Source organism: Bemisia tabaci, chromosome 5, assembly GCF_918797505.1.
Source record: "Bemisia tabaci chromosome 5, PGI_BMITA_v3".
In the NCBI taxonomy this organism is placed as follows: Eukaryota; Metazoa; Arthropoda; class Insecta; order Hemiptera; family Aleyrodidae; genus Bemisia; species Bemisia tabaci.
In genome coordinates, this window is record NC_092797.1 from 30,328,421 (window position 1) to 30,383,493 (window position 55,073).

At 37.4% G+C, this 55,073-nt stretch overlaps 4 protein-coding genes across 6 annotated transcripts in view; 1 reads left to right on the forward strand and 3 right to left on the reverse strand.

The window, feature by feature from the left end:
* Positions 1-665: 665 nt before the first annotated feature.
* LOC109037500 (uncharacterized) lies at positions 666-10,329 on the reverse strand. The gene is made up of 3 exons (XM_019052211.2): positions 9,877-10,329; positions 8,648-8,868; positions 666-1,855 (listed from the first exon to the last, which is right to left on the reverse strand). Exons 1-3 carry the CDS (start codon positions 10,145-10,147, stop codon positions 1,397-1,399), a joined length of 951 nt encoding a protein of 316 aa, XP_018907756.2. The 5' UTR covers positions 10,148-10,329; the 3' UTR covers positions 666-1,396.
* A 3,359-nt stretch (positions 10,330-13,688) lies between these two features.
* Positions 13,689-28,984, reverse strand: LOC109037526 (luciferin sulfotransferase). The gene is made up of 7 exons (XM_019052247.2): positions 28,680-28,984; positions 25,759-25,976; positions 24,453-24,552; positions 23,079-23,401; positions 18,234-18,328; positions 16,562-16,742; positions 13,689-14,517 (listed from the first exon to the last, which is right to left on the reverse strand). The coding sequence occupies exons 2-7, from the start codon at positions 25,958-25,960 to the stop codon at positions 14,405-14,407; spliced, it is 1,014 nt and encodes a 337-aa protein (XP_018907792.2). The 5' UTR covers positions 25,961-25,976; positions 28,680-28,984; the 3' UTR covers positions 13,689-14,404.
* A 3,072-nt stretch (positions 28,985-32,056) lies between these two features.
* On the reverse strand, positions 32,057-44,976 carry thoc5 (THO complex subunit 5). Its single transcript, XM_072300539.1, has 15 exons — positions 44,587-44,976; positions 43,099-43,239; positions 42,155-42,375; positions 41,398-41,473; positions 40,546-40,731; positions 39,965-40,097; positions 38,922-39,034; positions 38,136-38,253; positions 36,999-37,107; positions 35,791-35,887; positions 34,949-35,159; positions 33,878-34,081; positions 33,299-33,444; positions 32,755-32,939; positions 32,057-32,343 (listed from the first exon to the last, which is right to left on the reverse strand). Exons 1-15 carry the CDS (start codon positions 44,674-44,676, stop codon positions 32,277-32,279), a joined length of 2,097 nt encoding a protein of 698 aa, XP_072156640.1. The 5' UTR covers positions 44,677-44,976; the 3' UTR covers positions 32,057-32,276.
* Positions 44,977-50,363: 5,387 nt separating this feature from the next.
* LOC109037417 (ribosomal protein S6 kinase beta-1) overlaps positions 50,364-55,073 on the forward strand; it is a 52,791-nt gene continuing 48,081 nt past the window's right edge. For 2 of the 3 annotated variants that reach the window (XM_019052078.2, XM_019052077.2), the window contains exon 1: positions 50,364-51,093. In XM_019052078.2, coding sequence (XP_018907623.1) covers positions 51,010-51,093 — 84 coding nt within the window. In that variant the 5' untranslated portion in view covers positions 50,364-51,009. The remainder of the gene's footprint in view (positions 51,094-55,073) is intronic. The other variant, XM_019052076.2, reaches the window with a different exon arrangement.

Consider the following 55,073-nt stretch of genomic DNA (forward strand, 5'->3'; position numbering starts at 1 on the left):
GCAAGGTTTACCTTATCGGTAAAATTTTGTAAAGAACTCCAATTTGTTGAAAAATAATGACCGAGTCATACTTTGTATTGTAACAAGCATTGGAAATAAATATGAGTTTATCAATAGCATGATTGCTCCTAACAATTGCCTAATGCTTCCATAGTTTTTGACAGCCTGAACCTAAACAACAGAACTGAAATCGACGGTGAAACTTTCAAACCACGTATCTCGATTTGCGACATAGCAAACTTCCAGCCATACTTTATTTTTTAAACGGAAAATTACTCTACGGAGATTATTGTAAACTGCCGCGATTTTTACTCTCTGTGAAAAAGAAATTCTGTGAAAACTCCGAGGAATCATGTTCATTTGTTCTCCTTTAAAAAAGCAAATAGGTGCGGGGATTTTAAACCATCGGAACCGAGATATGTGGTTTAGGAGTTTCGCCCTCAGAGTGTCATAAGGATAGGTACTGCTAATTCTGATAGAACACCTGGGTGCTTTTAGCCTTCGACTGTTGATTTAGAGGTTGCATTTACTGCATTAAGTTTACAAAGAAATAATAGGTGACTACTTTCACATGCTGAGTTTGAGACGGTGCAGTGGGTAAAAACACACTTGTGGGAAAAAAAGATGATGATTTAATGTGATTGAATAAATCGATTGCCAACAGGTTTGATTAACGTCAAATTTATTTGTCCAACATAGAAAAACTTAATTGAATGTAAACTCTTCAATTGTTTAATTATTTTAAAATACAATTTCCATTCAGAATTACTTTATGGTTTGCTGGCACATACTTCAAAATTTCTTATTATATTGTATAAAAATTTTCCTTAAAAAAATTTAACATGTCTTTGATAGAATGTTGAGCGCATTACACAATAACTTAAACAATAAAATGGACTCGGCTGCTCAAATATATTTAGAAATGGTACTTTAACTATTAACATATAGCAGTTGAGTTGAATGAATAATTTAACACATTAATTTACTTGCAGCTTTTTGCTCCGTAGGAACATGAGATGAAAAACAGAAGCTACCCAATGAGATCGAGGCAGTTAATTTTGACTAAAATTTTTCAATATCATTGAGCCCAGAGACTAATATTTCAAGAGCTGCACATTAACTGTATTTTTAACTCAAAACATTAACTGCATTACAGACTGAGACTAGGACAGTCAAAGAGACAGTAACACAGCGAAAATAGAAGAGAAAAAGTGAGAGAATATAAAATATAATATAAAAAATAAAAATTTAATTGATGAATGTTGTGACATTCAATTTAATCGCCTGCCATATGGGCATGAGAGAGTGCGGACTCTATTATGGGTACAAAAAACACTTTATTTCACTTTACAATATGGGTAACTGGAAGAATTTGAATGAATGGCAGCGAAGTGACTTAAGTATCATTTAAGTTAGACATGAATGTAATCATGGATGTCAGAAGCCGCTGTTCAAGCTTCCTGGCTTGTCCGATGGGCAGAGACCTTAATGTTTCACCGATATATTGACATAATCCATCGAAAGGTCTACCATCGATGCTTCTGGATGGAGTGGATGGAGAAGATGCGAAATTTCCTGTGGGAGCAGGAAGGATGGCTCTGGGTATGATGGTTGTGTTGAAGGTTTTTTTCTGCGGTTTGACTTGATTAGGATCGACGACTAGAGCGAAAATATTCTTATCCTTCTTGACTTCTTTTGCTCGCTTGGCTGCGGGTGGGGTGTCACTACTTTCTTCTGGCTCCTTTTTTACTACTTTATCCTCACCGTGTTCGGTAATACTCTTAATTTTGGAGGCACCTAACTCTTCTGATTCATTGCAGTCTTCATCTTTTGACTCTTCGTATTCAATAGGTAACTGTAAAATAAATAATAGCATAACGATGGTGAAACTATAGAAACTCGAGGGCTACGGAATAAAATCGCCTAATTGAAAATTTTGGTGAAAATTAGTTAGCGACTTGGCTGCAATACCATATCTCATTCAGTGGTATTGTACCGAGTGATCTTAAAATCCCACACGGTCCCTGTAACTATTGAACAAATTGAGATGGAGGCTTGAAATTTTGGAGTGCCCTCGGATGAAAGGAAACAACTTCTGAGGTCTCTCAAAATTTTGAAGGGATTACTTTGAGGAGAGCAAGCCAGATCATAAATTCATTGTTCAAAATAAAAAAGCAAAAAAATGCAAAATTTTAGTTCCGATTTCAAGTCCTTTTTTAATTCCTGTGTCAAACGCGCGGCCAATCTAAGCTTGATAAACTTCCAATTTTACTAAGCCATTATTTTGGATTGGACATCGATAGTGCCCTATAGTATTTGCATTTGAGTTCCTTCTTCATTCCCTTTCTAATGATGTATTACTCGATACGGGTTATCGAAAAAGACAATGGTAACCCCCCCCCCCCCCCCCAATCAAACTCATGGCGAGCCTTCACTAATTAGACTCCTTTTCTCAACAAAGCCACAACTACAACTATTCGTAATCTCCGGAATGCGGGAGGTATCACGCCGCCCTTGAAGGCATTTTATAAACTGACAGTTTCGGGACCGCTATTGTCGCTGTTCGTGTTATTTCAGCTATAAAGTCATTTCTTCTGGATTTTCTGTATTCAATCGCTGATTTATAATCCTACAAATCTTTTAATTTTACCCGCTTATTTATTTCAATCATCCGAAAAAAACTGCCGGGTCATTAATTCAAATCATAAAGAAACACAGTTTAACTATGCGGTGAAACATATGAAAAAAATCAAGGGAAAGCGGCCACCGCAGGCGTGGAGGCTACTGCAATTTCATTCTTCCGTCGGTCACATTTGTAAGGCGCAATGATACAACTATACGTACTCTCCGGAAAGCGGGAGGTATCTCGCCGCACTTGAAGGCGTTTTTTAAACTGACAGTTTCGGGACCGCTATTTTCGTACCGCTTGGAGTCCGGCGCACCCGAACGATGGAAAAATTGACCGTCCGACCTAATTCAACAGTTCTGCGCTCGTCTCCTTCTTAAAATTTATGTTTCCACCTTTTTCTCCTGCTGGAAATGAGCGAGTAATTTTGCAAAAACGTCCTGTCGGTGATTTCGTTTTATTTCAGCTTTAAAGTTATTTCTTCTGGATTTTCTGTATTCAATCGCTGATTTACAATCCTACAAACTTTATCATTTTACCCGCTTATTTATTTCAATCATCCGAAAAAAACTGCCGGGTCACTAATTCAAATCATAAAGAAACACAGTTTAACTATGCGGTGAAACATATGAAAAAATATCAAGGGAAAGCGGCCACCGCAGGCGTGGAGGCTACTGCAATTTTATTCTTCCGTCGGTCACATTTGTAAGGCGCAATGATACAACTATACGTACTCTCCGGAAAGCGGGAGGTATCTCGCCGCACTTGAAGGCGTTTTTTAAACTGACAGTTTCGGGACCGCTATTGTCGTACTGCTTGGAGTCCGGCGCACCCGAACGATGGAAAGATTGACCGTACGACCTAATTCAACAGTTCTGCGCTCATCTCCTTATTTTAAATTTTTAATTTCAGCTTTTTCTCCTGCTGGGAATGAGCGAGTAGTTTTGCCAAAACGTCCTGCCGATGTTTTCGTTTTATTTCAGCTTTAAAGTTATTTCTTCTGGATATTCTGTATTCAATCGCTGATTTGAAATCCCACAAACCTTTTATCACTACCCGCGTATTTATTTCAATCATCCTAAAAAAACTGCCGGGTCACTAATTCGAATCATAAAGAAACACAGTTTAACTATGCGGTGAAACATATGAAAAAATATCAAGGGAAAGCGGCCACCGCAGGCGCACAGTGGATTGAGTCAATTACAGAGGTCGGACATGAAATTTTTGACTAAAACTGCAAATTTTTATGTTTATATCGCTACATTTTAAACTTTAAGGTGTGCTTCTTGAAGGAAATTTCACGAGAAAACAAATATAACTACTTTTAGAACTTGAAAGTTTTGTACAAACGGTGTTATAAGTGTTTAAAGTTTCTAAATTTTGTCCGACCTCTCCCATTGACTTGATCCACTGTGAGGCGTGGAGGCTACTGCAATTTTATTCTTCCGTCGGTCACATTTGTAAGGCGCAATGATACATTCATACGTACTCTCCGGAATGCGGAAGGTATCACGCCGCAATTGAAGGCGTTTTTTAAACTGACAGTTTCGGGACCGCTATTGTCGTACCGTTTGGAGTCCGGCGCACCCGAACGATGGAAAGATTGACCGTCCGACCTAATTCAACAGTTCTGCGCTCATATCCGTGTTTTAAATTATTGGTTTCAGCTTTTTCTCCTGCTGAGAAGGAGCGAGTAATTTTGCAAAAACGTCCTGTCGGTGATTTCGTTTTATTTCAGCTTTAAAGTTATTTCTTCTGGATTTTCTGTATTCAATCGCTGATTTATAATCCTACAAACTTTTTCATTTTACCCGCTTATTTATTTCAATCATCCGAAAAAAACTGCCGGGTCACTAATTCAAATCATAAAGAAACACAGTTTAACTATGCGGTGAAACATATGAAAAAATATCAAGGGAAAGCGGCCACCGCAGGCGTGGAGGCTACTGCAATTTTATTCTTCCGTCGGTCACATTTGTAAGGCGCAATGATACAACTATACGTACTCTCCGGAAAGCGGGAGGTATCTCGCCGCACTTGAAGGCGTTTTTTAAACTGACAGTTTCGGGACCGCTATTGTCGTACCGCTTGGAGTCCGGCGCACCCGAACGATGGAAAGATTGACCGTACGACCTAATTCAACAGTTCTGCGCTCATCTCCTTATTTTAAATTTTTAATTTCAGCTTTTTCTCCTGCTGGGAATGAGCGAGTAGTTTTGCCAAAACGTCCTGCCGATGTTTTCGTTTTATTTCAGCTTTAAAGTTATTTCTTCTGGATATTCTGTATTCAATCGCTGATTTGAAATCCCACAAACCTTTTATCACTACCCGCGTATTTATTTCAATCATCCTAAAAAAACTGCCGGGTCACTAATTCGAATCATAAAGAAACACAGTTTAACTATGCGGTGAAACATATGAAAAAATATCAAGGGAAAGCGGCCACCGCAGGCGCACAGTGGATTGAGTCAATTACAGAGGTCGGACATGAAATTTTTGACTAAAACTGCAAATTTTTATGTTTATATCGCTACATTTTAAACTTTAAGGTGTGCTTCTTGAAGGAAATTTCACGAGAAAACAAATATAACTACTTTTAGAACTTGAAAGTTTTGTACAAACGGTGTTATAAGTGTTTAAAGTTTCTAAATTTTGTCCGACCTCTCCCATTGACTTGATCCACTGTGAGGCGTGGAGGCTACTGCAATTTTATTCTTCCGTCGGTCACATTTGTAAGGCGCAATGATACATTTATACGTACTCTCCGGAATGCGGAAGGTATCACGCCGCAATTGAAGGCGTTTTTTAAACTGACAGTTTCGGGACCGCTATTGTCGTACCGTTTGGAGTCCGGCGCACCCGAACGATGGAAAGATTGACCGTCCGACCTAATTCAACAGTTCTGCGCTCATATCCGTGTTTTAAATTATTGGTTTCAGCTTTTTCTCCTGCTGAGAAGGAGCGAGTAATTTTGCAAAAACGTCCTGTCGGTGATTTCGTTTTATTTCAGCTTTAAAGTTATTTCTTCTGGATTTTCTGTATTCAATCGCTGATTTATAATCCTACAAACTTTTTCATTTTACCCGCTTATTTATTTCAATCATCCGAAAAAAACTGCCGGGTCACTAATTCAAATCATAAAGAAACACAGTTTAACTATGCGGTGAAACATATGAAAAAATATCAAGGGAAAGCGGCCACCGCAGGCGTGGAGGCTACTGCAATTTTATTCTTCCGTCGGTCACATTTGTAAGGCGCAATGATACAACTATACGTACTCTCCGGAAAGCGGGAGGTATCTCGCCGCACTTGAAGGCGTTTTTTAAACTGACAGTTTCGGGACCGCTATTGTCGTACCGCTTGGAGTCCGGCGCACCCGAACGATGGAAAGATTGACCGTACGACCTAATTCAACAGTTCTGCGCTCATCTCCTTATTTTAAATTTTTAATTTCAGCTTTTTCTCCTGCTGGGAATGAGCGAGTAGTTTTGCCAAAACGTCCTGCCGATGTTTTCGTTTTATTTCAGCTTTAAAGTTATTTCTTCTGGATATTCTGTATTCAATCGCTGATTTGAAATCCCACAAACCTTTTATCACTACCCGCGTATTTATTTCAATCATCCTAAAAAAACTGCCGGGTCACTAATTCGAATCATAAAGAAACACAGTTTAACTATGCGGTGAAACATATGAAAAAATATCAAGGGAAAGCGGCCACCGCAGGCGCACAGTGGATTGAGTCAATTACAGAGGTCGGACATGAAATTTTTGACTAAAACTGCAAATTTTTATGTTTATATCGCTACATTTTAAACTTTAAGGTGTGCTTCTTGAAGGAAATTTCACGAGAAAACAAATATAACTACTTTTAGAACTTGAAAGTTTTGTACAAACGGTGTTATAAGTGTTTAAAGTTTCTAAATTTTGTCCGACCTCTCCCATTGACTTGATCCACTGTGAGGCGTGGAGGCTACTGCAATTTTATTCTTCCGTCGGTCACATTTGTAAGCGCAATGATACAACTATACGTACTCTCCGGAATGCGGAAGATATCACGCCGCACTTGAAGGCGTTTTTTAAACTGACAATTTCGGGACCGCTATGTCGTACCGCCTGAGATCGATGGAAAGAATGACCGTACGACCTAATTCAACAGTTCTGCGCTCATCTCCTTGTTTTAAATTTTTGTTTTCAGGTTTTTCTCCAACTGCGATTGAGCGAGAAATTTTGCCAGAAAGTCCTGTACTTAAGTGTTTTTATACCCATTTGTTCTGGATTTTCTAGATTTCATTGTTCATTCGGATTCCCACGAGTCCTCTTTATTCCCGCCCATTTATTCTTAATCCTCCTATAAAATTGGTCGATTTGAAAATTAATTCCTAGCTTGAGCACAGTGTATCTGTGTGGTCACAGCTTCGAAAAAATATCAAAGGAAAACAGTCAACGCAAGCGCGGAGGCTACTTCAATTTGGATCTTCCGCCGTATTGGTGTTGTGCAAAGACATAACTATTCGTACTCTCCGGAATGCGTGAGGTATCACGCCACAATTGATGGGGTATTCGAAAATTAATGTCTTCTTGCTGTGCGATTTTTCCAATGGTTGTGTAAAAACATGAAAAATTACGTGATTTCACCCCAATACCGCGGCAAATACGCTAATTTTCTAGAGGATTTGTAAAACCATAAAATTTACGAAATTTCCCCACTAATATCAAGGCATCACGATATTATCCCAGGAATATCAAAGCATGTTTCAATTCTTATGATTTAAGATTTGACGAAAAGCCAAGATTTACATTCATTTTTGCATGATACAGCTTACCAACTCCAGAGTTTGAATAGTTGCGCACTTAATTTCCGCATACACTGTGTTGAACTACAATAACTACAACTAAACATTACTATGTGAATAACTACATGGTGGTAATATAGTAATGGGTCAACAGTATTTTGCGAGGTAATGTTTTAGAGTATTTCTTCTCGTATTAAACTACATTTATAAACATTGGTTATTTGAGACAGGCGAAAAGCTAGATTTTTCTTCATTTTCATGGGAAACCAAACCATACACCTACTCTGGAATTTGAATAGTTGCGTGATTTGAATGTTGGGTGATTTCCACATTTACTTGAGCGAGCATGATAAATACTTTCATAAATTTGGTAATGTGAGACACGTGAATAGTTAAGGTTTTCCTTCATTTTTACCTCCAGCATTGCCGCAAGACTATACTGGATTGGTGTTCACTTTGAACATTGTTGATTCATAAAACAATTATGCAAATTTCCATGAACATAAAATAAATATGAGATTTTTCCTGCTGTTTCTTTTTAAAAAAGTGAGAAAATTACGCATCATTCATGACAATATCGTGGCAATCGGCTGATATGCAATTCTTCCAGCAGTTTTGTAGGAACATTAAAATTACACATTTTTTTTTTATATTTAGATCCCATTAGGTTGAAGTGGCTCACAAATTGCGGATTCAGTACTCACAGCACTCACTTTCCGGCGTAGATTCTCAATAACTTGGCAGTGTCGACATGCGATACTAGCGCGCAATAGAGGATTTAGCAATTGTGCCGCAGCCTTAAGAAATGAGAGATCTTCTGGAGCTGGAGCTTTCGCTGACTTCTGGTTGTTTTCAAATGCCCTGATTGTCCCAGATATGTCCCTAGTAACCCTGATCAATATTTTGGTCTCAGCCCCACCTACTGAACTCTGAACCTACCTACCTTTTGTTTGTTTTGAATGATATTATTCCATACTTCATTTAAAGCATAGTTAGTTCCATAAACAAGCAATCCTTGATATGGAGTCATTTTCAGCAATGCTCCAACAACCCTATCGGTACCGAAAATTTCAGCATTGCCTAAACAAAAACAATGACTTTGTTGTCGCAGTGCCCTACAATGGAGATTGTACTATCACAATTTTGTGGTTTCAGACAGAGAACGGCTTTTTACCAAGGTAAGTCAATTAGAACCGACAACCAGTGGATGAAAACTATGCTAACATACCTTAAACTCAGTAGAATCTTCATTAATACTAATTTCTGGTTCATCCAGAATTATGACATCTCGTTTAGTCGATCCATCTGAATCCTTGAGAAACATGAGAGATTCATAAAAGAGCATGCCTGGTTTGAAAGGAACTCCATCTTCGGCTGCTTTTTTGCCTTTGGAGTATTCACGCATAAACTGAGTCCTCAAGGAATTCCATTTCGTCCGTATTTCCTCCTCTGAAAAAAAGAAAGAAAATCAGTAAGAAGATTACAAATGAGGTGCAATGAATAATCGCCCGAGTTGAAAGAGCATCAGCTTCAAACTTTTTTTTGCAAATATATAGAAAGTATGTTCTAAAAATTCTGAGAGATCTTACATAGATCGTTAGGTACGACTGGCTATGTATCATTAGATAAATATGGCAATCTGCCAATTTAATGGACCAATTTAGCTTTAGTTTAGGAAAACAAGTCTACCTTTCATGTTGGTATCAATCATTTTCTGAGGAGACATTTTTGGAATTCACGGCTAAAATTGACCTATACTGTTTGTTTCTCCTTAGAATAAACATTATTAAATTGTCAGACATGAAAATCGATTGAAACATTTGCCTGTAGTGAGACGTATGAGTTAATGCTGTATTATTGATTTTTGAAATAGGGAGCAATTTTAAAGTGCGCCCTCCTACGATATCTCTTCAAAAGTGTGATATGCTGCAAATTCAAATTTTACCACAGCTACTACCATTTATTTCCCTAATTTTTAACGCCAACAAATAGAGCAGAGTTTTAGGGTGCAATCTGCAACATACGCAGGAGCAAATGCGTCAACAAACAATTTGTAAATTCGCGATCGTGGGTGAATTTTGTCTCAAGAACATCACTTGCAAACTGAAATGTTAGGAACTGGTAAGTAAATATTGCTTTCCTTTCCAATGATAGGGTTTCATGATTTCAATAAATTTTAACATGAATGTAAACAAGATCGCAGATAAATAATCTTTACCTACGCTGCCTCACATATACGTAAATTGATGCACCCGTAACAACACATAGATTAATACAAATTCTCTTGGGTGCTATTAAGGATATCCACATATCCATTAAAGCATCTTAAAAATTGACAGATAAAGTATGCAGCATTTCTGTGGATCAGGTGATAAAATCCATGCAGTTTCTTAATGATAAGGGGGATATTAGACTTATCATAAAGATTGATTTGAAGTCTGAGGAAATGTACACTACCTGATGTATTTGGTCGGATATCTGACAGCCCTTGGCTGATGTATCTGTAAGCTTTCCTTCTCGACGCTCTACTCAGGTAATCATTGTGGGTGGTATCATAAAGCTCGGGCTTTTCGCGATAGAGTCTTATCAGTTCAAACGTTTGTTGCGTGTTCCACGGTTTCTTTTCTTTGAACTTGATAACTGGTGATGGTGACCCTGGTGTATTTGACGAGAGGCCCGTTTTGAGGATCAAGTACTTCTTACCGCCTATCACTATGTGTTCGCTCATGATTGATTTGAGAGATTTTCGCAACCAACACTATCAAATGATCGTTATAATAGCGCACAAACCATTAAAAATTGAATTACGAGTGTATTTTAGAAGGAAATTGACATACAAAATACTTTGGGTCAAACGTGTTGTGAGCAACTAAAAATTTGACAACTAAACCAATAATGATACTGTGGTCTATTCAAAACAGCTTTTAGTAAAACTTTAACTTTTAAATAGGTTTAAATAAATTGTTACTTCTGCTTCTGATAAATTAAAAATATTAGTATTAATAATGATTGAAAGTTTCGGAATATTAATTGGGTGAATAACTTTATAATGAAAGAATTAAAAATAATCAATTTTAGTCAATGTTATTTGACGCCAGCCGTAGAAAACACTGAACTCATCGATCATCAACGTTGAACACCAAACAAGGCCATTCATCCGGTATGTTTTACGCGGCAAATTTAAAATGAAAACCTGAGCAGGGATCCAAGCAAGCGTGCAGTTTACGTTTTTCGCATGAAGTATACGGTATTAAGAACAACAACTCAGTTTTTGACAGACAGCAAGAGCACTGAAAGTTATGGTTCGCGAATAAAGTTTAAGGAAAATTACTTTAAGAAAGAAAAATCTGTTGACAAGAAGCAAATCCTGCGATCTTTTTTGGAAATTGCATGTAAGGTGCAACACAGCAATACCTTTTACGTTCATGGTCCATTGAGTTTTAACATTTTTACACAGGCATACTGAAATAAAGGCGCTCTTGGCACAGGATCTGAATGAGCTGCGTGCTCACCACAGTATGATACTGCCACCAAATGCCATGAAAACAACCAAACCACAGCAGCAGGCCACACGCATTGCCTAATCAATCGATTGAAGGCAAACTTATTGGGCAACTTACTGGTGCAACTGGTGCAAGACATTTGAGTGTAAATATTACGCTGCACCTACAGCTATAAAGACGGAACATTAAAAGTGGCAGTTTCTTATACAATGTCTCGTGCTCATGTCAGTCCGTCTTTAAAAATTAATTTGACAGTTTGAGAGCGCTTGGAGGAAAACTGGTTGGTTTGTAGTAAGTAGCTCAGATACCTTCATTTGGCCATAGTCATGGCATAGCACAATGATTACTCTCACAGCGAATACAATACGATAAGACATCTATTGACGGCTAAAGTGAAAATATGCGTATCTCCAGTTGTGACGTTGGAAATGTCTGCTCTAGTTTTACTTTTTAAAAGAAAACGAACCAAAAATTGTTCCTAAAATTTCCTGTAAGTTTTCTTCGCTTACCGAAGAATATTTTCGAATATATTTGAGGAGAATGAGTAGTGAATTTGGTTTTTCTATTCGTTTATATTTTCCAAAAAAAAAAAAATAGAAAATGTTAAATGCTTAAACGTTGCAATAAAGATACGCATTATTCTTGACCACTTTAACGATGTCAATAAAGATAAATAAATAGATAAATAAATGGATAGATGGATAGATGAATAAATAAATAGATAAATAAATAAATAAATAATTGCCGCGAACCGGAGCAGGAGTAGAATTTCAACAAGCCCCTATTGAAGATACGCATTTGTAACTTCATGTAGTTTTCCCTTCGTTGTGAGAGAGAAACGAGCAAAATGCCCTCAGTTAGTATCGCATGCGACAAATACTAACATGGATTTCATCATAACTCCAGAATGCAACGATTCGCGTTTCATGCATTTCCGTAATACCTGTGTTCGTGTTGCATACGCTCGGAATTGAGGGCATTTTGACCCTTCAGGCACTTCCACTTCACCCGTGGCGCGGCGCGATGGCTGATTGGACTGCAAAGATTCAAAATTTCAAAGAGCCTTCAATTCTTCGTTTCAAAATATGGTTAACGCACGGATTGTTGCACACAAAGTCCAGGGATGAGATGTGCTGACATCTATCCTGTATCTATCATTTCAGAACTATTGTTCATGCCTAAGAGATGTATTTGAATATAAACGAAGAATTGAAGGCACCATGTCCTTTTGAATCCCCGCTGCGCCGCCGCGCTGCGCTGCGGGTGCAGCGGTGAGTGCCTGGAAAGTTAAAACGCCTTCACATCCGTGCATATGCAACACGCACATCCATAAAGCTCAAATAGTTGTATCCAGGCGCCTTAATGAATATCGTTTCGTGTTCGTCGCGTGCGGCACTGAGGATGCTCTGCTTGTTTCTTTTACACCTTAACTTGATTCCACAATTGCGTATTGTACAGAGGAAGTAAACTATGAATTTTTATCACAACATTGTTAATTTTCCGAAAATGCATTAACTGTTTAAATATATTAGAATGTTGCCTGTCAACGTAATTGCAAAAACATTAGGTACGTGAGCATGGTTTTTAGATTTTTATTTAAACTCATACTAACAAGTTATTTTTAGAGTTTTTTTTCCTTTTTTTCTTCTTCTTGCCCTGTTGGAAAAATACTTTTGCCGTTTAGGTGCATAATTTTGTAAAAATTACATTATGCTTTTCCCACTGCAATGTGGAATGCGTTCCTACACTTACGAACTTAAGAATAGGAGCGACTGTTGCAGCACAGTGCAAAACTATTTTGAGCGCGCGTCCCAATATATTTGTTTTTGTGGAAGACTTAAAAAAAGTCCAGTCAAAAATGTTCATCGTACGGTCCACTTAGAATTCGATGAGGCAGGACCTTAAGTTGTATAGACAAAATTTCTAGCGTCACTGATTGCTTCAGGGTCATTGAATTTGAGCACCAGTAAATAAAAAACGAATTAACGACGAATTATTAAGAGGACACCGACCTAAAGTTCCTCGCATAAAATCGTAGATAAAGCGTTGGTAAAAGTCATGCAATTGTTTCTTCTTAAATTTTTCTTTATTCTGGTATTTGCGTTAGGGTGAGTCTCAACAATCTTTCTTTGCGCTTTTGAGCCATGCGATTCTCACATGTGGGATTTGTGCTTTTGGATATAGGTACCGTCCCCTTTTTCAACCTAAATTGACCAAATGTACTCAAGTATGTCCAGATTACGTATTACTAATAAGACGCCTTAAGACTCAATTTAAACTAGCCTATTCTGTTCTTAATTTCAAGGTAATGCAATTCCTCATACTGAAATAGGCAAGCAATAATACGGATCCGAGACAGCATTTATAAAGACAAATGATATTGCGTTTATTATTGCTGCGCCACGGCAGCTTATTAAAACAAATGATTCGATATATTAAATAATACCCTCTTTTTATCATTGTCGTAAAAATATTTTCGTAGCCTAACGATACACAGCTTAATTATTCTTTACCTATCATAAGTATGTTTGCACCTAGAGTAAGAATTTTCGATCTAAAAATGTAAACCTACATAGGTACATTTTCGTAAGAAATAGAATGGTTACACGAGTTATCTCTGAAATTAACTCCCAAACTTTAAAAAAGAAAAAAAAGAAAGAAAAAATTAAAATCGAGGCAGTAATGAAGGGGTCATATAAAAAATTATTAAGAATTTCAGAGGTTAACACCTACGTAAGTTCTGAAAAATAATATTCATCAATAAGCTTTAAAACTGAACAAAATCAAAAGTATTTTATTTAAAAGAGTATAGAAAGTTAAAAACAATATGAAAACTTAACTTATTGATTACCAAACTAATTAATTAAAGATGTAATAAAGATCTATGAGAATCTAGGTATCTCCACGCACACAAAAGGAACTTTTTTGGCAGCACCCACAATCCAGAAAGCTTGACAGATATGGGCTAATTATTGAAATTGACATGGATTTAGCAATAAATAAAATGAAGTGATCCTATTGGTGGAAGCCGGTAGTTGCAATAGATATAGGAGGAGAATGATGATGGATTAACCGAAGGATCTCTCGTTGCTTGCCGTTAGTTTTGAGCCTGTGTTACATGAGAAGAGCACATACGTTGTTTCTAAAATGGGCCTAAAATATTAGTTCCTAATTGCAAAATGTAGTCTATTTTGCCCACCGGCCAACTCAAATGACAACCCCGCTGATGTATTCAACATCATCTATTCCATAATGTCCTTTTCGAAGTTTTGCAAGGATTGGATTCCCGAACAGAAAATGTACAAAAAATGTATTTTGCGACAAAAACTGCAACGCTGGCTGACGCTCTAAGTTAATACTTATTTCACTTTGCCATCAGTCAATTTTTCCAAGTTATGGGCCCGTCCTCTAAGCATAAAACAGATACATATAAAATCAATTGCTTTCCAGCTTCGCAATAGTGAGGATCAAAGATTCAAGGGTCATTTTTTATCCGGAAAACGTAGATCAGTGTTCTGAAGCTGCATTTCTATCCACTCGTCAATTTCCCGGCTCAGTTCTGCGGTTAGTTCTGGGTCGCCTCCGCCGACTTTGCCTGGAACCAAAAGCAATTCATATTTAATGCTAGCGTTATGCGAAACGACCTGCATATAACCTCGAGCTCTGTCTCATTAAATACTTAATAAATAGGGAGGAAATGTACGTATCAATTAGAACTCTGAAGTATTCAGTTCGGTTCCTGCTCTGAAATCTGACACGTTCGGAGATATAAAAAGAAACATCCTGGTGAAAATAAAAGGTTTAGGTACGTTTTGTCCTTCCAAGAGATCTTTCACCGTTGTCAGTACCAAATAACAATCGTGTTGGTATCATACAGAGCTGAGGTCGGTGCAAATGACGTCAGGTCTTAATGGCTAGTCAGATTAATGGCTAAGTGCCGGTTATTGCTTGCTCTGATATTAGTCTCAATGAGCTGACACTTACAATGATTGGCATCAGCGAAAGTTGCGTTGACCTCATACCTACTCGATACAAACTTTGACATCGTGCGCTTTGTTTTGTTTTTTGGTTCTTGTTTTTTGTTTTTTTTGTTTTTGTTTTTTTTTGTGAAGGTGAGGATATGTATGTCGCACTAGGTGGTTTTAAAATTTCTAAGGAAACACACTTTGTTTTTGATGAGACACTAAAATGATTTCCCGACCTTGTAAGTGTCTCAGAACGTCTCAAATAACGTGATAGGAGAAGTAAATCGTGAATTAGGCACTTTTTCGGGAAATTCAAATTTAATAGCTAAGCGAGGAATTTATCCCAAGCGCGCGCGGGGGGGGGGGGGGGAGGGGTTACGACCGAAAATTTCTCATGATGGACCCAATAGTATAAAAAATAAAAAAATCTACATAATTGCTGAAAATAATTTTCGATTGGAAAAATCGGGTCCATTGCGTATAAGGGGGGAGGCTTTCGATTCTGTGAAGATATTTTTGAACGGTTACGAACCGTTAATAACGAACGGTTACGATTTAACACTCATCGAATTTTAGCTATAGGTTGAATCCGTAACGAAAGGCGATAGAACCGGGTCTAAGAACACCTCCGCGTCTCCCACCCTATATGAAGAGCTCTATTTGGTGCATTGTAAAGCAAAACGATCTGGCTATTACATAAATGATCTGATAGAATTACCTTTCTCCTTCTGCAGCGTTATGCAATTTACATCGGAGCTCACGAGAATGCTCTTGCGGTGGCTTTGCTGAAGTTCAGGCGGGCTGATGAATAATTAATCGAATCCTGAATTATGCACGTGGATAGAGTTTAAAATACTGCGATAGGTTATGATTATCAATTGATTTAGTGGTTCAAACCGCTGAGATGCACAAGTATTCCTCTCGAGCCTATTGGGTCCCCTGATACTTGGTCAACTGAAAAGTCCCGAAGCTCCTCAAGTGTATCGAGTTATGGTTCATCGTCTGTATTTATCCTATGCGGTTTGATTATTTCGTTATGAAAAAGTTTTCTAATTTCACGATAGAGCAAAAACTCATAATCCATTGGCGTGTGGTATAAGATTAATATTTATTTTCCAACCTTCAAAATAGATGATCTGCAGTGTCTTGGCGTGCTTTGCGATTTATCGATTTATCTGTCATTTTAAATCTACGGGAAAGAATCGATAAACAAGATGTTCGCAACGAACACCTTGATATTCGGTTCTTTGCCATAGTTTCAAATTGAGAAATGTCGATAATAGATCATTAACGCCTCGCCACTTTTTTGATCTGCCACTGACAAATAGTTGTTGACGGAATCAGTGGTCCGAGGGTCTCTCGTCAAACATTTTCTCAGCATTTTTAGGAGCCTCATAGTCCTCTCAGTAGCTGCCGTGATAAAAGAGATTCACGGAATCTTCCACTCAAATTCGATTACATCATTCCTCTATTTCTTTTTTCCCCATAATTTATGATGAGCATATTCTGCTCGTAAAAATTCAGTACAAAAATTTTCCTTCTCTATTTTAACTCCAAATCTGACATGCTTGTTCTTTATTTAAAACCTCGTTCATAGTTGCGTGGCAGAATAACCAAATAGAAAAAATGTATAAAAAGGTAGAAAATGAAGCTAAATCAAGATAAGTATCTCACCCTTCCGTACAAAACCCTCCTCAGTATCGCCAAAAATTCCTTTGATCTCGACATCAACGTAAAGAGGAACTCGGCGCCTAAAATTATCGATCTGCAAATGTTCGACTAGTTGCCGAAATTGTTCATCAGAATACTGCATATTCAAGAACTGAGCTATCTCTCTCACGCCTGAAGGAAGATCCTGAAATGAAAAATATAGGTTTAGATTATAACTGGCTCTAGTGGATAAACCAGTAAGCAGGTTCAAATTTTATTGGAAAAAAAGCTTCAGCTTTTTTTTTCTGCTGGTTTAATGGCTTCGTGTCTAGCACCTTCAGCCAACTTTAGACAATGTTTAGTGTCCGTAGACATCGTGGGATCTCCATGCTCCAGGCTTTTCCAATTTTCAGGGACTAGGGCCGAGGAGAATCTGTTTCAGCAGATCTTCTCGTCAATTCCGGGAAAATTAAACGTCACCACCTGGATTCGAACCCGGGACCTATTGACCTAGAGTCAGATGCGCTGACCACTATGCCAACCTGGCCGGCAAGCTTCAGCTTCAGCAGCCAAAAATACACGGGACGTTAGCGGCACGTGAAACCTTTAGGTCAATCAGACCTGATCCCGAACCAGATTGAACAGATTCTGGGATTGACGATTAATTTTCCCCTCATTTTAGATGGCATATCCCTAATAGCTAAAAATGAAACATTAGTGGACCCAGCCACCTACATTGAAAGTGGCGAATCCTCTCTTTTCCGTCCAGAAAATGACCTCTTGCAGTTTTCCCTATTTTCCTTTTTTACGGTAGAAACAAAAAAATCACCCCTCCTTCACTCCTATATTCACTATTGATGAATCCTAAAATGACAAGAAAAATACAATTTTATGACAGGAACCCGAGGCATTTTAATTTTATCATTAAAATGATAGGAGCTTAATTCCCTCCCCCTCCTTCTGTTTGGAGGAAAGATAGATTCAACAAATTAATCACATGAAAGGTGCGTGGCATCGAATAGACGATTACTGGTCTCTCGATCTGAAGCTGTTTATCGTCATTATAGCAAAGCTCATACCACAACATGGAGACTGAATATTTGCTCCTCAAGAGGAAATTAATCTCCGACATTTCTCAATACTCCAAAAATTCGAGGTCCCATACCTAAGCGTAAAACCGGTCCGAAAGAGACAGCTTTCTGTGCGTAGAGTTAAAACGTTGAAACGGATATCTCTCACGATGATGAGAGTTTTTCCAAAGGGTCGCAGACGAAGCCTGAAGATGACTTAAGGCCAGCTTGTTTCGCCTACTAGAGCTTCCATAAGACTTGTTAGCGTCTCCACTCATCTCTTTTGATACCTTACTTGTAGGGTAAAGGATACGAGTACATTTGATCTCTTCTTTGGAATTCTAACCCTGCGACAGTTTCGCATTATAATCAATTTTCCATAAAGTCGACGCATCAATGGTAAAATTTGGAAATCATGTTGTTGCTGTCAATTATATTGCAAAAAAGCCAAAAAAACACAATTGCTTGAAATTGTGAAAACTCCCTGCGGAGGATAGCTAGTAAGTAATCGAGGAGACATACTGCCAGAGGCGGATCCAGCAGTTTGGCAACACCGAATTTCCTCCATTTAAACTTATGCTAAATGATCGATTATTGTCGGAACATTTAATGAAATGAAAATTTACCTTAACCAGGTTTTCGTAGAAGAGAAACAGCATGTTTGGGTGGTTGCGATGTTCCCAGGCTTGATTCAAATGCTCCCAGTATGGACTGAAACAAACTAAAAATTTGAACAGCTATCATCAATTATGCAACAAAAAACAGAGGCGAAATGGCCCAATAAATAATGTATGACGACCTCGAGTAATACTCGTCAGTCTCTTTTATTGACTAATTACTTTTCTCTAAAATCGCAATAAATATAATCAAACACTGGAACAATTTGCTTTTCATCATCTGAACAGAATCTGCAGCCCGAACTCCTTAATGCTACGAAACATATTATTTTTTAGTAATACCATGGCTATCGTGGCCACCTGGACTGGGGACGCGGGGGGAACGTAGTCACGTCATAAAATTGTTAACTTTTCTACGTAGCGTTTAAGTCTCCAGCCTCTCTGTATGTTTCCTGACTCATCGAATGTGTTGGATAAAAAAAGATTTGCACCATGCCTATCACGATCAACACTGCCTTGCTAAGGAAGAACGCTGTATGAACCTTCAAGCGTTGCCAAATTTCGTTTGATAAAACACAAATTTTCTAGTAAACTTATAAATATTTTCCTTCTAATTTTTCTGATAATTTTGTTCGCAATTTCACCTGAAGCTCATGACAATTTCAAGGGAAAATATTCATAACTTTCCTCATAAATAGACAGTTTATCGAATGAAATTTGGCAACTCTCGAATGTTCATACGGCGTTCTTCCTTCACGGTAGAACAGGACTGGACGAATGGGAAGTTGTCTGATCATGAAATAGTTTCCTTTTCTACGCTGCGTTTAAGTCACCAAGTTTTTCTGTGCGTTTCCCTACTCATCAAATTCGCAGGGCATGAAAATGTCTCATCATAGCTATCATAGCCTACTGGGATCTGGACTGGACGGGATATGGAGTTGTCATGTTATGGCATGGTTTTCTTTTCTACCTTGCGTTTCAGTGTCCAAAAATGCCAGTGTGCTTCCCAACTCATTAAGGTGTTACAAAAGAAAGTCTTTATGTTCTATCTTTAAATATTTGAATTATGCACGTTAAATATCTTATAGTTTTCAGCTGCAATATTCTAAACGGTTCAGATACAGACAACCCCCTCGCCCTTCCCCCGCCTACTCCTGCTAAGGCATTACTTCTTTTAAATATTACAAAATTTATTTCAATAAAACTACTCACGAAAATTACCCGTTGGCCCACATACAAATACAGGTGATGTCCCTTAATACCCGTGAAGATCTAATAAAAAATACCCCACAACTTCAAGGGATGATGTTGATTTTTTTCCTTTACAAAAATTAAAGAGGAAGGGAGATCTTAAAAGACCATCAAAGTGATACTTGGGAGTTGCACCGTCCATTCATCGATCAAATTATTATACTTTTAATGGTAATCCGGATCATCAAATTTTATGCCAGTTGAAAATTCCATTGGAGGTTACAAATTAAGATCATAAACAACAACAACTCTGTTAAAGGTATTTTAACAATTTCACCAGGATTTACCACAACGTTGCCAAAATTCTCCACTTCCTTGCCGTCCTAGCTCTGTGATATTCCATACCTCCTAAGAAAGAAACTCTTTATGGTACAAAGATTAATGGACTTGAGATATGTCGTTCCAAAAGTTCTTCCTATATAGAAGTGGGAATACAGACACGGCTTTAAGTCTTTGAGCGCCAGTTAGAGACGCAATCCTAGTCGCTCGCGCATGGTGCGCCACGCGCCACGCGTTCGTACTTCTTTCATAATTAGAGTGACAAGCTCACTATAGGCACAATAGATGACGGATGGGTAGCGATACCAATAACAAAAGAGCCTCTTTTAGCTGCGCAGATGAGCAATTATTCATCGTCTCCAGTTGAATATTCTCTGTCAAGGTAAGCGCAAATAAATTAGTAGGATACCTACATTTCTCGGAGTCTAATAATGTAATCGATCTTAAAGATCATCCCCGCAGTATAATTGAATCAACATTTTTAGCTCTAATCACAGGTCCATCTAGTAAATTGTTCGTCTGTATTGCAATTTTTTTTATTTCGTTTCTATCCATGTTTTTAAAACTTTATATAAGGACCACCATGACTCACACGTGAGAAACCATTCGTAGAATTCATCGACCATCGTACAGTTGTGAATAATGACATTATACGCAGCTCACACTCGGAAATTTTGAGTTTCAGTTCTCTATTAGAAATAATTTTTTGGATGAAAATTCCAAGTGTGTGAGTGCCAACATGTTACTAATTCTCTCATATTATAATGTATTTTGAAGTACAGGTGTAAAGCGTCAATATGTTGCCCCCTCCCCTCTCCTCATCATTTTCTTTTAATACCCTTTGATAAATAGACTCGAGTCTTTATTCTTTTTTTTTCATTATGTGAGACTTTACGAAGAGTTTTCCATGCAAGAGGGGCTTCGCTTAGCAAAACCATTTATATTTCTCATACGTGTGTGCATTCATTTTTTACGAAGCTTATTGCTCCACCTAAAAAAGTGGGAGGCAAAGTAAGATCACAGTTTTCTTTGCTCATATGGATCGAAAACAGACTCTTATTTTTTATACCAATAGTGCATTCAATTGAAAGATGAATGGCATGCCACGAGGAGTGGGCTTGTAATTATGTATCAAGCGTTGAGAATTGCGGAACGATTTTAATCACCCAGATATTATCTATCATGTATTCTTTGATTGGTTTGTTCAGCTCTCGTTTCAAGTACAAGTTAATCAGTTTGCTTTACAAAGTGTTCCTGCTGAAGTTCCTGAACTGTACTAATTCTGTTAGATCTGCAATGAATTCTGCGGCAAAGGTGAAAGTCAGTCACACAGAGAGTCGACTTACATGGGTAGTTGAATATTTTATGCAAAATTGAAATAAGTGTGGTTGTTCCAGGAGGAGTGGTATTAGGCCTTGTCTACACGAGCGCAGTTCGCGGAGCTTATTCGACGAACTGCTCAGTTCGTCGAATAAGTTCCGCGAACCGCGCTCGTGTGGACAAGGCCTTACTAATTGGGTACATCTATATTTTAAACAAACAATAATTTTTGAAGTATATTCATGAGCCGGGATCTAAGGGAATGACAAGATGATGATTTCTGAACAAATTTTCTGAAGAGATGGAAAATAGTCGTCTGGCAGACGTATCGTTAATCTTCTTTTGGAGATTAATTTTGAATATTCTGTACAGGCACCAGACTAAAATAAATATAAAATTATACGATAAAATTTATCCCCTTTCCCTTGCATACGTAACTTCTTGTCCTCAGAATTATCATAGCTCTTATAAATTGACCGGATTGTTCACATCCTTAATTTGACCTTTGATTTTCAAAAGTCCTTGTGTTGTCATATTTCGACTGCTCAAAATAACAACTCATAGTTGCTCCTTACGAAAAGAGGCCGTTGTCTTTAATTAATTGTAAGACCGCACCATGAGTATGGATTTTCCTCGGCCAAGAGAGATATTCTGCCGTGCTGAGGAAGAACGCCGTATGAACATTCGAGAGTTGCCAAATTTCCTTTGATGATATGTTGATTTTTGCGGAAGGTTATGAATCTTTTTCCTCGAAATTTTCAGGAACTTCAGGTAAAATTGCGAACAAAATCATCTGAAAAATTGGAGGGAAAATATTCATAAGTTTACCAGGAAATTCATGTTTTATCAAAGGAAATTTGGCAACGCCTGAAGGTTCATACGGCGTTTTTCCTTAGCACGGCAGTATTATCAACAGGTGTAATGCGTTCGGTATGCTGCGCTTTTAAGTACCGCGTAATTCAGTCTCTGTTCGCGTAAAATGACTTGATAACATAATTATTTAATGTCTGGGTATCCTTTTGTGCTGAGGTCATAATATCGTAAAATGTCGATAAGATGCTAGAAGTGAATGCCGCACATTAACCCCACTGCTTTGTGGCTTTTACTTGTGCAACTCAGTGAGCTGCTTCCGCAGTGGTATCCAGTCCGGATTTTCCATACAAGCAACCATTCACTTTTTATTTAGAGAAAGGGGTCCTTTTAAAGGGGGGGGGGGGGGTCAGACAATTTCAAGCAGTGTTTGAATTTCATCCCAAATCCCCCTTGGATATTTGGATGTTTGCCCTCTCCGTGGATTTTGTACCTAATTTCTCGCTGGACTTGTATCGCCGTAGATTTTTTCCTGATAAATGACACCCCCTCCTCCGATTTTTCCTTACATTTTGACATCCTTCGGATTTCGCCCCAGAATTTGGTAAATAAAAAAGTTAAAATTTGTTATGAATAATTTTCTTGAAGTATATTGTGCTTCCTGGTAGGTCTATGTCCTTCAATTCATTTCCCTTGCTCCTCCTCTGTAACCAATGCTTAAAATTTTCGATGGTTGGACCAGGTAAGAAAAAAAACTTTAAATCAACTTAAGCATGTGTAAGTCGCTTTTACGGCGCGCTAGGGCGCCTTGCGACGCCTACCCGCCACAGGAATTTGTCGTCATGGTAGAGATCCTCCGGAAGCTAGCATCTCTCCATCTCTTGACGAATGCCCTCTACCCACCGTTTGGTTGGACGCCCTCTCCAACACCTACCTGGAGGGACCCACTCCAACACTTTCTTTGGCAACCTGGTTTGGTTTCAGCCACCCTCTCCACGTACCCATACCATAAAAAAAACCCTAAATCAAGTTAACAGCACCAAAAAAAAAAAAAAAAAAAAAAAAAATAATTACCTACAGCCATTTCTATAACCCTACAAATGCTTATTTGTAGAGTTATAGAAATGGAGAGTAATATAGAGTTATGAAATTACGTTATGTCATAACGTAAAACGCACAGTGTAAAGCACAAACCTAGGTTATTTTTGAAGAACTTCCAATAAGTAAGCATATCACCGTGGTAGCCATGTATGGTGACAAGTTTGTTATGGTGATAGTATGAAACAAAAACATCCTTAGGATGCCTGGCAACGTAGACGATCTTGTTTGTCTCCAGAAGAGTCGGAGGAAGCAGACTGAATGGTAGATGGGTCTTAATAGTTCTCGGACTGGGCAGGTCCTTGAAAAGTTCATACCCTGGGGTCGATCTTTCTTTGAGGATTGCGACGACATCCGGACTGTTATCGTTTAAGTTTATCAAATCTTGGATATGTTTTGGGTCATGTATGATGCTGAACCTACGAAACAGAGGAAAAAGCATTCAACAGTTGATGGCAAATAAATTCAACTACATTCATCAAGCTTACTCCAAGTCTACGGTCAGCCACTTTTAAGCGTATGAAATACTGTATAGACCACCTACATTTTCATGGAATGGAGAATTTGCAGGTGTTTGAAATTTGACGAATTCCGTGTTTGAATGGACGCTAGCAGGTGAGCTGAACACAAGAATACCCATGGTTTATAAATTGAACAATTATTGGAGGAAATATGACAAAATGATCTTTGCTAAAATACATGCGTTTAAATGGGAAATGCCGCCAGATGACGTCACTAGACGGCGCATTTTCTCTTTTTTAAATCTATTTACATACTATTTCTCATGACCGAAAAAAATTATAAAAAATACTGCAAAATCAGCTCTTTAGGCATTTTCACATGAAGCAATACAAAATTTGCGTGCAAATTCTCCATTATGGTTAATAAAGAATTCAGTATTCTGTCGCGTTAAGGAAGAACGCCGTATGAGCCTTCAGCCGCTGCCATATTTCCGTCCATAAAAAGCGAATTTTTGGGGAGGATTGGGGACATTTTCCTTCAATTTTTTCAGAAAATTTTTTCCGCGATCTGATCTAAAATGTCTGGAAATGTTAAGGAAAAATATGCATAACAGCTCGCAAAAATGCATGTTCTATCCGGGAAATTTGGCACCCCTCGAATTTTTATACGGCGGTCGTCCTCAGTTCTCAGTGCGACAGTGCTAATCGGCTCGGTCATCTTAGGATTCTTTAGGAGCTTTTAGGATGTACGAAATGACGTTATACATGTAGTTGATTTGAAAGTTCAGGTTCAAGAACTGTTCTGAATTCATCCTTGTTTTCTGCTGTTCGTTTCTCTTCAAAGAAAAAAAATTAAAAGAAATATATGAAGAGATAAATGAGAGGTGGTGAAGGCTTTTCTATGAGAAAGGAGCTTTTGTGCAACGAAAGGTAAAGAAAATCTATTGCCTCTGACCAAAAATGAGAATTAAGTTAAAACTGATTGTGGCAAATTAATAATAATGCTTACTCAAGAAAAGGTGATCGTCGTTCTAAAGCCACTGCTGCTGATTTCTTGTAATCTAGATTGTTATTTAGGAGCCAAATGAGCTCTTGGCACCAAGTAGTACCTGAAACATGAATCATTAAATGTGTTTCAACCGGCTAAAATTACAAACTGCGAAAATGTATGAACCTATTGGACTTTTGGCTCTTCAGTCTTGCCGCTGACGAAATAAATCATGCACTCAAATAATTCTGTAAGTCTATCGAAATATAGTTCCAAATGTTTGCCCTTCTCCTCTTTCTCTCCTTTATGAAGCAACGTTAATTTGACGGGAGAACCTTCCCTGAAAAAATTGTCCTCCCTCAAATGACTGCGAAAGATGATTGTTCGAGAAATTTTGTATTCGCACAAGTTATCTAGTACGATACTATTTTAAATCGCATCTCAGGTATATTTATTCTTACAAAATTTCCGATGTTGTGAGTCCTGACTCAAAGCTAGTCTAGAAAAGACGAGATTCCGAGACATTTTCCAAAAGTCGACACTAGAACCCTCTATGCCAATAAGGACCTTCCTCATTCACCCAACTCACAGACCCGATGCAACTTTTAATACAACTATTCCGGGCCCGATTTTGCCTAACTCGTGAAAGGAAGGCGAAACACCCTCCTATCTACTGCTTCATTGCATATCTACGTTACTATGCCGACATCTATCGGTCCGCTTTTATGTATGGATGCCAGGACATTCCTCCAGAAAGGCGCAGAATATGGAAATCGTGGACCTGAACATTAACAGCCGCGCGATTTAAAATGGACTCTGAAAAGTTTCGCCTCGTGATAGTTACGAATTGATATGCAGTATTAGTACGTGAATATACATCAGAGAATCATTATTCAATTCTGTGAGATGGATAACTAAAAGCTAAAAATAGGACAAGAGGTACAGTAATGTGACTAAACGGGAGCAATCGAACTGATTCCAGCGCTAAATAGACCACGATAAGCAGAAGGAATCAAGCCACATCGGCTATTCCTGAATTTAATCGAGCAGTGTAATTTTTTACATTAAAACGGTTGTGCGGATTTTTTGTGTGTGCAAGTATCCGTGAATTTTTCTGCATTGTGCGAAGCAATGAATTCCTGAAAATTATCAAAAAATGTATGTACAAACGCTCTCTTATAAAAAGTTGAATTGCTCGGTTCAGTTGGGTGATAGCGGATGTGCTAAGGCGCCTTTCTACTAAACGCGGTCCAAATGTTTCAAATCTGCTCTTGTTCCTAATAATGAATCCACATTATTCAGAGAACTTTAAAATATAGTGTCTTACCGGATCTAGGAAAGGTCATTATCCAAACGTCACCCATCTTCAGAGGAAATTGATAGTAGCCGGAAGCATGTCGAGCGTATCGGGCAGGCACCAACCATTTTTCATCACCTACTTGAATGAAGCCCTCTCGCTCGCCTTTGAAGTGACTCAAAAGTTTCTCGTTGATTTGTGGCTCCACGTTTTTTACTGTATGAGGGAACATGTTTCCACAAAATTTTCTGATGGAGGAAATAAGAAAATATTAACATATCCACGATGTACAAAAGATAAAAAACAACCAAAGGCTCCGAGAATGGAGCTCTTGCATCTGTCAGGAATTGCGATTCAGATACATCATTTTTTTCGGTACCTAAGTCATTTTCTTATCTAGTTCCTTCGGGGACTCCTTTAGTTACAATTTCTCTCATGGTACTAATTGGCGTTTTATATCACGCTATCTTGAGAGCTCTCTCATATCAATTCGAACTCTCCGTCTAAGATAGGTAGCAAATACATCTACAGGGCTGCCACTTCATCTGGGGACTTCAGCACTATAAACACGGCAACCTTGCTAATCTGATTCTCCCTATCTTTGCACGGAGAGCTCCCTTTCATTACGGCCTCAACTTAGAGCTTTTTTAAAGCTTGGGAGTTTTGTCAGAAAAAACCGGTGGCATATCGTGCATGTTCCTCGCGAAATTTTACGCCAGAAAAAGTACTTAAATCGCAAATTCCTCACACATGCAAGATATCCATTCTGTTACACTTCAAAACTGAACAACAGTCGAAAAGTACTATTCCTGTCACATTACAGAAACAGCATATCGACGGTGTACGCCGGCAATCATATAACTCGGATTGCGACGCGTCGCAGATTTCCTGTCATGCTTTATTTTTTAAACGGAAAACTACTCAACGGCAATTCTTTAAAACTGCCGAGATTTTTCTTCTCTGTGCGAAGAAAATTCTGCAAAAACTTCAAGGAATGATGTCAATTTGTTCTCCTTTAAAAAAATGACGTAGAGGCGGAGATTTTTAGACACCGCAAACGAGTTATGTGATTGCCGACTTACACCGTCGATATGTGCTATCAGTTTACCAGTACCTAGAGATGCATGCTTTTGTGAGTAAAGCCAGAAACAGTGGTTCATAATTTCAAAATATGGTCCAACTATTTATTTATGACAATTTAGGGTCCACCCTTTGGACGCACAAGCTCGTTTTGATGTCCTCATCTTTCTATCATCCTCTCGTGAGCTGAAGTCAGAGTGAGCGCAAGGAACACAAACGATGAGAATAGAGTCAATAAGGAGAGTGCAATATTTGTCATGTGCTGAAACGATGATGAAAGTCGCTATACACGCGTCTCGATCGCGATGTTTCAGAATCTCTTACGCTGTTTTTTTTTCAAAGAAAATACAACAAACGCTATATCATCTGTATGAAGTTTTGACTAAATTCTCACCCTACAAAGAATGTTTTGTGAAAATTTCAAACAATAACAAATTCACTGGTTACTCTAAAAAAAAACTGAAGCGACACCCAAAATTTTGAAACTTCGGAATCGAGATACGTTTGAGTTACTTTTACCATAAATGGACGTATTTCCACCAAACGGAACTAAATGCATTAAGACATGAGCCCTGAGACCCATAAGAATATGTGCATAACAGGGCTCACGTCATAATACACATAGCTATGTTTGGCAGAAATACGTTCAAATATACTTATGAAACAAATTGAAAAGATGAAACTGCTGCAGGCAACTTTGTAAGTATACCTTTCCCGAGACGCTCACATTGCCTAGTTTAACTTTTGAAGGCGAACTGGTCGGCATTAGTTAACAATCGAAGTGATGTGGTATCAGCAGTCCAATAATGCCATGCTAAACACAAATGAACTTATAGCCATTCTGCTGCAACCAACTATTAAGTACAGCTCCCAAGTCACTCGCATTGCCTGGTCACGATATTGAAGGAAAATTGGTCAGAATGAGCGAGAGATACGAGATTCGCCCGTTGGTGATTCGTGTAAAACTAAGTAACATGATCCAACTGTTGCATCTCTTACACTACTGCGAAACTGCCCGCATCACTTCTTATCTATACGATTAGGTTTTTTTGTTAGAATTTTAATTCATTTCTTTAAAAGGGGGCTGTAGTTTTTTTAAAATTTGTTTGAACTGTTTTACCCTACACCTGCATGGACTTATGCTCCAGATCAAGTGCTATAATCGGTCTCGTCCTGCCTCAGCTTCACAGAGAATTCCTTAAAAAAATTTCGGATCCGGATCATTAAAATTGATTTCAAATAATTATTCGTTTACCACCTTGTGAATCGTTGAGCTGCGCTACAATAATTAATTGCTTCGTGACAACGATAATTTTCGTCACTCTCACAAAATGATTAGGTATACTTTCAGGGAAAATTTATATTCTCATCGTCAGCGCTGTAGCGCCGGCACAATTATTTTTTTAGGATGGCTGGAATTTTCTCGAGGGAAGAGGGAAAGAAGTAATAAAAATGCCTGGCACTCGCAAATAGTGAAAAAAATCTTCTCATGGGCGGTGAACTGCGATGGATCTAAAAGGTTTGGATCCCTTAGCTATCCCCCAGAATTTACTGTCGAAATGAGGAGCTTGGAGGACAAGGTGTAGGTAGGTATACGTGCAGTTTTTGCTATCTTAAGAAATGCGTGTTTAAAGTTTCAAAATTACGTGAAGCCTCATGGCGGGAAGGAAGTTTAAACTCACTTTTTGATGCTTAAAAATTGGATTTTAGTGTTGAATTTTTCACAGAGTACCTATACTTTAAAACTAGTTTTAGTTGAGTACATGAATATCTAAATTTTTCGAAAACTGCATTTATGCGCCTTTTCCTCCAAGCCCCTTAAACGTTCTTTTCAAAGTACGTGCATAACTAAATGTATCGGTAAGACTCACCTCCTTGTATATAAGTGCTGTAGTGAACGTTATTCTGTAAATTTTGGTTCCACAACACGTAACGTCTTGAAGAATACGCGCACAACGTCCGTTGATGTGATGTGCGCTTTACGGTCACAATACCCGAACGATATACGCTCTAACTGAGCATTAGAGAGAACAATTCATGAAGTTATCATACTAATATTAATGGTAAAAATCTGGACGGTATCCGCGTAAGAGCCGCGGCTGAAGATAAGTACTGATCAGATTGGTCATGCGGGCGACGACGTCGATGGACGACTGCATAGAGACACGCGGGTGGATGCGCCGCCAAGTCAAATGCGACGTTGGACGTCTAATTTGTTTTCCCTCCCTAGCGCCCCATCCCACCTCGCAGCATCTCTAACGCACCAATTCGAAACGAGCTGAGTTTTTATGTGTAACTTCCACTCTGTAATAATTTAGTTCCACTCGGACTTGACTCGGACACCGGGGATATATGTGACGAGCGACTATCAGTGGCGTGGCGTGCATTGCGATATATTGATGTTCCCTCCATTTGAAGCTATCACTGGAAAAAAACACATTGGATCTAGAGTCCAGACTTTTGAAAACATTGACAAGAAAAATCACTCTTGATTCGCGGATTTTTGCTTGAATCAAAACGAAATCCGCTTAAATTAAGAGGCTTGGTTCTACCGCGTCCGATACTTAGCTCAGAAACTAGTCACCGCATCAAAAAAGTCATAAGAACAAAATGTTTTTATTTTTCGAATTCACCTACTATGTCGGTGTCTCCTGGTCAGCAACAGTACTTCTGAAAGCTGAAAAAAATTGAATTCATATAAGTTGAACTTTTCCACTCTTATGAGTAGAATTTCTTCCCATACGAGTAGGATTTCTATTCATATAGGTAAGAAGGAAATTCTACTCATGTAAGTTGGCGAATTCTGAATAGCCTAGGTACTCGTCAGTTTCAGCAGATATCAAGTGAACGAGCCAGAGGAGGAGGGGTGCATAAGACGCGTTTACTCATGTTAGGCACATTTTTTTTGAAAGCCTTGTCAACATACTAGCAGAAGTTCACGGAACTTTGCGCAAAAGTTAAGTTCCGTAAAACTATCTCTGTGTGGACGAGGCCTTTCATTTTGAGAAAAGAACGAAAAAATTATGAAAGAATAAACATGAACGTGGTTTAGTGATTTTAATTTCCGCCACCGCGCTAACCGCACTGTGTCTGGCGCAATGCGTGAAGTATCCATACAGTCTTGTAGGCGCTACACGTTCCACGCCGGCCGCTGCTGTCCGCCCGGTTTTTGACGCAATGCGTGAAGTATTCATGGAGTCTTGTAGGCGCTAATATGTGTTTCCTGCTGACCGGCGCGCCGAAGGCTTCTCCTTTCCATCTCAAGTCCTCGTCATCATTGCTCTCTGCGCCGCGCCGCGCCGCTTCTGGCCAAATTGCTTGTATGGTTGTACAACATTTGCCGCCATGGGCCGCGGCCCATGTGGCCACCCCCTAAATCCGGCCCTGCCGAAGACTCGAATAAAATCTATTTTTGAAAACTTCAAATTTCAACCGCGCCGTTAGCTTTGGGATTGGATGAATAAACAATATTAAGGACCCATGTTTAGGTATGATTTTTTTATATGAAATTGAAGTTTGCCTTCAATGTTGCCACATAGGCAACAAACCTACTGAAGAACGCGAATAGTAATCTTTTCGAAGAATACACGTATCGCTATCTAGGTTTTGATCAAACCAATGAACGATGTTGAGAACCTATTAATAGGTATTGTCCGATTAAATTTTCCTGACATGCCGCAAATGCAACAAACCTATGGGAGCGCACAAATAGTTATTTGTTCGGAAAACATACACATCGATGACTTAAGTGCGAAACCTTGTACCTCCATTGCGGTGTTTCAACATCTCTCGATCCTCTTATTCTTTTCGAAGAAATACAAGTCGAGTTTGTAACTTGAAACTTCTGCGGTATATTCTGCTAGTAAAGTAGAAAAATCAAAGGACGTGTCCAAGAAATAAAGTTGACAAGTTTTCAAATGAAAAAATGAAGTACGGCAAGAAGTCTGCGACGTTGCAAACGGAGATACGTGATTTCGTGCGTTGGTCATCGATATCCTCCATAGACTTTGATAGAACCGATCACTGTGCGTGAAATCGTGAATGACCTATTGACAGATATCGTCTACTCAAGATCGCCTTCAATTTAACTGCATAGGCAACAAACATACCGGGAGCTCGCATTAGAGTATTATTCGTATTCCTCAAAGACGCTCAAAAAATTTCTCATTGAACAAGGCTGTAAAATTTTCATTAAACGAATAAAATGATTAGAAAACACAAACTTTGTTCAAATTTAGAAAGGTTAAATGCACATTTGCGTGCATGTCAAAATCCTTGAAATTGGATGCATTTTTTCCGGGGTGAATCAGTCTGATGTCCGTCCTGCACGGACGAAACGCATCCTATTTTAAAGATTTTGAAGTGCACGAAAATAATATATTAGTAATTTTTTTAAATTTTAAGCTTTTGATTCTTTTAATAACTTCTCAGGGTTCTGCGACTTCTTTAATTTTTCTGCGAGTCAGCAATAATACCTCAATACCATGAAACTACTGTTAATAAAAAATCATTCGTTTTTGAACTGCCAATTTGAGCAAATTGAATTATTTCTCGTCTGTATTCCTCCCGGCGAACTTCTAGCCTAAATCTCATGTTTAATGGCAGGCTATGTTCTCCAGCAATTATTTTTTTCAGGCTATACTTTTATTTTTGATACAATTTACACCGCGCTTCATGAGAAAATACGTATGTTAAGTAAGTGGTTGAGTTTGAATCAATAGTTTTCCGTTCGGTTTTAGTTTCTGTCTCAAAAAAGTTTAAGTTGGATGTGCTGCAGTTGCTGTTGCTTCAGGCATTGTCATAGTGTGAGGTGAAAAGAGGTACAGCACCTTGCACCAGGTCAGAACACAAAACTATTGTACCTTTTTAAAACGAAAATGAATCTATATAGATATACTTGTTGTCGAAAAATTGAGTTATTACTATTATTTAATCATTATATTTATGTAACCTGCAGTTGTGCTTTCCTTTGTCTCTCTGTCTATAGTTCGAAACTTGTATTTATTGCTTTTGATTATTTAAATCAAAAGTGTGTTAATGAGCATCCATGACTTGAAACTTCCATACTTTAAAAAGTTAATTCTAACCTCCAAAAATAAAAAATAAATTGTTGGTTTATATCAGATTTCATTTTCATTCCATGTTGGCACAATCTACTGACGTATCATCTCTATATTTTCTTTAGTACTGCTAATTAAAATTTTTACACAGACTGGGGGTTATGTGGGTTAAATAACTAGAAAATGAAAACATTTTAATCTTATATATTTTAAGAAGATCATGTCAAAGTTTTATTACTTTCTTAAAAAATATAATACATACATACAACATTTAATAATAAAGGGGTGTAAAAACTTGCAGAAATATTTTTTGTGAAAAGAAAGAATAGATCATCTAGAAAAGTAAGGGTTTTAAACTGATGTGCATTTCAGTTGACATTAAACAAATTTGATGGGAAAAAACAGGAACTAACGATGCATGAATATGCCTCCATTCCTTTGAACATATCGAAGAGGATAAGCACGATCCCGGCCCCTGGAAACAAAAAAGAAACAAAAAACGCTTTACAATAAGCCCGAAGTAAATATGCATGTCCTGATAAAAATACAGGTGCTTACATTGAATAATTTTTAAAATATATAATCTTCTTTGTGACGGATCTGAACCTTTGAGAACCAAATTCTAAGCCTTCGTCAAATAAATCAAGTGTTAAAGAATGAAGAATTTAATGCTAATATAATACATTATGATGTGACACCCTTTTGATAATATTATTGGTTCAATTATCATTTTGAATGTTGTGTGTCTCAAACTTATGATGTGGTTGGTGCTTGAAATGTACCTTGACGATCAACAGTCGATAAAGAAAATGTAATGACAAAACTTTTTTCGATTTTTGACATTTTATCCTTAAATTTAGAATGAAAAAAGTGTAAAAGAACTTACTTCAATGGTTCCATGTACATTTTTTCTCGAGATCCAGAAGCAGACGGAGCTAGTGCATCGATCATAACATCAAAACAGGACATGAGTTTCAGCATTTGAGCAGTGAACAACACAGCAGTACGATTACTGTCACTGAGATCTTGCACAACTTCATTCCAGTGGCAATTCACTTCTCTTTCCATATTCTGTAACAAAAAAAATGTGTTTCTGAATGAGATTGTATACATCATTTGAGTTGTTCCCTTAGCCTAGCACAAGTAGGGCAAAGTTCATTTTAGATATAGTTTTTCCATTCTTTTATGCTTATTCATGTTCAGCATTTAATAAATTATTACAAATTGTCAAATTTTGGTGATTACATGTAAATAAAAAAAAATGTTTCCTCATAGAAAATTATTCCTACATTTTTTTTGAGCATATAAGAGTGCATGCATAGATACTCTCCTCAGATATTTTGTAGTTTTCATCTCATTGGTTGAACAACATCGGTAAAGTTAGACATTGGAATTATTTAATACATGTTTAGTATTTGATGAATACTGACCCTGACACATTCATCATTTAATGCTGTTTTCCCTCTGGCATAAATCTCCTCGGGTATTAAATTTTTTTCATTAGAGCAGCAAACGGCAAAGACAGGTGGTGCTTCTGGATAATTTGCCCTCACAGCGACTGCTACATACAGTTGGACTGAAAAGTGAGAAGGTAAGAAAACAACAATATTAATCAATGATTTACATCGTAAAATAGGTATGTGCTATGGCACAGCTAAAAAAATCAAAACATCAGATTAAACCTACAGAAATTTGACTTAAAAGTTATCTTATTATCAGCAATAAGTACATGAACATCAATTATTAGACATAGAACCCTCATAGGACAGGTCCTGATGGAAATCAGTACAACGTCATGCTTGATTGAAAAGTACCAGAAAATTGATAGGATTCTTAACAATTTTTTAGCTTGTAAATCAACCCATAATTTATGAAATAAAAGCTTTTTGGAATTTTATGAAATAAAAGCTTTTTGGACTGTTATGGTAATCCTCCATCTGCATCTTGGATGAATGAAACTTAAAAAACACTACAACATTCATAGACAAAAAAAGAGACAATATGCTTACCATCTATTCCTGGATTGATCCTGGTTAAGAGTGTTTTGAAGAAGATATCATACTTGGTAACAACTGCGTTGTCAACAAAATGCTTTGTATAGCCGAGGGCCTCATATTCAGAGAAAGCGATTTGCCTCCATTGAGTCAACTCACACTGTCGTTTTGGAGGGAAATGTTCCATAAGAGGTGGTGGAACCATCACACACCCTACCTCTGTAAAAATAAGTAATAATATAACTATAGCTTCATATTAATTATAGTTATAGAGATGAAATTCATGTTTGGAGGGTTTCCAATAGCATAAAGAATGCTGGTTGTTTTCATCATATGTCTAAATAAATTAAGAAAACAAAAAATAAATGAAAGTGTGAAATTGATGAAAAAATGAATGAAATTGGGGAGGCCTTAGAACTATACTCTCATTTCTGTGTGGAAAAAAAAAAATCATAAAAACGGTTTTGAAAAAATTCAAAGTATGTGAAAATAGTGGCAACCCTACAAGGGAAAAGGAGGGACAAAAAGTAAATGTTTAAGAATGAGAACGCAAGGTAGCAAGAAAGACCATATGAGATATTACTGTTGCAAAGTCATATAGACTGCTTCAAGTAAATGGTTGAAGCAATGCTAGCATTACTGCATTCCCTGTCTGCAGGGAAGTGGAAACAAGTAAGAGCTGGCAGTGTCCAAGTAGGGTTGGAGGGGCTCTGTATGAGAAAAAGAAGTGTTACTGGTAAGTGCATGACAGGTGGGTAGGGGAAAAGGCGACTGCGCATGAGTGTTGGAGGGACGGAGAGTGGAGCATGGGCTACGGAGTCAAAGGGGCAGTGAACTACTTAAGCTTTACATGTTACTTTTTTTATTTTATAATGTAAAGAAAGATTATGGAACAGTGATGAACCTTGAGAGGAATCAAGGGTTACAGTTGAGGTATTCTTGAAAACAAATCATACTCTAAAATACAAAATCATAAGAGTAACGTGCCTCATAACACCCTAGGCGCAAAGCGCATCAAGAGGTTGGGCCGCGAAGCGGTCATGGGGTGTAGCCCCTAGTGTAAGAAAAACTGAAAAGCTAACTCACCAAAATCTTGTATTTGCTTGCATAGAGCGATGCGAGACTTCAATCTGCGTTTAATGGCTTTCATCACAGAGGGAAGGTTCTCTTGACTAATACTACATTTGGCTTCGATTTTATTGACAGATGTGCAGCCCTCAAAATCGAGTCCTGCAATTTTCTGAGCCCAGTTGTATGGAGTGCCTAGAGCTTCTCTATCAAACGATTGAACACCTACCTGTGTACAATTGAAAAAAGAAAAGTAAAAACTGGAGCTTCTGAAATATAAGGCATTTAATACCCATGAAAATACTTATTATTATAGCAGAATTTTTCAGACGCCATTTGTATTTTATTTTTAACTAAAAGAGGAGAACTAGCAAAACAATTTGCAATTGATTTGAAAGGAGTGGTTGTGACATCATCAGGCGGCGTATCCCATTGAAATACATGCACTTCAGCAGATTGGGTCATTTTGTCAAATCTCCTTCAATAATTGTTCTGTTTAGAAACCAAGGATGTCCTCGTGGTCAGTTAACTCAGTAGCGATAAAGTCAGTAGTGTCCACTAAAACATGAAAATCATCAAATTTTGGACACCTGCAAATTTTCTGAGAGCCTGGAATGTGCGCAAAGAAAAAGGGAAAAGAAATGCATCAGACTCATTAATACATCTCACACAATTCACGGCAAGAGGTAAAAAAAAGAAAGAAAAAAAAAACTAGATAGAAGCAAATAAAGAGAACTGCACATCTTTGCATGTGATTCCATTGCCGCTGATGCCTAGAATACTTTTATCAGATCAAAAGCAAAATATCAAAAATATAGGAAAGAGCTAACTGTTGAAAAATATTGAAAGTAAGATCTCACCTGTTTCAATTGATGAAAATTTGCTGGATTAGGACTAATTTCTCCATAGTCTCCTGGATACAATGCAGATAGAATATTGAATGGATTTAATAGGGCACTGAAAAAGGAGAAAATAATGAAACTATGAATAATGGCTCTCACTAAAACATGCTTTACATTGCGATCACTTTAATCATCACAGGGAAGCAGGGCAACGCATGCTCATTTTAATTACATATTACTCTTCTGTAGTGGGCCTGTTGCAAACTTTTGCTAGAGCGAAACTACGAGTTGTTTCTTAGAGATAATGCCTCAAAAATCACGATGAGCGCATCGGCAAAGTCTGAAATGAACTCATAACTTCACAATCTGCGTAAGAAATTTGCGGGTTTTTGAGCTTTCGGCTTCAAAAACAATACTACGGCACAGGTTGACATTTGGTTAGAGGAGACTTTCCATCGTCGGCAATATTCATCATGGCCGATGCAAATCCGCCAAAACACGTGTGATGGGGCGAGATAACACCTGACCAGGATAAGACCAGATAACAATCGGCATGTTTACGTTCATATTTTCCTCGCCCCTTGATTGACCTTGAAATCTCCTCGAATTACGCGCAGAACTGCAAAAATGTCGGCCATGATGAATATTGCCGACGATGGAGCGACTCCTCTAAAAAATTTTTACCTGTGCCTTAATATCGTTTTTAAAGTGGGAAACTAAAAAAAACGCAAATTTCTTTTGCAGATTGTGAAGTTATGAGTGCATTTCAGACTTTGCCAATGCGCTCCTTGTGATTTTTGAGGCATTATTTATAGGAAACAACTCTTATTTTTGTTCTGGCAAAAGTTTGCGACAGGCCCATTGCAATGATAATTTTGGTACACAATTTGTAAACAATGGACTCACAAGAACGTCTATTAATAATATCAGGATTTGACTTCTATTAAAATGCAAATGTATCATTTCTGAGGAAAAGTATCCAAGATCGCATGCACCGCAGTATTCTGCTTTTACAGTTGGAACAGGCAAATACAATGGCAGTTTTCATCATGGGTTTTAGACTACTGTCAATACTTCCGTAAAATATGTTCCTGTATTAGTTATGATGGCAAGAATAACTAGGATTAAAAAAAAGTTAATGAGAGAGAAATTACTTATGGATTCATTTAATACAGGTGCAATATAAATAAACCATAAAACGATTGTTATTGTTAAAAAGGTTTTACCTGGCAGAAATTCCTCGAATAGATTCAGATATCTGTACTGAAATTCTCACTGTAACAACTCGAAGATTCAGCAGGTAGCTGAATTTCATTGAAATACTGGAGCCATTTTCTGTCGAGAAAAAAGGATGAGCATTAATGGAACATAAGATTGATGCAATAAGGAGGAAGAGAAAAAAAATTTTCCTGCGAAATGGTGTAGACCCAGCACCATTTCTCCATCTCGTTGCAATAAGAAGTCAAGATGACAATCATCACCCTGAGCACAAATGAATTTCATTTTAAAGGAAAAAGAATATCATCAATGGTAATTAACCCTGTCCAATACCCACCTAATAATTCTTATATGATTTGCACCTACGAAATAACTTACAGCAAAGACACCATACAGTCGAAAGTGAGGCTACTGCTGGAGAGATATTTGTGGACGCTGTCTTGGCTTCCTTTGCACGGTACTATTAATTGAAAGTGCAAAATATATACACGACTTAGAACTTATTTTTCGTTAGTTAATATCGTTCAAAAAACCAACAAAAATTTGAGTGAACTTAGAGCACTTTCTACTTTTCAAAACCGTAAGAATGGGCCACTACACAAGGTCTGAAGGAGAAGAAGACATTTTCTCATCAAAATCTTACATGGAAAACAATTCACACGACAGAGAGTTTTTAAATCATTTCCTGAATAAGATATTAAAACGTCTTTATACACAGGTCAAATGAGAGTTCCATTATATAAACAACATCATTTGTATTTTTGCCATTTAATTATGGTGTTAATAAATAGGTAACACTTATACCTTGTTCAGGTGTTGATTTTTAGACTTCCCGTTGTGTGATTTGTTCTCCCTGTGGAATTTTGAAGAAAGCGCACATAGCGTTGTGTTTTACTTCATACCTTGTCTAGGGACCCATTAAGAATTACTGGACTAGCTCACTGAAAGAGTGTGGAAATGAGATGGAATAACAAAAGTTTCTGTAGCACAGATCTTCATATAAACCATAGAGAGAGTCCTATTTTCTCTTCCTGATTCCAAATAATCATAAACTAACTAATCTCAACCTAATACGCTTCACTTGGTCTTATTCGTGTAGATGTGGCTTGCTTCAAAATGAGGATTCATCTATAAGACATATTTACCATTGATGGGTATGCTGATGGTTAAGGATAGCGGATGCTCAGCCAACAGTTTCTTTAAATGCTCTGCTTTTTTATCCAGTTTTGGATCCTTCCAGCTATGCCGTTCTTCTTTTTGAAACTGATAACATAAAAACTTAAGATTTATGAAGAGTTCCACAGATTGGTAAATCTAAAACCTGTACAGTGAGGTACCCCCAAAGGAACAAAATTTGTGAGAAGTTTAGCATTAGATGTGCAGCTGTGCTAGGGAAAAATGCTGCATAGACATTCGCGAATTGCCAAATTTCCCCTGCTATAATGTTTATTTCTCAGGAGGGTTATAAATATTTAATCTTGAAATTTTTTGATAATTTAGATCTGATAACGACTACGATTTAAGGAAACATATGAAGAAAATTATTCAGCTTTTGCCTTGATCATTCTTATTTATCAAAGGAAATTTGGCTACATATGTCGGCTAAAACTGTGTTCTTTCTCAACGTGACGGTATGATAGTATTAGGAATTTGAAGTCCTGATAAGCTAAAATAGTAAGCTAATGTTAATAGGATGGCGGTGATAAGGTTAGATTATTCTTGATCATATCAAAATACTAAAAAGTTGCTGGGGCAAGATGTAGAGATCTGGAATACCACAAACAATGCTGAGATATGAGGATGGCTCACTGAATAATAATAATAATGAGAGACTAGCTTCGCTCATGAGTCGATCATTCAATCTCCTGAAAAGTAAAGACCCTAGCATGAGATGGTAAGAAATTGAATAACCTTAATTTTCAAATACCAACCTCAGGTTCTGCATCCGAGTCAGAGTCTTCGAGCATTTGACTATCGATAACATATTCTTTTGCCCTGAGAGCTTCTTCTTCTTCACCATTTATCAAAACTACCATTGATTCATCTGGAATTGAAAGGGACAATAAATGAGACTTTAAAGTTAGAATTTAATTCTTTTCCTTGGTGTAACTTTCAGTGCGTTGGTTTTGAGAGCAAACATAGTTTTACTTGGCAAATAGTACAGTAATTAAGAAAAAATACAGAGCCTATTGAAACAACAAACTTTTGTTAAAATCAAAAAATATCAATGCATGAACATATCGAAGGCTAGAATCGAAAAGTGGGAATCTCAGATTGCGGCGTTATGAGTAAGTCATGTTACATTTCCTTAAAGGAGACTAACCAACAGTTTGTAATTAAATTTTCTGGGGATTTTTTTTCTCTCATTCTGAAAAAATCAAATAAAATTTCAAGAAAAATTATTTATTAGTTTTGAAGTTAAGTGAATAAGTTTTTTTCTTTGAAGATAAAACGTATTCGGAGATTTTCATAAATTGCAATTGAGATACACACTACTTGCATTGAGTTATCAGCACAATGCTCCATCACTCTCTAATTTAAAGATATACTGATTGTAATACTGATATACTGATTTGTAATATACTGATTGTGTGACCAACAACACAGCATGGGTTCTCCAATTCAAAATTCATTGATTTAGTAATGTATTTGATGAAAAGACAAAGAGATGGATTAATCATCTAAATAAATCAGGCAGCCACACTTCATAACGCAAATATTTAATAAAGCAACAGTTGGTAGCATCAATCTGAATTTGCATGGTTATGATGACGCTATTCTGAATACCTGCCTTTCTAAAAAATGCCTTTTCTTTGAAGTTTTGCATATTCAAGCGTTTGCTATGCTGCTGCAAGAGGCATTTCAGCCCCCACAATTATACTACAACTGTGTTGTCATTCGACTGGAACAATTTGAGCATTGCACCCTTGTTTTAATGATTTAAATTCAAATGAAAAACTCGAGGAAGGCTTACCAGTTACTTCTTTCAACGCAACTGACTGAACATACAAGAAGTACAATGGATGAGGGAGAACAGAAGCAAGAGGATGTTCATTTAGAGAATGTCCTGCAGTTAAGCCAAGGTTGTCTAAAACAGGCTTGGCAGTCTGAAAAAAAAAAATACAGTGATACTTTCGATGATTGACCCAAAAAGGAGACATTGGTTGAGAGTCTTCATATTTTTTACTACTTAAAATGGGCCCCAGAGCTAATCTTCCGCATAATCCTCATTCCCCTAAAAATCCAAACTCAACTGCAAGCCTCAGGCAACATATAAAAGAGCGAGCAATGAATATGTGCTTGAAGGCTGTTCATTGATTCCTGGTTTCACGTCTGGTACAAGTGTAGGAGGAACAGCTTTGTTTGCTGACAGCCATAGTTCATGAGGAAATAATTCAAGTTTTATACCCTTCTTTCCTTGGATTCAGTTCTGGAGCTGGTATGTTTACAGCGCAAGTTATATGAGGCACAAAAAATTGACTCTGAGAAAATCGGAAAATTAAAAAATTAGAGCGTATACAAGAGAAAACCGTAAAAAAAACTAAATTCACTCACAGCTAACACAGTTTTAAGGAGAGGAGCCAGGTTTTCCAGCTGAGATCGTTTTCTTTTTATTTCTGTAGTGACTCTTTCTTTCTCTTCTTGAAGCTCTTTGCACTTAGTGGCTAGCTGCTGTCGCTGAAGAAGTTCCCATTGTAATCGAGCCAGTCGCAATTTGTGTGGATCTTGGGATGTGATGTCCTTTCAAAAAATGAGAGCAGAACAAATGAAACATTCACAAGAAGTAAAGAGCAGAAATTAAAATTTGCTTTGAATGAAGTGATTAAGGAAACATGAGGAACACATAAAACTCAATTTACAAACTGGGGCTTAGCTAAATGACCTTGCATCAGGAGCAAGAGGACTACTTACTCGAAAAGTAAAACTGTTAACAATGACAGATTATCAACACCAAAATGGACCATTATCATTTAATTAAAAAAAATAAGTCAGACATGTTGAGAACAGAGCTACTGCTAAAGGGATTCCTTATTTCCTCAAGAGGGAAAAGGACACAATCAGCATCAGGATTAAATTAACTTTAGGAAAGATGGATTACAATTTTCATTTTTTTCTTTAAAGTTCATGTCATTTTGAACTGGCAGCATCATTAATTAAGCAATCAAAAAACTCACAAGCTCTGTTAAAAGCGAAAAGTTCCATGGTTGCCTATGAAGTCAGATCATTTCTTCCCAACAAGCTTTTTTTCATCCTGCCTCTAAACATCTTCCCAAATTATTGAGGTTTAATTCGTCCAAAGAACCTTAAATGTTTTACCATTTTAATGTGAACTTGAATCTAAAGTATGAACTAGTTTACGTATGTGCTATTCTATCAGATGACAATAATCCATGCAACTGAATTTACCTCCTCTTTGACGCTGTCGGGTGCTTCTGCATAAAACTGTTCAACTGGAATCAGCTCAATGTCTTCATCCTTGGATCTAAAAAACAGTTTTGAAAATGTATGAGATACATGGTAGAGTGCAAATATTGAAAATGAATACATTAAGTATTATCAAAATAAGAGAATCCTCTTTGGCCTTTCATATGTATCTCCTTTCCTACCCTTCAAAATTTTGAAAAGCATACCAGATTCAATGGGTTAAACCAATTTATATTAGGTAATATTCAAAAGCTAAATTCATAGTTGTATAACTGTCTAAATCTGTGATATTGACGCTTTATTGTTCATAAAATTGAAGTTTCTTGGCCTCATCTTTGTGGGACGTACCGGCCTCCAGGCCAAGTTCCAGGCTTTCCTCCAATTTCAATTCCCCCGTTTTTCAGTGATCACTTCCATCTGAAGACTAATAATAAAAAAAAGAACCTTCTGTCCAAAAGATTGGATTTACTGCTAAAACACTGTGATGAGCATGGAGCTTGCCACTTTATTCCCTTTTTATAGGGGTTCATTTTTTTCCTGTTTTTGCAGGGGTTTCCCATTTCATGAGACCAGCACACAACGTTGCATGATTGAGAATTTTCTACACCTCTGTGTCTGATAGTCTCGTAACTATTCAACTACTTACAGTAACTAATTCAGATAGATAGAAAAATAATATTCAGTATGGTTGGCTTAATAATAATAGTATGGCAACTATGAAAAACAATAGGTATCTTACTTGAACTGAAGACATTTGGTTACTTCTTTCTTCAAATACATCAACTCATACAGTAAATTTTGCAGCTGCAATTCGTAACTGTCGACGAGCTGTTTCTTCTGATGCAATTCTTCCCGAAGATTTTTTGTCCGAATTTTCTCAAGTCTGTTTAGTTTTTTCAAGCTAACAGAAAGGAGTGCTGCGCTTATTTTTTTCTCTTCGATGAGGGCTTTAGAATCCTCCTTAGAGAAAAAGAGGGAAAGGTTAAAAAAAGTAAGTACCAAGGACTTTATAGTTTCATTTGATTGGGCTAGTTTTGTCTTAAGGGTAGAACATTTCATTTCAATGATTCAGAGAGAAAGAACTTACATTCAAAAGTGCTTAAATGCCTAGATACAAAAATACAACACAGTATATGCATCACTTTTTTCTCTGTTTGCTCTTCATGAGCAAATATAAATATTTACAATTTGATGTTAAATATTTTGTAAATTTTTCTTGAGACCTCAATTTAAAAAAATGAGAAAGGAAAAAGTGCTGCCTAGTTATACTGTTATTTTTGTTTCATTATTGTCATATCTTACTTGCTGCTAAAACAAGCAGGCTGGAGGATAGCACAAGGAGCTAAATTTTCATCGTAAGACTTCAACATATAGCAGTAAAAAATGTACAGAAGTAGAATTTCATTGATAAATCTAAATCTGAAGATGCTGAATATTTGGGTGCTTTAAGGAAACCAGATTCATTGTCATATGATGCCAATGGATCTCAAGCAAGCTCAGAAAAGAACTTGCTTAGGATACGGGTACTTTTTCAACAATGTGATAAAAATTACACAATCAATCAATGAAAAATCTCTCTACTCTACTTACAAGATCCAATTTTTGAAAATAGGTGAACAGAGTAAGCAAAAAGAACAAACGAACAAACAAACAAAAACAAAAAAGTGAAAAATTCTTTCTTACAGCTGATTGCGATGGCTCACATTTTAGAGCAAATATTTCATTCATCAAATCACGGAATTTTTGACAGGAGTCCAGGCAGAGAACCAAATCCTTGTCTGGATCTCTTTCAAGGGCTTCCCTCTCTTCAAACTGAACTGCTTGCTACAAAAATGATAATGAAATAAAAGACAGATTACTATAAATTGGAGATGTTCATATTAGACAGAGATTAGAGGTAAGTACTCTTTTAAAGTCAATAATATTTATATGGAAGGTATTCAATACTGTTGAGATAAAGTGCTTCTAAATGTGTTAGAAGAATGTGTTAGGAGAATGTGTCAGTGGTTTATATTTCCTAGGGAGCTACGCCCCCTGGCTGCTACGCGGACCAGCCCCCTGAAGACGCTCCGCACCAACACTGTTGTTTTTATTTTTCCCCTAAAAATTACGATATACTTTACTTTTGGAATGAAATGATTTTTGTTTTTAATGAATAAAGAAAAATAAATTTGAAGTCAAAAGGACATGTTTTGCAATGACTGACTAATAAAATATTGCAATAAAACAAGGAATAATCAGGTCATAATTATGTAACTGAGAAGTCAGGAATCGAACTCTCATCTTAAGACATGTGGGCGCTTCCAACGTCTTAGACAACTCGGCTACCGCTCATCTTAAAGTGACCGGGGCGAATCTTGTGTTGATAAGTAGAGCTGATGCGCAGGCTACTCAGCCACTACGCAACATTCTGCCTGCGCATGGCAGCAGTAGGTGCAAAGCATTATGTTAATTCGCTCACTTTTATAACTTGATTATAAAAAAACATGGGTCCTATTTCCAAAATCTGATTATAGCGGGCTCATCTAGGGCCTATTACCTATCGATAACTGCAAAAATCGAGGAAAACGGCCCAGTAGAATGCTCAAACGAACTATGACAAAAACCATAAATTTACATTGTTTAAATGAGAAAATTCGTTACTTTAACACGTAATTTGAAACAACCTGGATCATATTTTGAAAATCTGAAAAGAGCACGCTCATCTAGAGACAGTTGCCCATCAATAGCCGCAAAAATCATGAAAATCGGCCTGGTAGAACGCTGAAACTAAGCGTTACCAGTTACACAAAATTAGGAGGTCTCTGAGCTTTCAGTATAGAAGATGGTTAGACTCAAGAACAACTAAGACTCATTAGACTTGAAAAATTCGAAACTTTTGCTAATACTTATGAGTATTTTGCTTATGAGTTTCCACAAGAAACAAGCTGACTGCTTGAAATTTTCACAAATTATTCTGCTGGTGGATAAGAAAATTAAATTGAATGGTTCCACAAATGAAACATGAAGTGTATTAGGAAGTTAGCAGTGATTTTGCAATACAAACTGCGCTTCCAGGTTTTAGGTGTTTGGCCATGGGATAGTGAAAACCTAGAAATATTAGAAACTGAAAAGCACATAGGTAAGTTGGTATTTGTATAATTGCTCAGTTAGGACGACATGTGAGCTTACCTGGTATACATCTGACTTTATATGGACAACCTCTACTTTAATATCTGAGGTACCATTGTTTTGTTTTGTAGCGATGGAATCTTTCACCATGATGGAAAAATAATCGCTGTATAATTTGATAAGGTGAAAAGCAAGTGAACGCTTTAAAATGAGAGACGGTGATTTTGATGCGCAAGAGAACAAGACTTCATGGTTGGTGGCTTACACGCAGCAAAGCGGGATTTCAAAACTTCTATAAACAAAAATGAGTCGGCACGTTTAATCTATTGATATTTTTTTAACACTAAACGAACATAATATGACTAGAAAAGCGCAGAATATACCGGTTTAAATTCAAACATAAGCCAAAACATAGAAAGCAAGGAACTCTAACCTCCAAACTTGATTGATAGAGGATAGATCATAGGGATAGATAGACTAGACATACAATACATCAACGTTGGAACGGGATGCACTTATGCAGTCGAAAACGGAAATATCACGAGGTTTCTAATAAAAATAATGGAATAAAAAAGAAATTAACAAGAAAAAACTCAAAAAGAAACTCTTAAGCACTAATATAGACCTTTCGGACTCAAATATTTCAACTTTTTATTAAGAAAAAAAAATAAATAAATAAATAAAATTTGAAGATTTTCTTAGTTTTGTATTGGAGTACCTAGTTCTGGGTTTGCCGCGTTTCTGTCAACCAATCGAAGCTCAGTCCGTCGTTTTTGTCGTTGTACACCGCTAAAATCATTAGGGCACCATTTTCATTATCCGAAGTTCCCTCTTACTGATTTTATCCCGTAGATAAGCACTTGTAAACAAACTTTCAACTTGCATTATTTTTGCTGACTTCTGCGTCAAGGTTTTAGTTATTTATTGTTAAATAACCTGCAAATTATTCGTTTCAATCTGCTCTCAGTAGATAATTTCCACCGTTCTTGTAAGTAAAAATATTTTATTCCTTTGGTCAATCATTTATGGAAGGTAGACCTACTTTGCCACCTCACTTGGCCATGTGGGAAGTTGGCTGAGGAATTAGCATGAAGTTACTCTCCTCTATTTATGGCAATTCATCCTTGCTTTGATGTCGGTCAAATGGTGGGCAATAATCGCTTTGATTTAATAAAAAATTCTGGCGGATTTTGACCATTAGAGTGGAAATGACAACAGCCCCTACGAAGGAATCTAGGGGCCCAGCACACAACGTGGGTGCTTGCATCCCCTTTCAAATGTCAAAGAACATTACAATCTCTCAGCATTTCGAATCGTCGACTAGTTGCTCATCAGCATGAAGTGGATCAGTCCTGTCTCCCATAGCATGAAGAGGGAATGTGTCCATGGTGAAGGTGGAACAACGAAGGGTTTTGCTCCACTCGAGATCTTTACTGTAACCTCTGTCATGTCACTAACAACAGATTATACTCAATTAAAACTCTATGAACATAAATTCCATTCTCATAGTATCTATTCTCTCATCAAAAACTTGCAAATCAGGAGAGTGGAAATCTCCGCAGAGTTATATTAAGATTTTAATTCTGGTCACGTTTGACTATTCCACACTATTCTGTGGGTATACTTGCGCTGTGTTTTAGGTAAAAAAACTAGTCTAAGAAATTATTTTCGACCCAAAAATTTGCTATATTTGGAGAGGTTTAAACAGGATTTTGCTACTAAAGCCGTTTGGTGCATTTTTAAGTTGCTATAATTTCCTTTTTCTGTCTGTTAACAGTTTCCTCATATCTTGGTTGTTTTGCCCATCAATAAAATGCCGCAAGGTTCCAAAATGAAAGTCAAAGCCTCTTTACCTCCTCGAGTGAAAGGAAAAGTAGAGAAACAAAGAGATAAAGCGCTTCTCGGGAAGAAACGTAAGTTTCATTTTGTTACTATCTGAAACTAGTACTTTTCTTGTCGCCAACTTCTCCCAGGATACTGAAGTGACATGAACATTCTTACATTAACTACATTGAGACCTCAGATTTTGCAGAATTTCTTTTTCCATCAAGGCAACCAGTGCTTGTACAATGTTCCAGCAACAAGGGGGCTTCTGCAATGTTATGAAGCAAACAAGGTAATAGGTAAAGGAAAATAATAAAGGTGCCAGAACGTAGCCCATGAGACTATATCCTCATTGCTGCTGGCATCATTCCCTACGGGAGATGAGAGGGTGGGACACACCAGAGACACCAGCTGTTGTAGGATGTGATAGCATCCTGTGTATTCACCGATGCCTCTGACAGCCTCGGACACTATATGACAGTGCTGCGTCAGACGGTGGCTTGTAATAGTAGCCAAACTATCAACCTACCAATTGCAAGCTAATGTTGCAGCAATTTTGTCACAGCAACTAAGTAATAATACGACAAGCTGTGTCTCGAATCACGGCAAGTTTTGATGTAGCTTTAACAAGAAAAACAACTATATATTCACATCCAAGTTCATCAGTATTGCCAGAAATATCAAGAAATATCTTAACAAAATTTGGTGACCAACAATGCTGGAAAATATAACCAACAACAATGCCACAAAAAGATTCCTGCAATGTAGCTTAAAGATGTTACCTAATTAGTTTCATAAGTCATGTTGCTGTGATGATAAAACAGTATCATAACCGTCTCTTTGCAGGGTTGATAGAGCATATTAAAATTTGTCATTCCCAGAACTTAAACCAGAAAAAGTATTTATTCAATTTGATTATTATTTTCTATACATATCTCTTATTGAAGTTATAGAATATGGATTCAATGTACATCAATAAAAAATTGTCCATAAGATCTCCTGACTCTTATTAATATCTTTTCAATGCCGGTTGAATAAGAATCTAGAAAGTGTGCATTCACTTGAATTTTAGTCGGAAGCTAATCTTACAGTCTTAAGTATACACGGAAAAATGTTCCGAGAAAGAAGAGTACTTTAATTTGCACTTACTTAAATCAGGTTTTAAGGCCTACAAATGATTTTTATGCTAATCTAAAGTTATGACATGCAATTAAATGAATTGTTTGTTTTATTTTTTCTAGACGCACCAATGAAATCGAAAAAAAAGTTCCATGATAAGAAAAAGAAGAAGAGTGTCAATGCCAACAACTTCAATGAAATGATCGAAGAAGAATTAAGAGCAAGGGTTACAAAAACTTCTAAACCCTACTTACCCAAAAACAAAAAAGGGTCAGTTATTGTTTCCAAGCCTAAAATTTCCTTTAAGAATAAAAAGAAATGATTTCAGAGGATCCACTCTTTTAATGAACTGTTAAAAAGCAATTTTTTCTGATTTTTTTTTCTTTCTTTCCTGTGGTTGATATGTTTTGATTAGGAACATTCTGAAACCATCACTTCAGAATTTTTCCATTCATCTAAAAAAAATTTAGGTGAAGTACAAGATACCCAGGTATGATAATTGATTTTTCTGAAACTCTATAATGACTGAACCACCTTTATTCCTCCTGCGTTCAGTCGATTAAACTATGGATATTTCTATAAAGTTTCGCCAATGCTGAGCATGCTTGTATGCTATTGTTTTAAAAAAATTGTTAAACTAATTGATTATTTAACAGAATAAAAAGGAAAACAAAAACTACTTTGGTCTAGTATTTTTATTTATCTTGTCAAAGCTGCATGTATCAAGGTTGGCAAAAGAGAGAATCATCTAGCTTCACACTGTCAGAGTTTTACATTTGATTTTAGATGTTGTTTTTAGTGGTTATCTATATCATAGTTTGACTCAAATTTTTCATCAATTTAGTCCGCCAAATCCGCCGCAAATTGCTATTATTCCTATAGAGGGTTGACTAATTAGGAGTGATGACTTGAGTAAGTGAGAATTATAATTTTTCCAACGAGAAATTTTACTGAAAAAGTATGTATTGAATTAACACCATTATCCTTGTCCCAAACTGTCCGAGAGTTGAACTTACATCAAATGTGACTAAATTGAGGAAAAGAAATGCTTACTCCATGAAAACTTTGATACATAAATAAAGGATTGTTCTCTGACTATTTTGAAACAGACAACACCCAAAAAGTCTAATCAAATTGGAGGTATGCATAGGTAAATTACGTTGGCAAGTTCCAAAATAATTATTTGACAAAAATGCTATTGAAAATTATAATCTGTCATGTTAATAGTAGGTACTGAATTTGGGATAATGCAATTTCTTGTCTTTTACTGGATTGAAAATCAATTGAACTGTTTGCAACCTGTCAAGTCTGAACAAAGCTGGATATAGTTTTCTATCAGTAACTCAAAATACAATTTTTCTATCCACTTGAGGGAAATGATTTTACTAAAAAATTTTCCCTCTTGGACTGATAAGGTTCTCCTCCTGAGGACAGCTCAAAATCTTAAAATATGTATAAAAGTACATAATCACATCTGTTATGAGGGTAGAGTACATACCTACTTTCTCCAGGAATGTTGCTCTTCACAGAGAGGAAACTTGCATGGCACACAGGTAACTACAATTTTTTGGAAAAATAATATGAAAAAGAAAATTATATTCATGAAGTAGAAGTAGATCAGGGTGCCTCTTCACTTATACCTATCAGCTTAAAATGTACTGTTTACCAATAAGTGAATGGTCAGTAACATAAAAGCTCCCATTACTACCTGATGATGTTTTCCAATGAACTGTTTATTTTTTTTTTCTTTTTTATTTTCTTCTGAAAGAGAAGTGAAGAGGTAGAAGAAGAATGTGGAAGTAAGAACAACAAAAAAATAAAAGTAAAAGCAATAAGACGTCTTCATTACTTGAATAAAATTATGAAAATAATTCACGTATGGAGCAAGTTTAGGAGTGGATGATACCTTAGATGGGGGGGGGGGGGGGGGGGGTTAGTTGGAATTGAGATGAAGGAACCAGGGATTCTCCCCCAATTGGGAGAGAGGAAAGGGTAGTTCTCTGCTGAAATTTTCTTTGAATATTATTTTCCGCTAGAACACTGTTTTCGTGGTGAACTATCACATTTTCTTGTTTTATTCATGGGGTTCCAGAAGGAGAAGATCTCGTTATCATCCTTGGATTTGCCCCTAAAAAAAGGGAGAAGTTTCATGCGGATTCAATTTTTTGCGGAAAAGGAAAACAAAATAATAACTTGGAAAATTTGGGGGGAGGGGGGCGCTTACACTTGCTTCATACACGCGCCACCGCTGCAGTTGAGTAATTGAATAAAGCTGCAAGTATGGACAGTACTATCGCATAGGATAGTAACTTAGACATTATTATCATGTATTATGTAGTTATCATTCTGGAGTCCTATTTTCAATAACATTTCCGCATTTCGACTCCTCTCTGATTTAACCAACGATGCACACATTTAAAAAGAGCGCTTCACAACTGACGTAGACAAATGCCAAGTATATCGGGTAGAACTAGTGCATAGAGAAAAAAAAGGAGGTGTTTGCATTTCGGGCATCTTGGAATTTTTCATAGAGTATCTATAGCTTTGATGACGTCATTGGGTACAGCGACGTTTTTATCCTGTCGATTTTCTTGGAAATGGTGTAATTTAAGGGAAAAAGTCATTCTATAAAAAGTGCTTGAAATTAAATAAAGAGTTGATTTAAGTAAAAAAATCGGACATTATGGTCCGTTTTTACAGCGTCAACATAACCCTCAACGAGCGTCTTGTTTACATTGATGACGTAGGTGGGTACAAATCCTCAAGATGCAAACACCTCCTTTTTTTTCTCTATGGAACTAGTGACGCTTACAATGGCGGACAGTACAGGCGGCTCACCGAATCGCCCTATCTCTGCTGCTTTCCTTTTCAATCAAGGTGTTCCCCCTCCCCTACCCCTAAACCAGTTCGCTTGTGTGGCTTGTGTGTGTTGCTTCCGTGCCATGGTGGCTGATATCTCGCTTTGGTTTTGTAATTTCTTTGGTTGTCTACGACCGTGCCTTCACTAAATTCCTCACCATCCAAAGTTTTCTGTTTACCGCAATTTATTAAACCTTGAGGTCACAGTTTGGGTCAAGTTTGCCCGTTACTCCTCCCATTGAATTGGGTTTGTTTGTAGCCCAATTTTCTTTCGACCCACGCACCGAGTTGAAAGTCGTTTTCGTGATAATTTTTCGCTAACGCCGACCTCGGACTCTTCAGAGTTTCATGACTATTATTACCCTAAGGTTTGCTTTCTATTATTATTTTCCATCCAAGCCTTCGGATAGAAATTTGGTTCCAGTTCCAGTGAATTCGAAGCAAGTGCAATCTCGCTCGAGACATAACCCCAATTTTCCATTCATTCAGCGAGGAATGCGTGCAATGTTCCTCCAAGTTGTGCTCTCAATTATTACAAATCCTCTTTCTATTGCATTAAAGTGATTATCTCCGTAATATTTTACTCGTGATGTGCAAATTATATCGTCATTAATGTAGTGCAAAACTATTACCGTTTTATTGAGTTCGATTCACTGATATAAATTGTGATAGTGTGGGACCATGGCTGGAATTTTTGATATTGAGTTACATGATCCTGATAGCCCTGGCCGAGATGAATCAGATGATAGCATCGATATAGACCCTGTAAGTTTTTATCTCCAGTATTTATCTATTAATCAACTTTATTTCTGTATATTTGATCTATTTTGCTTGTCACCTACGTGTGGTTTTTTATAACCGGAGGGGCGAATCACTTTACACCAAAGTAATTTAATTCAGGCGGAAATCCCAACATAATACGCTCGTTTACGTCTCCCTGATTTCATCCACTTCCATCACCAATGCAATCTCCCAAAGTTTTAATTTGCATCTATCAAAATTAGTGAGGTTTGAATTTATAGCCTAAGTGCACCGTTTTGACTTTCTTTGTAAGACGATAATTTCTCTTCAGAACGCTCGTGAAATTAGTGGAATCGAACCCACTTATCTAACCTTGCTCTGAGGTTAAAGCGCGGCAGTCTTCTGGTGCATTTTCTTGTGATTTGCACATTGCTTTAATTGGTTAAAATGTCCAATCTTTCTGTAGCGACTTGTGCTGACCGTGCACCATTAATATCTTACATCTTTGATCAATTCAGAAGGGTAGAAGGATCTTTTCTAACTGGAAAGAACTAAAAATACCAAGTTTTTAGGTAAATGTTGACCACCATGGGCTCTGCCCTACCCCCTCACCTTTTTTCTTTGCAGTAGTTAAGTACATAAAAGTTTTCTCTATAAGAGACTACCTGCAGGGCCGAATGGAATGTCTGATTGTATAAGGCATATCTTGAACCGTAGAACAATTTTTTTAAGTGATGATATTTTTTCCTCATGAAGTATTTACTTCACTCATGTCGGTCAAATCACATATGTTGTGATGAAATCAAGCATTTTCTGTAAGGCCAATAGCAAACTTGGACTGTTTAAACAATTCTAGAAAGAACTCTTCTACATCGCAGCTATCAATGTCTTTTATCCAGATTTTTGGATTATGAATAGAACAGGTCAGGAGGCATACCATCATCACAAGGCCGTTCGAGTTCTCACAAATCTTCCATGTGAAAATTAGCACCTAATTATGCCAAATCGCTACTAACTTGGTTTCTAATTACAGTGTTCTATCATTCGTTTTTAACTTAACGTTTAATTCCCAGCAAGAAATTGAGAAATGGAAACTAAGTAGGCTGTCAGACTTACGGTATTTTGTAACCCATATTGTCATCATGTTGTGTAAAATTACAAACAGACATCGGACAAAGAAGATCAGCAATCGCAGCCTCCAGCCGCCCTCCTAACAGTTTTGAGGCTGATGGTTCCATTTTTACTGAAATGAACCTTGGTTGAAGATGATAGGTCAAGCTCACTCAAACTTAAAAAATCACCACGAAATTCCGAAACTAATCCGAGGGAAAAAACATTTTGCATCATGGCTATCCTTTATTTGATATTTGCCAAGATTTTCCTTCAAAAAGACCATCTTCAATATTACATTGGCTTCCTTGTGGATAAAATTGTATGTGCACTTATACATGTCAAATTTATCTTCATTAAATAAGTAGATTAATAATTAAGTATGTCACAAAGGAATCATCATGAATCTTTACTTCAAAGAGTATAGAGTTAAAAGTATTGCGACATTATAATTCTGAACATCCAGAAAGTATCCTTTTTACTGTTTCATTTCTCTGAATATGGAGTCAAATCTTTTATTATTTTTTTAAAGTTGAAGTTTCGCTTCAATACTTCCACAAATGCCAAGAAAGCTTGAAGGTAACCCCTATGCAATGCAGAATAATTCCTATATTATTTCAGTAAGTAATTAAACCATCGTGTTTGTGTAGCTATATTAAGCTCATCATGCAAGTGCGCCCAAATCAGAATAAAAATACAATAATGGTGAATAGTAATGCTGAAACATTATTTCATAATGTTGATGGGAAATTGCATAGAATTAGATATCTTTATTTAATAGGTAATAGAATTTTGAATACACTCAGATCAATTTAAATATGTCTTTGGAAGGTAGAACCTAGGTACTCACTCTTCGTCCCATACTTATTGGGAGAGAGTCTAGAGCCCCAATGCAATATGTCGAAGAGAGCTCATGGAATGATTCTTGAAGTTTCTCTCATCGAACCTGATACTTGAATTAAGTCTCTTTTATCTGCTGAAGTAGGAGGGAATCGTCAGATAGGTTGTGGCGGTATCGGACAAGTCGGGTGTAATTTTTTCCGTATCGTTGGCTGAAAGTTTCACGGTCTTTATCTTGAATGCAAACTGGAGTCTTTTTGTAATCTGGCGATTCTGACGGACAACCTGGCTCCGGCTCCGGGTTTGATTTGTTTTTTAATAATGTCTGTCATCTTATCAGCGGCCACCAACTCGTGCGGTAACGCGGACGATATCAATGACGTGATTGATCGGCTGTTAATTCGCCCGTGGTTTCCCCCCTTTGTCCCGACGCACAGTGCGGCACCCTTATGGACGATGCGGACAAAAATCGGCAAAAGACACTTAACTTTAAATAACGAAGATAACAGCACCGACGTAGGAAAAACCTTTAGCACTATCAAAGTAAAACACTCGAGGAATAAGAAAATGTTATACCTCAGGTTTTTTTGCGTATTTTTCAAGAAAAGTTCATTCGAAGTTGGCAACCTCGAATTAGCCCTGTGTTAACAATGTAAAAGCAACGTGAAACACCCAAACTTTAACTTCAAATATCTCTGATCGTCGCAAAAAAGTCGCAAGATCTTTTTCGTAGAATTGAAGTTGGATATCTGAGGATTAAGAAAATGTCAACCACCCAGAGCATTTTGCGTTTCAAGCGAGAAATCTCCATTTGAAGTTGACGTCTTTTTCCCGTGTATTTCTTACGGACCAGTGATTCCCGACCTATTTCCTGCCCACTTTCTACCCACATTTGAGGTAGTTTTGAGCGGAAAATTTGAAAATGAACCATCAGAGTGAGTCTGAAATATCTTTAAGATAACAAATTTCGAAAAAAATATTCAGATGTCGAGTTGTGAATTTTTGACTTTTGTCCACAGAGGGCCGCACTGTGCGACGCGTCTTTCACAGTTTCACCATGTTAATGCCCGCTCGCCCGACCTATCTTCATTCCCAAGCCTCGAAGATAACTGGTCGTTACGGGCGCGATTTTCACGGCTAGATGGGGTCGCCTCGAGCGCCCGCGTGCGCGTCCTCACAAGCCTCATTCTTTTGACGATTGAACCGCGTTTAGCATAAAGGAACCAAACCGCATCCGCCATTACCAAATTTTATTGAAAAAAATATGAAGGAAGACAAATTCCTCCTGAAAAGCGTTGCCTTCTGCAGGGTGTGCTCTACAAGTCCGGAAACAGTACTGATTTTTTAAGGGCAGTCCGGAAGCAGGCCGGATTAAGGGGGTGGCCACATGGGCCGCGGCCCATGGCGGCAAGTCTATAGAGGGCGGCAAATTTTGCAATTTTTTTAAATGTAGGTATAAAAAAAATTCGATCTAGAAAAAAAAAATTACAAACGAGAGAAGGCGACAAAATCTCTCATTTCCTGAGAGTATAGTAATTTCTAATTTTGTCGTCTTTCAGTGATACAAGAGACAGCACCTTTAATTAGTCGAGTTAAGAGAGAAACCAAACTCGCAATTCGGCCTGGAACGGCGCGACTTAGACTTAGAGAGAAATGATGACGAGGACTTGAGATGAAAAGGAGAAGCCCTCGGCGCGGCGATCGGCATATGTAACACATATTAGCGCCTACAAGACTGCACGAATACTTCACGCATTGCATCAAACACAGTGCGGTCATTGCGGACAGCGTGAAACGGATAGCGCCTACAAGAATGCATGAATACTTCACGCATTGCGGCAAACACAGTCCGTTCAGCAGCGGTCGGCGTGAAACTCATAGCGCCTACAAGACTGTCGGGATACTTCACGCATTGCGCCAAACACGGTGCGGTCTGCGCGGCGCGGCGGCGGAAGTTAAAATCATTAATCCACATTTATGTTTCTTCTCTCATAATTTTTTCGTTCATTTCTTATGAATGGAAGGCCTTGTCCACACAGCGATAGGTTTACGAA

Bases quoted from the DNA above. Each gene is read 5' to 3' on its own strand.
- LOC109037526 (XM_019052247.2), bottom strand. From the start codon at position 25,960: ATGTTCCCTCATACAGTAAAAAACGTGGAGCCACAAATCAACGAGAAA. The intron at 23,402-24,452 runs GTAAGCATTATT...TCTGTTTCGTAG, and splicing joins CGACGATCACCTTTTCTTGA to GTTCAGCATCATACATGACC. The intron at 14,518-16,561 runs GTGAGATACTTA...TTTTGGTTCCAG, and splicing joins GGAGGGTTTTGTACGGAAGG to GCAAAGTCGGCGGAGGCGAC.
- LOC109037500 (XM_019052211.2), bottom strand. From the start codon at position 10,147: ATGAGCGAACACATAGTGATAGGCGGTAAGAAGTACTTGATCCTCAAA. The intron at 8,869-9,876 runs GTAGTGTACATT...TCTTTTTTTCAG, and splicing joins TATCCGACCAAATACATCAG to AGGAGGAAATACGGACGAAA. The intron at 1,856-8,647 runs GTATGTTAGCAT...TTTATTTTACAG, and splicing joins AAGATTCTACTGAGTTTAAG to TTACCTATTGAATACGAAGA.
- thoc5 (XM_072300539.1), bottom strand. From the start codon at position 44,676: ATGGTGAAAGATTCCATCGCTACAAAACAAAACAATGGTACCTCAGAT. The intron at 41,474-42,154 runs GTAAGATACCTA...ACTGTTTTTTAG, and splicing joins ACCAAATGTCTTCAGTTCAA to ATCCAAGGATGAAGACATTG. The intron at 32,344-32,754 runs GTAAGTTCTTTT...TTTTGTTTCCAG, and splicing joins ATGTACATGGAACCATTGAA to GGGCCGGGATCGTGCTTATC.